The following is a 60,948-nucleotide window of genomic DNA, read 5'->3' on the forward strand; positions in this document are numbered from 1 at the left end:
TAACTTTTTTATATTTCTACTGAGGCCAGAATGGTCTTTAAAATCAAACTGTAATGTTGCTACTCCTGACATAAAATCCTTCAGGGAATTCTAAAATCATTCAACATGGGAACTCTTCAACATGCACTATAAAACTTTGATGATGCGACCCTTATCCAGGTCTGTAGCCTCATCTGCTTCCCTCATATATGCATTTACAAAGTCAGTATGTGGTTTCAGACCTCCCAATCTTTGCATATTCTGCTCTCTTTGCCTGGAACATCTTTCTCTGTCTTCTTTCCCTAACTAATTCCTACTAGTGCTTCAATTAGCTTTGCTATTATCCCTTGTTCCCAAAGATGCCCAATCCCTGTAATATGATGGGATGTCTACCCATCTAGCCTCATATAATATTCTACACATATTGATTTGTAGCACCCATTTCATGGAAACGTCATTAGCCTGATTTATTTTTTCAGTCTTCCACATTAGACCATAACTAAGGTAAGGCTTATTATCTACCTCTGTAACCCCAGTACTTTCCATAATGCCTAACACACAAAAAAAAAATCTTTGTAAATAAATGGACTGGAGGGAGAAGATGAATAGGCAGAGCACAGGGGATTTTTAGGGCAGTGACACTATTCTATATGATACTAGAATGTCGGAAACATGTCATTATGCATTTGTCAAAACCCATAGAATATACAACACCAAGAAAGAACACTAATGTAAACTATGAATTTTGGGTGACAATGATGTATCAGTGTAGGTTCATTGGTTTTGACAAGTTAACTACTCTGATGTGTGGGGCAGGAGTTTTATGGGAACTCTGCATTTTCTGGTCAAGTTTGCTGCTAATCTAAAAATGCTCTAAAAATTAAAGTCTATAAGGGACACATGGAGGTAAAGTGTGTGGAGTGATAGACAATGGAGACTTGGAAGGGTGGGAAGTGGGAGGGGGTGAATGATGAGAAACTACTAAAGGGGTACAATGTACATTATTCAGATGATGAATCCTCTAAAAGCCCTGACTTCACCACTATACAATATATCCATGTAACAAAATTACACTTGTATACCATAAATTTATACAAAATTTTAAAAAGTAAAGTTTGTTTAAGAAAAAATAAATAGAACATGAATGAGTGTAATTGAAAAAAAATATCATTGTGGTCCAAGACTAAAGGAAGGAGTTTCTGAATGCTTGCCTAGGAATGCAAAGTTAAAGAACACAGTACTTTCACAACACAAGAAGGAAGAAGCTGTTCAATCTCTTTGTTTTACAGAACAGGAGATCAGGGAACATAGAGTTATTTTCTCAAGATCACACAGATAAAATCTGAGCAGGAAACAAGTGTTTAATTCCTGCCTTCGTACTTGAATGACCCTGGACTATTGAAACGGTTCAGTGTCGCAAGGCCTTGGCTTGTCCAGAATCTAAAGAATTAAACTCTAAGGATCTGGCAATGACTCAGGAGTTTTGTTCTATTAAGAATGAACTTACGTACTTCAAGCAAACTATTCTTAGGGAACTCTCCAGAGCCCCTTCTCAAAATGACTTCAGATTTAACAACTAAACCTTTGTAGATTTTAAGCAGAAGAACAAAATAAAGTTGTTAAAGTATCTAATAAGATAATGCATGAGAAAGGAAATATAAGGTATTGTCATGATTAAATCTATTTCTTGGAATAACACAATATCTGCCCTAAGCTAGAAAGTGAATAAGTAATTTGTTTCAGAATAAGAAAAAACTCTCAAGCCTGGTAAAGGCTATCACTCAATATGCCTTTTCCTGAGAAATAATTTTATAAGCCTCCAAATGGAAAGACAAATAATTTTTAAATATTTTATATATATTGTACTTTAATTCTAGTAAAATGTCACACTTTAAATTGTGGTCTGAGAGAAATTTACTGTTTATTATACACAACATCTGTTCAACTCAGTATTTTGCTTTTTAATAAGAAACCCTGTAAAATGTCATCGATAAGTCTGAAAACTTCGATGAAATTTAGAATTTCTAGGACTCAGAGAAACATGTAAATAGACAGAGTCATTAAAGAAATTAAATCAATAAAATCTTCCCACAAAAGAGATAATAGGCCCAGAGGATTTTACAGACAGTCATAAACAGATCATTCTAATCTGATACAAACTCTTGATTTCTATCACACTGATACAAACTTTATGCCAAAAACAACAACAATAGAGGAAAGCAAATATCCTCAAATTCATGTATGTAGGTGTAAAAATCCTAAACAAAACATTAGAAAACAAAATCCAATCAATAGTCTATAGTAAAATATGATCAAGTCAGGATTACTCTAGGGTAATGGAAGCTTAACAATGGAAAATCTATTCACCACATTAGCAAATTAAGGAGATAAATCATATAATCATCTCTGAAAACACACAAAGAAGCATTCAACGAAATCCAACATTATCTTCCTGATAAAACTCTTAGCACCCAGAAAAGCCCCCAAAAAGAATTTCTTTAATTTAATAAGCAAATCTGACAAAAACTTATGACAAACCTCACACTTGGTGGCAAAAACATCAAAATTATTACCAAAAATTTGGGAACAAACCTAAGAAACACTCCATCAACTCTTCTATTTGATATTACTATCGAGATCCTAGGCAGTAAGATATAACAAGAAACAGAAACAAAATGTATTATAATTGGAAAAAAAGTAAACCATATTATTTGCAAAGCTATAATTGTCTACATAAAAATTCATGGTTGTTAATAGAGAATAATTGAAGAATGTAAAGAGGATTTGGAGATTTAAAAGTAGTAAATAAATAATAAAGCAACAGAGGACTGAAAGTGCCATAGATTGAGAGATGTGATTAATTCAACCACCTGAGACTTAAAAACATATAGACAAGTTATCAAAATAGGAAAAGAGCTTAGCAATGAGATCATATTCAAAAATCAAACGCATTTCTATACATTAACAGCAAAAGGTAGCTCGTGTAGCTCACAAATACCATTTAGAGTAGCAATAGAATAAATATATACAAAACATTTATGAAAAAATTATAAATCTTTACTAAAAAACATTAAAGCAGACTAAATAAATGGAAAATCATGTTCATTAACACAGACTCACTATTGCAAAAATGTGAATTCTCCCCAAATTTATATATAAATTAAATAAAATTTCAATCAAAATTGCACAAGGGTTTCTCCTGGAACATAATGAATTGATTACAAAATTTATACTGAGTTAGTATAAATGTATACTGTTTAAATTCATACTGAGCTAGTATAAAATGTCAGAACTAGATAAGACACTCCAAAAGAAGTCTAAGTTGGAGGTGGGGGGAAACTTTTCCTCCCAGATACCAAAACTTATTTTAAGTTATGGTAACTAAGACAATTTAGGTATGTGATGTGGATAAAACGACTAACTGACTAGAATTAAAAGTCCAGCACAGATTTACATATACATGGAAACTCAAGCTATGATAGAGTTGACATTGCAGATCATTGGAAAAGGATGGACAATTCGATAAAGAGTACTGGGATAATTGATTATCCATTTGGAAAATGATAAAATTGGATTCTATACATATAAAACACAACAATTATAGGTGGTATTGTTTATAAAAGCAAAACTTAAAGCTTTTAGAAAAAAAATTGGTGAATATTTTTCAACCTTAGTGGGAAATAACTTCTTAAACAAGACACAAAAATGCCTACCAAAAAGAAACATTACTACGTTAAATCAAGATCATTTGTATCAAAAGACAATATAAAAGGATGTTAAAAAACAAGCCACAGCAGACAATTTTGAAGCAAATATCTATAAAGGGGTATTATCAAAAAGCATAATAATACTGGATAAAATAAATAAGCATTTCACAGACAGGAAATACAAATGGCCCAGAAGCATATAAAAGCACACTCAACTTCATAAGTAATTAGGAAAGTGCAAATTACATTTACCAGAGGAGCAAAACTATCAAAGGTTAGGTACAGTGTAGAGCAACAGTAATTCTCTTATGCACATGATGAATGCAGCCATCTGGGAATAACCATTTGGAAAACAATATCGCATAATTGTGTAAAACTGTACATTTACTTAGCCTAATGACCCAAATGATCATTTTTATACTGTAAGGATAATGATACACACTTTACGGAAGCTCTTGTACATGTGCATACAGAAATATATACAAGATTGTCTGCAGCATCATTGTATATACTAACAAAAATTTGTCCATCAACAGAACTACATAATAGTATATCACACAATTGAATATTATATAGCAGTGAATGTGAAGAAACTAAACTTACAAGCATTAACATAGGTAAATCTTCAAAACATGTTGAGTAAAAAAGCAAGTAGAAATTATATGATTCTACTTTAACAGACTTTATTTTTAGAGCAGTTTTAGGTTCACAGAAAAATTAAGCAGAAATAGAGCTCCCACATAACCTCTAACTTCCCTTACTCCCCACCACCGCACACAGCCTTCCCTCATTAACACTCTGCACCAAAGTGGTATATTTGTTACAAATGATGAGCCTGCGTTGACACATCATTAACAACCCAAAACCCATAGTTTACAATTGAGGTTCACTCTTTGGGTCTGAATATTTTATAATTTTAACAAATGTACAGTGACATGTATCCACCATTGTAGTTTCACAGAGAATTTTCACTACCCTAAAATCCTCTGTGCTCCACCTATTCATTCCTTACTTCCCTCAACTCCTGGCAACCACTGATTTTTCGCTGTCTCCATAGTTTTGCTATTTCCAGAAAGTCATATAGGTAGAATTATACAGTATGTAGCCTTTTCAGATTGGCTGCTTTTACTTAGTAATATACATTTAAGATTATTTTATGTCTTCTCATGGCTTGATAGAGCTTTTCTTTTTCATGCTGAATAATATTCCATTGTCTCGATGTACTACCATTTATCCATTCACCTGCTGAAGGATACTTTGGTTGCTTCCAAGTTTTGGCAATTACGAATAAAGCTACGATAAACATTTGTGTGCAAGTTTTGTGTGAACATAAGTTTTTCAGTTCCTTTGGGTAAATACCAAGGAGTGTAATTGCCGAATTGTATGGTGTTATTAGTCTATTTTAACACTGTTAAAGAAATACCTGAAACTGAGTAATTTATAAAGAAAAGAGATTTAATTGGCTCATGGTTCTGCAGGCTGTACAGGAAGCATGGCTGGAGAGGCTTCAGGAAACTTACAATCATGGCAGAAGGGGAAGTAAGCACGTCTTACATGGCTGGAGCAGGAGGAAGAGAGTGAAGGGGATGGGGTTGCTACACACTTTTAAGCAACCAGATCTCATGACAGCTCACTCACTATCGTGAGAACAGCAAAGGAGCAATCAGCCCCCATGATCCAATCACCTCCCACCAGGCCCCTCCTCCAACACTGGGGATTGCAGTTTGACATGAGATCTGGGCAGGAACACAAATCCAAACTATACCATATGGTATATTTAGACTGCCAAGCTGTCTTCCAAAGTGGCTATACCATTTTGCATTCCCACCAGCAGTCAGTGAGAGTTCCTGTTACTCCACATTCTTGCCAGTACTTGATGTTGCCAGTATTCTGGATTTTGACCACTCCAATAGATGTGTAGTGGTATCTCATTGTTTTAATTTGCATTTTCCTGATGACATATGATGTAGAGCATTTCAAATGCTTAGATAGTTCTAGCCTTGTTATTTTACAATAATCTGCCTAATCTCCCAGGATTTAATTAGGACATAGTCATGTAACAGAAGGTAGAGGAAGATAAAGGAAAGCTAACATCTATTAAGTAACTTATGCACTAAGCACTGTGCCAGCCATTGTTTAGGTGAAATATGTGTGTATATACATGTGTTTGTACATATACATACTATATATATGTAAGCATGTAGAATATATACACAGAATAAAGAATAATAATGAAATAATAGCTATAAGCACACCACCTGAAATAAGAAAGGAAACATTACAAGCAACCCAGAGCCTCCTAAATGCCCCCCTGATCTTATCCCATGCCCTCTGGCCAGAAATAATAGTTATGTGTTAATCATATAATTGCTTTTCTGTATACTCTTCATGTGTATCTGTTAAACAAAATACTGTATAATTTTTTGCCTACTTCAATCAATATTATCTCTGAGATTTATCCATGTTGTTATATGTAGCTGTAGCTCATTCATTTTCACTACTTTACAGTATTCTATTGTGTGCTATACCATAATATATTCATTCTGTTGATGGGCATATGAGTTCTTTTCAGTTTTTAACTGTTATATACAATGCTACCATGGATACTATTGTGTATGTTTCCTGGCATGTATGCTCATATAGGGTACATACCTGGAAGTAAACAACTGAGTAGCTGAGCATGCATATATTTCACTTTATTAGGTAATGATAATTTTTTCTGAAATACTAGTACACTGTGCCACAGCAGAGTGTAAGCATTTCAGTTCCTTCTAGTCTTCAATCACACTTGGAATTGTTAGACTCTTTAATCAATTTCATAAACATGAAATGGTATGTGATAATTTTGTTATTTTGTATATTCTTGGTTATTAATGAAGCTAAATATCTTTTCACAAGTTCATTTTTCTTTTGTGTTTCCTTCTCGATGAAATGTCTATACATGTCTCTGGCATGTTTTTTTTTTTTAATTTGTGCTGTAGTTGAATATTTTTGATGGAAAGAAATTACTGTATTGTTCTTTAAAAGTAATCTTTAAAAAGATTACTTAAGCCAATATCCAACCTTGAAATTGTAAAATACTGAGTTTTCTTTTATTATTATTATTATTATACTTTAAGTTCTAGGGTACATGTGCACAAAGTGCAGGTTTGTTACATATGTATACATGTGCCATGTTGGTGTGCTGCACCCATTAACTCGTTATTTATATTAGGTATATCTCCTAATGCTATCCCTCCCCGCTCCCCTACCCCATGACAGGCCCTGGTGTGTGATGTTCCCCTTCCTGTGTCCATGTGTTCTCATTGTTCAATTCCCACCCATGAGTGAGAACATGCAGTGTTTGGCTTTCTCTCCTTGTGATAGTTTGCTGAGAATGATGGTTTCCAGCTTCATCCATGTCCCTACAAAGGACATGAAGTCATCCTTTTTTGTGGCTGCATAGTATTCCATGGTGTACATGTGCCACATTTTCTTATTCCAGTCTATCATTGTTGGACATTTGGGTTGGTTCCAAGTCTTTGCTATTGTGAATAGTGCCGCAATAAACATACGTGTGCATGTGCCTTTATAGCAGCATGATTTATAATCCTTTGGGTATATACCCAGTAATGGGATGGCTGGGTCAAATGGTATTTCTAGTTCTAGATCCTTGAGGAATCGTCACACTGTCTGAGTTTTCTTAACTACAAATATGGTATGTCTCTCTATTTATTTGAGTTCTTCTTGAGTCTTACCTCTAAAAAATGTTTAGAACTTTCTGGATAGAAGCCAAACACATTTTACATCAGATTTATTCCTATGTATTTCAGTTGCTATTGTAAATGACATATTACTTCCTTTGCATTTCTAACTGCTCTTTGCTAGTATCATGCTACACTTTGTATTTGTAATATCTGGTGTGTTTCAATTAGGCATCTCACCACAACACAAAGAAACACTTATTATTAATTGACATTATATGTATAAAAATTAGAATCAGAAAGGAAAGGGATTGTTGAATCATTATTCTGTTCTAGGTATTGAACTAAGAACTCCACTATCTCACTTTGTCTCACTTTAAATATATTAATCTCAGTGTGAAGAGAAGGCTATGTGTGTGAGAGAATAATTACCATGAGATCTACCCTCTTAACAAATGTTTAAATATACAACAGTATTGTTACCTATAGGCACTGTTTGTGTAGCATATCTCTAAGATCTTAATCATCTTGCATAACTAAAACTTTATACTGTTGAAAATAACTTTCCATTTGCCCCTCCCCTCCACTCTCTGCTTATGTGTGTTTGACTCTTTTGTATTCCTTATATAAGTGGTATTATGTATTTTTGCTTTCTGTAACTGGCTTATTTCACTCAGCATAAGGTCCTTAAAGTTCATTCTTGCTACTGTACATAGTGGAATTTCTTCCTTTTTTAAAGCTGAAAAATATTCCATTGTATGTATATAGCACATTTTTATCATTCATCCATCAATGCACATTTAGGTTGTTTTCACACTGTGTCCATTATGACCAATGGTGTAGTGAACATGAGAGTACAAATATTTCTTCAAGACCCTAATTCCAATTTTTTTGGATAAATACCCAGAAGTTGGATTGCTGCATGGTATGGTGGTTTTATTTTTAATTATTTAAGGAACCTCCACCCTGTTTATATAGTGGCTTCACTATTTTATATTTGCACCAAAGATTGCAGAAGGGGTCCAATTTCTCAACATACCAACACTTCTCAGCTCTTGAGTTTTTGATAAAGGCTATCCTAACAGGTGTGAGGTGATGTCTCATTGTGGTTTTGATTTTCATTTCCCTGAAAACTATTCATATTGAGCATCTTTTCATATACCTGATGGCCACTTGTATGTCTTCTTTGTAGGATTTTCTATTCAAGTCATTTGCCCATTTTAAAGTGAGTTATTTAAGTTTTTGCTACTGAGTTGTCTGAGTTTTATATATATTTTGAAAATTAACCCCCCCTTAGATATATGGTTTGCAAATATTTTCTCCCATTCTGTGAGTTGTCTTTCCACTCCGTTTATCATTTCCTTTGCTGTGTAGAATTTTAGTTTGATGTGGTCTCATTTGTCTATTTTTTGTTGTTGTTGCCTGTGCTTTTGATGTCATATCTAAGAAATCATCACCAAGATCAATGCCATGAAGCTTTTCCCCTATGTTTTCTTCTAAGGTTTTTATAGTTTCAGGTCTTATGTTTAAGTTTTTAATCCATTTTGAGTTGACTTTTGTTATGGTGTTAAGATAAGGGTCCAACTTCATTCTCTTGTATGTGGATATCCAGTTTTCTCAACACCTTTCCCCTTTGTATATTCTTTGTATCTTTGTGGAAGATCAGTTGACCATATATGCTCAACTGGTCTACAAGATGTAGACAATGTTCCACTGATCTACAAGTCTATCTTTGTTGTTGTTGTTGTTGTTGAGATGGAGTCTCATTCTTGTCACCCAGGCTGGAGTGCAATGGCACAATCTTGGCTTACTGCAACTTCTGCCTCCTGGGTTCAAGCAATTCTCCTGTCTCAGCCTCCAGAGTAGCTGAGATTACAGACACGTGCCACCATGCCTGGCTAATTTTTGTATTTTTAGTAGAGGCGGGGTTTCACCATGTTGGCCAGGCTGGTCTCCAACTCCTGACCTCAGGTGATCTGCCCACCTCGGCCTCCCAAAGTGCTGGGATTACAGGCATGAGCCACCATGCCCGGTCTACAAATCTATCTTTATGCCAGTTACCAAACTATTTTAATTACCGTAGCTTCATAATATATATTGAAATAAGGAAGTATGATGCCTCCAGGTTTGTTCTTTTTTCTCCAGATTGTTTTGGCCATCAGGACCTTTGTGATTCCACATGTATTATAAGATTTTTGTCTCTACTTCTGTAAAAAAAAATGCTGCCAGGATTTTGATAAGGATTGCATTAAAACCATGGATCATTTTGGGTGGTATAGACATTTTACAATATTAAATCTTCCAATCTGTGAGCATGAAATATCTTTCCATTTATTTGTGTCTTCTTTAATTTCTTTAGTCAGTGTTGTCTAGTTTTCAGTGTACAAGTCTTTCACCTCCTGTTAAGTTTATTCCTATTTCTTTTTTGATGCTATTATAAATAGGATTATTTTCCTAGTTTCCTTAATTTCCAACAGCTTGATGTTCATATATAAAAACAATTCTGATTTTTGTATGTTGATTTTGAATCTTGTCAGTTTACTGAATTTGTTTAGCAGTTCTATCAGTTTTTGTGGAGACTCTAGGATTTTCTACATATAAGATCACGTCATCTGCAAACAGAGATAATTTTACTTCTTTCTGATTTAAATGCCTCTTATTTCTTTTCTTGCCTAATTGCTCTGGCTAGGACTTCCACTACTGTAGGGAATAGAAGTAGCAAGAGTGGACATACTTGTCTTGTTCTTGGTCTTAAAGGAAAGGTTTTCAACCTTTCACCATTGAGTATGATGTAGGCTATGGGTTTGTCATATATGGGATTTTTTGTGTTGAGGTACATTCCTTCTATATTTAATTTGTTGCATTTTATCATGAAAAAATGTAGAACTTTGTCAAATGCTTTTTCCACGTATATTAACATGACGGTGGTTTTTAATCCTTCATTTTGCTCACGTGGTGTATCATGTTAATTGGTTTGCATATGTTGAAACATCCTTGCACGCAAGGGATAAATCCCACTTGGTTGTGGTGTATGATGCTTTGGCAGGAAGATTTTTATCCTCATTTAATAGTTTAGAAAACTGAGGCTCACATGGTTAAGCAAATTTTAACCAGAATCTGAACATAGAAGGGAGACAAAGGAAAAAAGAATATGAGGGAAGACAGAGAGGTGTGTGGAAAAGATGAGGGAAGGCAGGAAGGCAAGAGAGGGAGAGAAGGAGCACAGATTACAGGAAGAAGAGAGAAGTCCAGGGAAACAGAGAGAGAAGCATGATGGGAAGTAGATCACTCTCCATACCGCACCCCCTTCCACCACCTCCACAGTGCTAGAACCACATAAGCAACAGCAACTCATTTTTATGCTTCCACAACCTGCTACTCCCTAAGTCTTTCACTAATTTGCCAAAATATATTCTTTCTTCAAATAGTATCAATTTGTAAGTTTGACATTATTTCCAAATAAAAAGGTTAAAATAATAGTCAACTTTAGTAAAGAAGAGCTTTGTTTGTGAGCAATTGTCAGATCCCTGGAACTTGTCAGCCTCTCCACTTTTAAGCAGAGCTGGCCCTCCATCTCCTTTTGGCCACCTTTTGCCCGTGCCTCGTGTGGTCCCTTGGTTGCCCCAGAACTAATTATGGAATCCCACGTGGATATGGCTTTCCTGTGCACTACTCTGAGGTTCTTGAACTTTCCCTATTTTCATTCTCTTCTATTAAAACAACCCTCCTGTGTCTCATATCCAGAAGACCTTCCTCTCTGGCAGTGGAATAATCACGTAAATCAGTTCTTGAGAGCCTAAAATGTATGTCTCATTTAAAACAACATTAAGAGAAAAGATTAATGGAAAAATAACAGGTAGTATTGAAGCCAAGAAATATTGTAAGTAAACACGCCTTTTGCCATGTCCCAAATCACACCGCATCTGTACCTCTACTCTCTCTTTAACAAAACTTGTTTTGCTACAACAATGAACTGGTGTAAGACAAAAGAAAACAGTAGAGACTCTGTTTAGCATAGTATCTCAAAGGTTTAAAACTGACATTATTTTTAGTATAATAATGCACTATATGAAAAATTGAGCAAGCTTAGGGGACCTTTATAAATCAAAGATCAAGACTGTCAACATAATAAGACACTGGGATTAAACCCTAAGAGGTGCCCAGTCTTAGCAAGGGAGCAGCCTGCTGTTATTGAATGTTACCTAGAAGTTAGATCAGGAAGCTGTCTTTTTCATTACTCTCTCTTCCTACCTGCTACATCTGAACCACCCTCACCCGAGGTGCTTCCAGGGGGAAAAAAAAACAAATTTAACAACTGATGGCTCAAGCCAAAGCCTGAGAGAATAAAGAAGCAGGACTATGTGAGTGTGTGTCTGCAGGGGCAGGGGCAGAGGCAGGAGCAGGTGGATGAAAACACTCAGGGCCAGTGGTGGAGGCAGGGAAAAGAAGATATCTGCAGTTGATGTCGAGACGGCTGTGCAACTGTAGGAAAAAAAAAAAAACTGACTTCACCACTCCCTACTTTTCTCAGATGTGCCTCAATGTTTAATAGTGAGATTTTTTTTTTATAAGAGACAGTACCTTTTGCCCTTCTAAACATTAACAGCGTAGCTAAGAGGTTACATAAATAAACATTTCCTTTGTAGATTACATAAGCAAGTCATCATTGCTTTACGGCGGTACAAAGGGGAAAATTTTCATCCTACTTCTTTGTTTTTTATGAGATGAGGCTGAAAATGATTTTCTACTTATTTTCTCTACTTGATCTTTTTACCACCTTTCAAATCAATAAAATACAATGACAGTGACTCACAACTTTCCTACAAGAGTTTGTCAGAAGAACTCTTAGGAATGACTCCATTCTAAATAAGCAAACCTTCACCTTTGTGCCTACTCATTCGATTCATGGGTATTCATTCAACCATTAATTAAATAGATAATAACTGAGCATCCATTGAATGCATTGTGCCGAGGCTGTGTCCTAAGTCTCTGTTCCATCAATGCTCAGGAAACTGTCATAGACTGCTATTTATTAAAATGAACCTTAGAAAAAATAAGGCAAACTTAGTTCTGTATGCTATTATTGCTTCTCAATAGAGATACTCTTATGATCTAAAGTTGATAAATAATCTATAATTTTGTAATGTGTATTCCACCTTTCATCTTTTCCCTTTTGCAACTCTATTTTTTAATAAAGCCTGTGTTATTTTTAAAGACAAAAATCCTACACATATTTCTTATATTGCAAACAAACAAAAATGCATTTTACCAAGATCTTTCATTCCAGAAGCCCTTACATATCCTTATGTGAAAAGATTGCTCTAGGGCTTCTCACCTGCCTTATGAAAGCAACTCAGTGGCAACAGCTAAACCCTCATTTTGAATTTTGAAAGTTGAGCCAAGAGTAACATTAGACAGTAACTCACCCCAACAAGGAAATAAAGAACAATATTTCTATGTAACTATATAGAATAACCAGGGTATAAACAAACAAAAAAAGTCTGACTACATTAAGTAATAAGTGAATTTATTGTAAGGATATGGATATGCTCAGGATTAAGGCAAAAGTTAAAGAATCAGTCTCAGAAAAGAATAGAAAGTAGGCAGCTTCAACACAGTAGCAGGAAAGAACTGACAGCCTCTTCTGCTAGAAAGAATGAACTCCAGTGCCCTTACACCCTTTCCCCTGCTCACAAAATTCCTGTTTAACAGCAGGGATGGAAAGGGGGCATCCAACTACTCCATTGGGTACCTTGAGTGACATCCACCACACTGATTCCAATGGGGCAGAGGCAGAGTATTAGTTTCCTATGGCTGCTATAACGAATCACCGCAAATTGGGTGGCTTAAAGCAACAAAAATGTATTCTCTCACAGTTCTAGAGGCCGGAGTTCAACATCAGTTTCACTGGGCTAAAATCAAAGTATAGGCAGGGAGTAGGCCTCCCTCTTAAAAGGATAGATACGGTTTCACCTAGGATAATCCAGGATAATCTGCCATCTCAAGATCTTTAATTTAGTCCCATCTGCAAACTTCTTTTTTTGCTATACCAAGGAACAGTCACAGGTTCCAGGGATTAGGACCTTGATACTTTTGTGGGGACATTTTTCAGCCTACCACTGGCACAGGCAGAGTGTATGTACTGGCATCAAAAGAACAGGATAGCCAAAAATTGGAAGCAATCAAAATGCCCTTCAGTAGGTGAATGGATGAACATTCATTCAACAGAATGGTACATTCATACAACAGAATATTATGCAGTAGTAAAAAGAAATGAGCCATCAAACCATGAAAAAACATGGAGGACCCTTAAACACATGTTGTTAAGTGCCAGAGCCAGTCTGAAAAGGCTACATCCCATATGATTCCAATTACGTGACATTCTGGAAAAGGGAAAATTAGACACTAAAAAGATCCATGGTTGATAGAGGTTTGGGGGAGTGAGGGAGAATAGGGAAGGGATGAATAGATGAAGCACAGGGAATTTTGAGGGTGGTGAAACTATCCTGTAGGATGCTGTAATGGTGGATACATGACATTATACATTTGTCACAACCCAACTGTACAACATAAAGAGTAGATTCTGATATAAACTCTGGACTTTAGTTAATAATATTTCAATGTTGGTTCATCAATTATAATAAATGTGTCACACTAATGCAAAATGTTAATAATAGGGGAAACTGGGAGAAAAAACAAGGAAGTATTTGGGAACAATCTGTATTTTCTGTTCAATTTTTCTGTGACCCAAAGCTGCTCTAAGTTATAAAATCTATTAACTTTTTGAAAAAGAATAGACCATATGCTGAGGAGCCATAAGAATAATAATAAGAATCTCAGATAAACTGACTTTCAAAGTCAGATTCCGAGAGGGAGGAGCCAAGATGGCCGAATAGGAACAGCTCCGGTCTACAGCTCCCAGCGCGAGCGACGCAGAAGACAGGTGATTTCTGCATTTCCATCTGAGGTACCGTGTTCATCTCACTAGGGAGTGCCAGACAGTGGGCGCAGGTCAGTGGGTGAGCGCAGCGTGCGCCAGCCGAAGCATGGGCGAGGCATTGCCTCACTCGGGAAGCGCAAGGGGTCAGGGAGTTCCCTTTCCAGGGGTGACAGACGGCACCTGGAAAGTCAGGCCACTCCCACCCGAATACTGTGTGTTTCCGACGGGCTTAGGAAACGGTGCCCCAGGAGAGTATAGCCCGCACCTGGCTCAGAGGGCCCTACGCCCACGGAGTCTCGCTGATTGCTAGCACAGCAGTCTGAGATCAAACAGCAAGTCGGCAGCGAGGCTGGGGGAGGGGCGCCCGCCATTGCCCAGGCTCGCTTAGGTAAACAAAGCAGCCTGGAAGCTTGAACTGGGTGGAGCCCACCACACCTCAAGGAGGCCTGCCTGCTTCTGTAGGCTCCACCTCTGGGGGCAGGGCACAGACAAACAAAAAGACAGCAGTAACCTCTGCAGACTTAAATGTCCCTGTCTGACAGCTTTGAGGAGAACAGTGGTTCTCCCAGCACGCAGCTGGAGATCTGAGAACGGGCTGACTGCCTCCTCAAGTGGGTCCCTGACCCCTGACCCCCGAACAGCCTAACTGGGAGGCGCCCCCCAGCAGGGGCAGACTGACACCTCACACGGCCGGTCAGGTACTCCAACAGACCTGCAGCTGAGGGTCCTGTCTGTTAGAAGGAAAACTAACAGAAAGGACATCCACACCAAAAACCCATCTGTACATCACCATCATCAAAGATCAAAAGTAGATAAAACCACAAAGATGGGGAAAAAACAGAGCAGAAAAACTGGAAACTCTAAAAAGCAGAGCACCTCTCCTCCTCCAAAGGAACGCAGTTCCTCACCAGCAACGGAACAAAGCTGGACGGAGAATGACTTTGACGAGCTGAGAGAAGAAGGCTTCAGACGATCAAATTACTCCGAGCTACGGGAGGATATTCAAACCAAAGGCAAAGAAGTTGAAAACTTTGAAAAACATTTAGAAGAATGTATAACTAGAATAACCAATACAGAGAAGTGCTTAAAGGAGCTGATGGAGCTGAAAACCAAGGCTCGAGAACTACGTGAAGAATGCAGAAGCCTCAGGAGCCGATGCGATCAAATGGAAGAAAGGGTATCAGCCCTGGAAGATGAAATGAATGGAATGAAGCGAGAAGGGAAGTTGAGAGAAAAAAGAATAAAAAGAAACGAGCAAAGCCTCCAAGAAATGTGGGACTATGTGAAAAGACCAAATCTACGTCTGATTGGTGTACCTGAAAGTGACGGGGAGAATGGAAACAAGTTGGAAAACACTCTGCAGGATATTATCCAGGAGAACTTCCCCAATCTAGCAAGACAGGCCAACATTCAGATTCAGGAAATACAGAGAACGCCACAGAGATACTCCTCAAGAAGAGCAACTCCAAGACACATAATTGTCAGATTCACCAAAGTTGAAATGAAGGAAAAAATGTTAAGGGCAGCCAGAGAGAAAGGTCGGGTTACCATCAAAGGGAAGCCCATCAGACTAACAGCGGATCTCTCGGCAGAAACCCTACAAGCCAGAAGAGAGTGGGGGCCAATATTCAACATTCTTAAAGAAAAGAATTTTCAACCCAGAATTTCATATCCTGCCAAACTAAGCTTCATAAGTGAAGGAGAAATAAAATACTTTACAGACAAGCAAATGCTGAGAGATTTTGTCACCACCAGGCCTGCCCTAAAAGAGCTCCTGAAGGAAGCGCTAAACATGGAAAGGCACAACCGGTACCAGCCACTGCAAAATCATACCGAATTGTAAAGACCATCGAGACTAGGAAGAGACTGCATCAACTAACGAGCAAAATAACCAGCTAACATCATAATGACAGGATCAGATTCACACATAACAATATTAACTTTAAATGTAAATGGACTAAATGCTCCAATTAAAAGACACAGACTGGCAAATTGGATAAAGACTCAAGACCCATCAGTATGCTGTATTCAGGAAACCCATCTCACGTGCAGAGACACACATAGGCTCAAAATAAAAGGATGGAGGAAGATCTACCAAGCAAATGGAAAACAAAAAAAGGCAGGGGTTGCAATCCTAGTCTCTGATAAAACAGACTTTAAACCAACAAAGATCAAAAGAGACAAAGAAGGCCATTACATAATGGTAAAGGGATTAATTCAACAAGAAGAGCTAACTATCCTAAATATATATGCACCCAATGCAGGAGCACCCAGATTCATAAAGCAAGTCCTGAGTGACCTACAAAGAGACTTAGACTCCCAAACATTAATAATGGGAGACTTTAACACCCCACTGTCAACATTAGACAGATCAACGAAACAGAAAATCAACAAGGATACCCAGGAATTGAACTCAGCTCTGCACCAAGCAGACCTAATAGACATCTACAGAACTCTCCACCCCAAATCAACAGAATATACATTTTTTTCAGCACCACACCACACCTATTCCAAAATTGACCATATACTTGGAAGTAAAGCTCTCCTCAATAAATGTAAAAGAACAGAAATTATAACAAACTATCTCTCAGATCACAGTGCAATCAAGCTAGAACTCAGGATTAAGAATCTCACTCAAAACCGCTCAACTACGTGGAAACTGAACAACCTGCTCCTGAATGACTACTGGGTACATAACAAAATGAAGGCAGAAATAAAGATGTTCTTTGAAACCAACGAGAACCAAGACACAACATACCAGAATCTCTGGGATGCATTCAAAGCAGTGTGTAGAGGGAAATTTATAGCACTAAATGCCCACAAGAGAAAGCAGGAAAGATCCAAAATTGATACCCTAACATCACAATTAAAAGAACTAGAAAAGCAAGAGCAAACACATTCAAAAGCTAGCAGAAGGCAAGAAATAACTAAAATCAGAGCAGAACTGAAGGAAATAGAGACACAAAAAACCCTTCAAAAAATCAATGAATCCAGGAGCTGGTTTTTTGAAACGATCAACAAAATTGATAGACCGCTAGCAAGATTAATAAAGAAAAAAAGAGAGAAGAATCAAATAGATGCAATAAAAAATGATAAAGGGGATATCACCACCGATCCCACAGAAATGCAAACTACCATCAGAGAATATTACAAACACCTCTATGCAAATAAACTAGAAAATCCAGAAGAAATGGATAAATTCCTCAATACATACACCCTCCCAAGACTAAACCAGGAAGAAGTTGAATCTCTGAATAGACCAATAACAGGAGCTGAAATTGTGGCAATAATCAATAGCTTACCAACCAAAAAGAGTCCAGGACCAGATGGGTTCACAGCCGAATTCTACCAGAGGTACAAGGAGCTGGTACCATTCCTTCTGAAACTATTCCAATCAATAGAAAAAGAGGGAATCCTCCCTAACTCATTTTATGAGGCCAGCATCGTCCTGATACCAAAGCCTGGCAGAGACACAACCAAAAAACAGAATTTTAGACCAATATCCTTGATGAACATTGATGCAAAAATCCTCAATAAAATACTGGCAAACAGAATCCAGCAGCACATCAAAAAGCTTATCCACCATGATCAAGAGGGCTTCATCCCTGGGATGCAAGGCTGGTTCAATATACGCAAATCAATAAATGTCATCCAGCATATAAACAGAACCAAAGTCAAAAACCACATGATTATCTCAATAGATGCAGAAAAGGCCTTTGACAAAATTCAACAACCCTTCATGCTAAAAACTCTCAATAAATTAGGTATTGATGGGACGTATCTCAAAATGATAAGAGCTATTTATGACAAACCCACAGCCAATATCATACTGAATGGGCAAAAACTGGAAGCATTCCCTTTGAAAACTGGCACAAGACAGGGATGCCCTCTCTCACCACTTCTATTCAACATAGTGTTGGAAGCTCTGGCCAGGGCAATTAGGCAAGAGAAGGAAATCAAGGGTATTCAATTAGGAAAAGAGGAAGTCAAATTGTCTCTGTTTGCAGATGACATGATAGTATATCTAGAAAACCCCATTGTCTCAGCCCAAAATCTCCTTAAGCTGATAAGCAACTTCAGCAAAGTCTCAGGATACAAAATCAATGTACAAAAATCACAAGCATTCTTATACATCAATAACAGACAAACAGAGAGCCAAATCATGAGTGAACTCCCATTCACAATTGCTTCAAAGAGAATAAAATACCTAGGAATCCAGCTTACAAGGGATGTGAAGGACCTCTTCAAGGAGAACTACAAACCACTGCTCAAGGAAATAAAAGAGGATACAAACAAATGGAAGAACATTCCATGCTCATGGGTAGGAAGAATCAATATCATGAAAATGGCTATCCTTCCCAAGGTAATTTACAGATTCAATGCCATCCCCATCAAGTTACCAATGACTTTCTTCACAGAATTGGAAAAAACTACTTTAAAGTTCATATGGAACCAAAAAAGAGCCCGCATCACCAAGTCAATCCTAAGCCAAAAGAACAAAGCTGGAGGCATCACGCTACCTGACTTCAAACTATACTACAAGGCTACAGTAACCAAAACAGCATGGTACTGGTACCAAAACAGAGATATAGATCAATGGAACAGAACAGAGCCGTCAGAAATAATGCCACATATCTAAAACTATCTGATCTTTGACAAACCTGACAAAAACAAGAAATGGGGAAAGGATTCCCTATTTGATAAATGGTGCTGGGAAAACTGGCTAGCCATATGTAGAAAGCTGAAACTGGATCCCTTCCTTACACCTTATACAAAAATTAATTCAAGATGGATTAAAGACTTAAATGTTAGACCTAAAACCATAAAAACCCTAGAAGAAAACCTAGGCAATACCATTCAGGACATAGGCATGGGCAAGGACTTCATGTCTAAAACACCAAAAACAATGGCAACAAAAGCCAAAATTGACAAATGGGATCTAATTAAACTAAAGAGCTTCTGCACAGCAAAGGAAACTACCATCAGAGTGAACAGGCAACCTACAAAATGGGAGAAAATTTTCGCAACCTACTCATCTGACAAAGGGCTAATATCCAGAATCTACAATGAACTCCAACAAATTTACAAGAAAAAAACAAACAACCCCATCAAAAAGTGGGCAAAGGACATGAACAGACACTTCTCAAAAGAAGACATTTATGCAGCCAAAAAACACATGAAAAAATGCTCATCGTCACTGGCCATCAGAGAAATGCAAATCAAAACCACAATGAGATACCATCTCACACCAGTTAGAATGGCAATCATTAAAAAGTCAGGAAACAACAGGTGCTGGAGAGGATGTGGAGAAATAGGAACACTTTTACACTGTTGGTAGGACGGTAAACTAGTTCAACCCTTGTGGAAGTCAGTGTGGTGATTCCTCAGGGATCTAGAACTAGAAATTCCATTTGACCCAGCCATCCCATTACTGGGTATATACCCAAAGGACTATAAATCATGCTGCTATAAAGACACATGCACACGTATGTTTATTGCGGCACTATTCACAATAGCAAAGACTTGGAACCAACCCAAATGTCCAACGATGATAGACTGGATTAAGAAAATGTGGCACATATACACCATGGAATACTATGCAGCCATAAAAAATGATGAGTTCACGTCCTTTGTAGGGACATGGATGAAATTGGAAATCATCATTCTCAGTAAACTATAGCAAGAACAAAAAACCAAACACCGCATATTCTCACTCATGGGTGGGAATTGAACAGTGAGAACACATGGACACAGGAAGGGGAACATCACACTTCGGGGACTGTTGTGGGGTGGGGGGAGGGGGGAGGGATAGCATTGGGAGATATACCTAATGCTAGATGACGAGTTGGTGGGTGCAGCGCACCAGCATGGCACATGTATACATATGTAACTTACCTGCACGTTGCGTACATGTACCATAGAGCCTAAAGTATAATAATAATAATAATAATAATAATAATAATAAAAAGAAAAAAATAAAAATAAATAAATAAAAAAACTCATAGAAAACACAAGTATTGTTGAAACCACTCCAAAAAAAAAAAAAAAAACAAAAAAAAACAAAGTCAGATTCCATTACAGCTTTCAAGCCGGCTGGGTCTTGCCCCAGTTCTCATGGAACACTGGACAAATCAGTACATTTGTTATTATGTGATATCATAAGAACAAAGATAGTATGAATATCATAGCCTGTAAATAATCAAAATGTAGTATCATTTATAAAACATAAAATCATTTAAGTAGTAAATAAACAGCCTTCTTCCAACCCTAATCACATCCCTGAATACTTAACGTGTGTGAGTAATGAAATGATACAAATTTCACCTCCTTTTCCCTCCCCAGATTACCTCTGTAAGAAGTGTTAAATATGAGCAGAAAAGGCCAAAAGATAAATCACAAAATGGATGAAATAATGAAGTAATGGATGAAAAATATGGGCATGAGAAATCCACAAATTGTGTCTTCATTCTCCAAATTAATTGTTCTTTAAAAACCCACCTTAGCCAGGCTCATTGGTGCACACCTGTAGTTCCAGCTCAGGGGGCTGAAGTGGGAGGATTGCTTGAGCCCAGGAGTTTGAGACCAGCCAGGGCAACATACTAAGACTCCATATGTTAAAAATTAGTTAAATAATTAATTTTTTAAAAAAATACATTGCCCTAATTTAATGTCAGAGGGCTGAAGGAAAAAAAAAATAGCCTTCAGTTTGCAGATGAATCTCTAACCTGAAAATTCATAAATCGCAGTATGGCACTGAGTGGTGTAATTAGCTCACTCCCACTGCCAGGCCCCTCTGACAGCACCTCATCAGAAGTCAGAGAAGATGGGGGGTGGGAAAGAAGGGGCAGAGGGCAGTTCTTTGAAGGAAGCAGAAAATGGACTATTGAAATGAGAATAATTCTGTTCAGTAGAAGTTGACTGAATAAATCATTTCCAATAATTGATTTGTCCTGGCACATTTCTGCTGCTGGGATTTCAGCTGATACTTTTTAAGCCTCCAATTCCTCCCTTCCTTTAACATAAAGTTACAGTTTCATATACCTTGGAGCACTATTGGATCAATCATTTCTGTGGCCTCTAAATTATACCTTACCAATCATTGTGAAGTTTGTTTTGTTTGTTTGTTTGTTTGTTTTTGATACGGAGTCTTGCTCTGTCGCCCAGGCTGGAGTACAGTGGCGTGATCTCAGCTCACTGCAGCCCCCGCCTCCTGGGTTCAAGCAATTATCTGCCTTGGTCTCCCAAGTAGCTGGGATTACAGGTGCCCACCACCATACCCTGCTAATTTTTTTGTATTTTTAGTAGAGACAGGGTTTCACCATCTTGGCCAAGCTGGTCTTGAACTCCTAATCTCATGATCCACCAGCCTTGGCCTCCCAAAGTGCTGGGATTACAGGCATGAGCCACCACACCCAGCCTTCATTGTGGGGTATTTTCAAAGGGACAGTAATCCCTGAAAATTCAACCCCTAAGAAAACATTAATTCTCAACCTCTCCATACAAAGTGTTTCATGTGTATGTGAGCTCTAGCACACTGTCTACACAGTGCAGGCCAGATTCGAATCTGAAGAGTTACACTCTGCCATTTCATTAAAGTCCTGCCAATTCAAGTGAGGTAACACTTCTCAAGGGAAGAAAAACAAGTACCAGTTTCCTATTGCAGAATATTCTGACATTCTGTCTCCTGTGCCTGCAGTCTATTATGAGCAATATATTTGCAGAATCACTTACCAAAAAATACTATTTTCAGTTCCCTCCTCTAATTCTCTGGAGTTATGTGCATATCTTGAAGCCTGAATCTCCCACTTTCTGCCTCATTCATTGACATATTCAAGAACCACTGACCCTTAATTCCATCACCTGCCCCAAATATATAAAAACAAGCTTTCCCAACACACAACCACCCAACTTCTTAGTTATTTCACTCTTCATACTGTGCGAATTTATGGATACCTATTTCTTTAAAACTCTCCCAATTTCCTTTATTGTTTCGGATGAATACCTGAAATGCCATAAGAGCATCCCTTCTGCAAAGTTATATTGTAAGTTTTAATTATAAGAAAATGCCAAATTTGCATATAAAGGGCTATATCACTTGTTTATGAGCACAGAGATTTCCTGAGCTGCTACAGACTTTACAGGCCCTGTCACCTCAAACACAAGCCAAAATACGAAGACCGTACTGTTTTGTGATTCCAGACTCAGTTATGTTGCTAACAGATGTAATGGCACCAGTTCTATCCATCAGTGAACGGTAGTGAGCCAGAAAGGAGATCTGTGTGAAGGTCTGTTTCTCTTCACTCTAGACTGATAGGGATCCTTAATCAGCAAGATTAGGGGAATACTTACCTTCACTCTGTGGACCCTGAGGTCTGCACTAAGGTCAGCTATTTCTTGCTCCAGGGCCTCTATAATTATAGTTTTAGTCTTTGCTTATGCCCATATGCAAAGTATTCGGGTAGCCAGCATTTATTAGTTGATTTCTGCAGTGGCCTCTGCTTCTATTCAGTCCACATTCAGAGGTATTTAATATCTACCTATATGCCTGGCCCTCGTTTAGGCAATGGCAATAGACCAGTAAACAAAACAGACTCTCTTTCATCCACACATTCTGAAAAATAAACACTTTTTTTTTCTGTGCTCACTTAGTCCAATTCTTTTTTTTTTTATTATTATACTTTAAGTTTTAGGGTACATGTGCATAACGTGCAGGTTTGTTATATATGTATACATGTGCCATGTTGGTGTGCTGGATTAAGAAAATGTGGCACATATACACCATGGAATACTATGTAGCCATAAAAAATGATGAGTTCATGTCCTTTGTAGGGACATGGATGAAGCTGGAAACCATCATTCTCAGCAAACTATCGCAAGGACAAATAAACACTTCTTGCTTCCCACATTACTACTGCTTTCAGAATCTTCTCTAAACCTGTCCTGCATCTGCACTCTTTTTCCCAGCATGATCCTGGGAAATGCATAATTCTCCTGCATAATCCTTTTCACTAAGAAAAGGAGACTTGTTGGCCGGGCGCAGTGGCTCACACCTGTAATCCCAGCACTTTGGGAGGCTGAGGCGGGTGGATCACAAGGTCAGGAGATGGAGACCATCCTGGCTAACACGGTGAAACCCTGTCTCTACTAAAAAAATACAAAAAATTAGCCAGGAGTGGTGGCAGGTGCCTGTAGTCCCAGCTACTCAGGAGGCTGAGGCAGGAGAATGGCATGAACCTGGGAGGCAGAGCTTGCAGTGAGCAGAGATTGTGCCACTGCACTCCAGCCTGGGCAACAGAGAGAGACTCTATCTCAAAAAAAAAAAGAGACTTGTTTTAAACATTTCTTTTTTTTTTTTTTCTCATTAAACTTTTTTAATGGGTCTCAAAATTCTGTGACAAATTTTTGGTCAAGTTGTTTCCATTAAAAAGTACTGATTTTAAAAACTAATAACTTAAAACTGCCACACGCAAAAAAGAAAACCAAAGTGGTCCACAAAACATTCTCCTTTCCTTCTGAAGGTTTTACAATGCATTGTTATCATTAACCAGTCTTTTACTACTAAACTTAAATGGCCAATTGAAACAAACAGTTCTGAGACTGTTCTTCAACCACTGATTAAGAGTAGGGTGGCAGGTATTAGGGATAATATTCATTTAGCCTTCTGAGCTTTCTGGGCAGACTGGGTGACCTTGCCAGCTCCAGCAGCCTTCTTGTCCACTGCTTTGATGACACCCACTGCAACTGTCTGTCTCATATCACGAACAGCAAAGCAACCCAAAGGTGGATAGTCTGAGAAGCTCTCAACACACATGGGCTTGCCAGGAACCATATCAACAATGGCAGCATCACCAGACTTCAACATTTCTTAACAGTAGTGTGGAAGTTTTCAATCTATGCAGAAAATATATTCCCTCATTGAGCAAAATTATGTATGATGCCACCACACTCTCCCAGTACACATCCATCTCAAAAGGTGTTTCTCTTCAACCATTCTAAGCCAACTATCCTTAGGACCCTCTAAGGATGGTAGTTTACAAGGAGGTCTTAGTGGATATTCCTGGTGTAGATTATCAAATATCATCACATGGATAACACAGTCAGTCTTTTCCCTAATTTACAGAGTGGAAGTAACCCCCATGATTTGATCATTTCTCTCTTTATATATATTGGCTAAGGTTAGCAATGCTTAAATTAGGATACAAATTTGGGGTAGATGAAGGGAGATTTTTGCCACCTAGTACTGCCAAGTGCTACAAACTCACTGTTCCTCTCATTTGTTACTGTGACGTAGAACATTGCAATTAGTACTTTCACATGAAAGGCAACCAGACAGAAGCTGGAATACTGTTAAAATCAAACTACCAACCTGGATAATATAGTGAGACCTTGTCTCTATTAAAAAATTATTTTAAAAATTAAACTACCAGGCTGAGCACAGTGGCTCACACCTACAAGCCCAGCACTTTGGAAAGCTGAGGCAAGAGGATCGCTTGAGGCCAGTTTGAGACCAGACTGGGCAATATAGTGAGGCCCAATCACTACAAAAAAAATTTTTTAATCAATCTACTAATAGTTTGGTACCATTTTTAATTGACAAATAAATGAAAACAGCTGAACTATCTATTGTATAATGCATAAGTAAATTGTGGGTTTATCCAATGGAAAACTGCACAGCAATGAAAATGAACAAACTACAATTCCATGATATGGTCAGATGTCACAAACATAATGTTAAGCAAGAAAAGCCAGACCCAAAATAATTCCTACCATGATAATTCCATTTATAAAAGTTCAAATATGTACAGAGCTAAACTATAGCATCAGAAGTTAGACTAACAGTTATCCAAGGGGAGGCAGGGTATAATTGGAGCTTCATGGGTGCTGATTATGTTTTTTGACCTGAGGGTTGGTTACACAGATTTATTCTTTTTCTGAATATCATTTATTTGTAAACTTAAAACTTGTGGCCAAGATGGCCAAATAGGAACAGCTCCGGTCTGCAGCTCCCAGTGTGATTGACACAGAAGATGGGTGATTTCTGCATTTCCAACTGAGGAACCCGGTTCATCTCACTGGGACTGGTTGGACAGTGGGTGCAGCCCACAGAGGGCGAGCCGAAGCAAGGTAGGGCGTTGCCTCACCCAGGAAGTGCAAGGGGTCCGGGGAATTCGCTTTCCTAGACAAGGGAAGCCATGACAGACTGCACCTGTAAAAACGGGACACTCCTGTCCAAATACTGCAATTTTCCCAAGGTCTTAGCAACCAGCAGAAGAGAAGATTCTCTCCCATGCCTGGCTCGGCAGGTCCCACACCCACAGAGCCTTGCTCACTGCTAGCGCAGCAGTCTGAGATCAAACTGTGAGGTGGCAGCCTGGTTGGGGGAGGGGCATGCACCATTGCTGAGGCTTGAGTAGGTAAACAAAGTGGCCTGGAAGCTCGAACTGGGCGGACGCCACCGCAGCTCAGCAAGGACTACTGCCTCTATAGGCTCTACCTCTGTGGGCAGGACATAGCTGAAAAAAAGGCAGCAAACAACTTCTGCAGATTTAAACGTCCCTATCTGACAGCTCTTAAGAGAGCAGTGGTTCTCTGAGCACAGCATTTGATCTCTGAGAATGGACAGACTGCCTCCTCAAGTAGGTCCCTGAACCCCGTGTAGCCTAACTGGGAGACACCTCCCAGTAAGGGCTGATAGACACCTCATACAGGCAGGTGCCCTTCTGGGATGAAGCTTCCGGAGGAAGGATCAGGCAGCAATATCTGCTGTTCTGCAATATTTGCTGTTCTGCAGCCTCTGCTGGTGATACCCAGGCAAACAGGGTCTGGAGAGGACCTCCAGCAAACTCCAGCAGACCTGCAGCTGAGGGACCTGACAGTTAGAAGGAAAACTAACAAACAGAAAGGAATAGCATCAACATCAACAAAAAGGACATCTACACCAAAACCCCATCTGTAGGTCACCAACATCAAAGATCAAAGGTACATAAAACCACAAAGATGGGGAGAAACCAGAGCAGAAAAGCCGAAAATTCTGAAAACCAGAGCACCTCTTCTCCTCCAAAGGATCGCAGCTCCGCACCAGCAATGGAACACAGCTGGATGGAGAATGACTTTGACAAGTTGACAGAAGTAGGCTTCAGAAGGTCGGTAATAACAAACTTCTCCAAGCTAAAGGAGAATGTTCTAACCCATCACAAGGAAGCTAAAAACCTTGAAAAAAGGTTAGATGAATGGCTAACTAGAATAAACAGTGCAGAAAAGAACATAAATGACCTGATGAAGCTAAAAACCATGGCATGAGAACTTCGTTACATGTGCACAAGCTTCAATAGCCGATTCAATCAAGTGGAAAAAAAGGTATCAGTGATGGAAGATCAAATTAATGAAATAAAGCAAGAAGACAAGATTAGAGAAAAAAGAGTAAGAAGAAATGAACAAAGCCTCCAAGAAATATGGGACTATGTGAAAAGACCAAATCTACATTTGATTGGTGTACCTGATAGTGATGGGGAGAATGGAACGAAGTTGGAAAACACTCTTCAGGATATTATCCAGGAGAACTTCCCCAACCTAGCAAAGCAGGCCAACATTCAAACTCAGGAAATACAAAAACACGACAAAGATACTCCTCGAGAAGAGCAACCCCAAGATATATAATCGTCAGATTCACCAAGGTTGAAATGAAGGAAAAAATGTTAAGGGCAGCCAGAGAAAAAGGTCGGGTTACCTACAAAGGGAAGCCCATCAGACTAACAGTGGATCTCTCAGCAGAAATGCTATAAGCCAGAAGAGAGTGGGGGCCAACATTCAACATTCTTAAAGAAAAGACTTTTCAACCCAGAAATTCATATCCAGCCAAACTAAGCTTCGTAAGTGAAGCTTTATAGACAAGCAAATGCATAGAGATTTTGACACCACCAGGCCTGCCTTACAAGAGCTCCTGAAGAAAGCACTAAACATGGAAAGGAATAACTGGTACCAACCATTGCAAAAACATGCCAAATTGTAAAGACCATTGATGCTATGAAGAAACAGCATCAATTAATGGGCAAAATAACCAGCTAGCATCATAATGACAGGATCGAATTCAAACATAGCAACATTAGCCTTAAATGTAAATGGGCTAAATGCCCCAATTAAAAGATACAGACTGGCAAATTGGATAAAGAGTCAAGACCCATCTGGTGTGCTGTATTCAGGAGACCCATCTCATGTGAAGAGACACACATAGGCTCAAAATAAAGGGATGGAGAAAGATCTACCAAGCAAATGGAAACCAAAAAAAAAAAAAAAAAAGCAGGGGTTGCAATCCTAGTCTCTGATAAAATAGACTTTAAACCAACAAAGATCAAAAAAGACAAAGAAGGCCATTGCATAATGGTAAAGAGATCAATTCAACAAGAAGAGCTAACTATCCTAAATATATATATGCACCCAATACAGGAGTAACCAGATTCATAAATCAAGTCCTTAGAGACTTACAAAGAGACTTAGACTCCCACACAGTAATAATGGGAGATGTTAACACCCCACAGTCAATATTAAACAGATCAACGAGACAGAAGGTTAACAGGGATATCCAGGACTTGAACCCAGCTCTATGCCAAGCAGACCTAATAGACATCTACAGAACTCTCCACCCAAAATCAACAGAATATACATTCTTTTCAGCACCACATCACACTTATTCTCAAATTGACCACATAATTGCAACTAAAGCATTCCTCAGCAAATGTAAAAGGACGGAAATCACAACAAACTGTCTCTCAGACCACAGTGCAATCAAATTAGAACTCAGGATTAAGAAACTCACTAAAAACTGCACAACTGCATGGAAACTGAAGAACTTGCTCCTGAATGACTACTGGGTAAATAACAAAATGAAGGCAGAAATAAAGATGTTCTTTGAAACCAATGAGAACAAAGACACAATGTACCAGAATCTCTGGGACACAGCCAAAGCAGCGTGTGGAGGGAAATTTATAGCACTAAATGCCCACAAGAGAAAGCAGGAAAGATCTAAAATCGACACCCTAACATCACAATTAAAAGAACTAGAGAAGCAAGAGCAGTGAATTCAAAAGCTAGCAGAAGACAAGAAATAACCAAGATCAGAGCAGAACTTAAAGGGATAGAGACACAAAATCCCTTCAAAAAAATCAATGAATCCAGGAGGTGGTTTTTTGAAAAAATCAACAAAATTGATAGACCACTAGCAAGACTAATTAGGAAGAAAAGAGAGAAGAATCAAATAGATGCAATAAAAAATGATAAAGGGGATATCACCACCAATCCCACAGAAATACAAACTACCATCAGAGAATACTATAAACACCTCTATGCAAATAAACTAGAAAATCTAGAAGGAATGGATAAATTCCTCGACACATACATCCTCCCAAGACTAAACCAGGAAGAAGTTGAATCTCTGAATAGACCAATAACAGGCTCTGATATTGAGGCAATAATTAATAGCTTACCAACCAAAAAAAGTCCAGGACCAGATGGATTCACAGCCGAATTCTACCAGAGGTACAAAGAGGAGCTGGTACCATTCCTTCTGAAACTATTCCAATCAATAGAAAAAGAGGGAGTCCTCCCTAACTCATTTTATGAGGCCACCATCATCCTGATACCAAAGCCTGGCAGGGACACAACAGAAAAAGAGAATTTTAGATCGATATCCCTGATGAACATCGATGCAAAAATCCTCGATAAAATACTGGCAAACTGAATCTAGCAGCACATCAAAAAGCTTATCCACCACAATCAAGTCAGCTTCATCCCTGGAATGCAAGGCTGGTTCAACATACACAAATCAATAAATGTAATCCATCACATAAACAAAATCAACGATAAAAACCACATGATTATCTCAATAGATGCAGAAAAGGCCTTTGACAAAATTAAACAGTGCTTCATGCTAAAAACTCTCAATAAACTAGGTATTGATGGAATGTATGTCAAAATATTAAGAGCTATTTATGACAAACCCACAGCCAATATCATACTGAATGGGCAAAAACTGGAAGCATTCCTTTTGAAAACCAGCACAAGACAAGGATGCCCTCTCTCACCACTCCTATTCAACATAGTGTTGGAAGTTCTGGCCAGGGCAGTCAGGTAAGAGAAAGAAATGAAGGGCACTCAATCAGGAAAATAGGAAGTCAAATTGTCTCTGTTTGCAGATGACATGGTTGTATATTTAGAAAACCCCACTGTCTCAGCCCAAAATCTCCTTAAGCTGAGAAGCAACTTCAGCAAAGTCTCAGAATACAAAATCAATGTGCAAAAATCACAAGCATTCCTATACAACAATAACAAACAAACAGAGAGCCAAATCATGAGTGAACTCCCATTCACAATAGCTACAAAGAGAATAAAATACTTAGGAATACAACTTACAAGGGATGTGAAGGAGTTCTTCAAGGAGAACTACAAACCACTGCTCAATGAAATAAAAGAGGACACAAACAAATGGAAGAACATTCCATGTTCATGGATAGGAAGAATCAATATTGTGAAAATGGCCATACTGCCCAAAGTAATTTCAAGATTCAATGCCATCTCCATCAAGCTACCAATGACTTTCTTCACAGAATTGGAAAAAACTACTTTAAAGTTCATATGGACCAAAAAAGAGCCTGCATTGCCAAGACAATCCTAAGTCAAAAGAACAAAACTGGAGGCATCATGCTACCTGACTTCAAACTATACTACAAGACTACAGTAACCAAAACAGCATGGTACTGGTATCAAAACAGAGATATAGACCAGTGGAACAGAACAGAGGCCTCAGAAATAACACCACACATCTACAACCATCTGATCTTTGATGAACCTGACAAAAACAACACATGGGGAAAGGATTCCCTATTTAATAAATGGTGCTGCGAAAACTGGCTAGCCATATGTAGAAAGTTGAAACTGCATCCCTTCCTTATACTTTATACAAAAATTAATTCAAGATGGATTAAAGACTTAAATATTAGACCTAACACCATAAAAACCCTAGAAGAAAACCTAGGCAATACCATTCAGGACATAGGCATGGGCAAGGACTTCATGACTAAAACACCAAATCAATGGCAACAAAAGCCAAAATAGACAAATGGGATCTAATTAAACTAAAGAGCTTCTGCACAGCAAAAGAAACTACCAGCAGAGTGAACAGGCAACCTACACAATGGGAGAAAATTTTTGCAATCTACCCATCTGACAAAGGGCTAATATCCAGAATCTACAAAGAACTTAAATTTACAGTAAAAAAAAAAAACCATCAAAAAGTGGGCAAACGATATGAACAGACACTTCTCAAAAGAAGACATTTATGCAGCCAACAGACACATGAAAAAAAGCTCATCATCACTGGTCATCAGTGAAATGCAAGTCAAAACCACAATGAGATACCATCTCACACCAGTTAGAATGGCGATCATTAAAAAGTCAGGAAACAACAGATGCTGGAGAGGATGTGGAGAAATAGGAATGCTTTTACACTGTTGGTGGTAGTGTAAATTAGTTCAACCACGTGGAAGACAGTGTGGCGATTCCTCAAGGATCTAGAATTAGAAATACCATTTGACCCAGCCATCCCATTACTGGGTATATACCCAAAGGATTATAAATCATTCTACTATAAAGACACATGCACACATATGTTTATTGCCACACTATTCACAATAGCAAACACTTGGAACTAACCCAAATGTCCATGAATGATTGACTGGACTAAGAAAATGTGGCACATATATACCATGGAATACTATGCAGCCATAAAAAAGGATGAGTTCATGTCCTTTGCAGGGACATGGATGCAGCTGCAAACCATCATTCTGAGCAAACTATCACAAGGACAGAAAACCAAACACTGCATATTCTCACTCATAGGTGGGAATTGAGCAATGAGAACACTTGGACACAGGGCAGGGAGCATCACACCCCAGGGCCTGTTGTGGGGTGGGGGACTGGGGGGAGGGATAGGATTAGGAGAAATATCTAATGTAAATGACGGGTTGATGGGTGCAGCAAACCAACATGGCACAAGTATACCTATGTATCAAAACTGCACTTTGTGCACATGTACCCTAGAACTTAAATTATAATATATTTTTAAAAAGTAAAACTTGTGTAATTTTCTATATGCATTTTATACTTCAATAAAAAATTATCAAAAATAAAAATATAACTATCATTGAATAACCTAAGCAAATTTTAAAATCTAAGGTGATAGAATGATCACTCATCCATGACAAACAATAGATGATGTCTTAAAATATTTCCCATGACACCACCCAGATTATTTGGGACATCTGCAGCAGTGAATTTAAACTTTAGCTAGTGACTAAAAATCGGTGACTGTAAAATAATTCATCTACCAAAAGCCTTTATAATAACAGTCAAGAAAACAGAAAAGTTGGATGTCATAAAAATTAATGGAAAAGAAGAGGCAATTTTTGCTGCATATTTATATTTGACAACTAATTCAAAAACCCACAAATTAACAATTTAAGTAGCTATGTGTGTCATAATAACGTTGACAATCTGGCTTAGATTGTCTATTATGCATCACCTATTAACTCTAACACTAAAAATAAATTTAAAGAATTATATTTTTCTTATGCAATCAAGTTGTAATATCTTTGGAGTATATGCAATATTGTAAAAGAATTTAATCAACTTCTACAGCTAAGATCAGAACATTGTTAGGTACAAGGAGATGGGACTAAAAGACAGAATGAGAAAGAGATGATACTGGAACAGGTATCAGGACCTATTAGACTAACACTAGCAACATGAGAGCCCACAGTTCCCAGCCTCATCTCTTGCCATGTCTTGTACCACAATGTGCATTTTACATTTCATATCTACCCAAGTACTTTCATCTCCCCTAACACATTGTTTAAATGGTCCCTCTACACTGCATGCATCTCCCTCCCTTAGCTACCTGACAAACACCCTGATTTTTTTTCTTCAACTTTTAAGTTCTGGGGTACATGTGCAGGATGTGCAGGTTTGTTACACAGGTAAATGTGTGCCATGGTGGTTTGCTGCACAGATCAATCCATCACCCAAGTATCAAGCCCAGCATCCATTAGCTATTCTTCCTGATGCTCTTCCTCCCCCCGCCCCCAACGACAGGCCCCAGTGTGTGTTGTTCCCCTAAATATGTCCATGTGTTCTCATCATTCAGCTCCCACAAACAATTGATTTAATTTTAAGATCCCACATACATATAATCAGCTTTCTGAAGCTTTTTTAACCCCCATGTTTTCCCTCTTACTCTATTAAGAATCACTTACTCTTTCTTTTATGCCCACTCTCTATGCACATTATTGCCCCAACCCCTTTAATTCATATCACATGACTTCTTTTATATTTGCCTGTCCCGAAGACAATAGATGGTGGGCCTTCTCTGATTCGTCTTCATGTCAATATTACTTAGCACAGTATCCATGTCACCTAGAACTTCTCAGATAGGTACAGTTCTCAGTAAATATTTTTTGAATCAGTGAGTATTGGTAAATATTTCTTGAATCATTGAGCTGATTATCTGAATGCTATTCAACTGAAAATCTAACCTTCTGCTCAAATGAAACCTACTATACCTAACCACATAAATTTAATAGGATTTAGAGCAAAGTTTCAAAAGTAAAAGACTGAATTTTGAATATCTCACTCTAGAGTTAAGCATGTTAATGAGTCCTTTCTATTTTATTATTATTATCATTATTATTATTGTTGTTGTTGTTACCCAGGCTGGAGTGCAATGGCGCGATCTCGGCTCACTCCAACCTCCACCTCCCGGGTTCAAGCGATTCTCCTGCCTCAGCCTCCCGAGTAGCTGGGATTACAGGCATGCACCACCACGCCTGGCTAATTTTGTATTTTTAGTAGAGATGGGATTTCTCCATGTTGATCAGGTTGGTCTCGAACTCCTGACCTCAGGTGATCTGCCCGCCTCAGCCTCCCAAAATGCTGAGATTACAGGCATGAGCCACTGTGCCCAGCCGATGAGTTCTTTCTGACCCACACCAATCAGTTAAAGATGTTGAGTAGGGAAAGGGGCTACTCCTCACAAGCAAACAATTTTGTGACTCCTCACAAGCAAACAATTCTATAAGTGACTTCCACATTGTAGCTCAAGATATTTGAAGCGCATAGAACACAAAACAGCACTGAATCCCCCAAACAGTCCTGGGATGTAGACAACAACAAAAACCATCTAATTTTTCTTTCTCTTTTAAGCTCATTTCCCAATCCAAATTCTTCACCCCCAACCCACAGACAAACATTCTTCTAAGTTTAAGGTATAACTGTGTGATCTTGCCAGGTGTATAAGGTTGTCTTGTATGCATGTGTTTTTATTTTATGTAAATCATAATTTCAGATGCATACATCTATACACATATATATTTACACACAAGCCTATAGACAATCTCTCTCTCACACACACGCACACACACATACACACATTTCTATTTTCACTCAACATGATGCTTTAAGCTCCCTCCAGGTTGCTACATCTAACTGCCGTAAAGCACTCTGTAGATGTGTCTCTCACATTTTACCTACCCACTTTCCCAGCCATTATTACCCAGTTTCCACTTATTCCCCAATGTCACAAATAGTGCCACAAAAAACATCCTCATATGTGTCCCCTACGAAATATGCTTAGATGTTTCTTTGACGTTTATACCCAGGAGCAAAATTGCTGGGTTACAGGGTTTGTTTATATTTAATATGACCAACTATGGCCATATCGCTTTCCAGAACACCTGTACTATGCAGCCACCATCAATCCATGAAGATTCTATATTCCCACATCACCAGCAATGCTCGGCCACCTACCAGCAGAGCTGATATACAATAAACTGTGTGTATTTGAAATGCACAAGTTAATAAGTTTTAAAATTTGTATAAACATGAAACTATTATGACAATCAAGATAACAAGAATATTCATCACTTTCAAAAGTATCCTCATAACCTATTCTTGTCTTTCTGTTTTCTATTTCATTGATTTCTGCATTGATCTTTGTTTTCCTTTCTTATTACTTTGAGTTTCATTCACTCTTCTTATGGTTTCTTAAATTGGAAGCTGAGACCAATTTAAGAAACATTTTTCTCTAATATAGGCATTTACAACATTAAATTTCCCCTAAGTACTGCTTCAGATATAGTCCACAAAATTTTATACATTGTGCTTTTATTATTAAAATGTGTGAGTTCCCCTTTGGGAGGCCCAAGCCAGCGAATCACCTGAGGTCAGGAGTTCAAGACCAGCCTGGCTAATATGGTGAAACCCCGTTTCTACTAAAAACACAAAAAAATAGCTGGGTGTGGTGGTGTGCACCTGTAATCTTGCTACTCGGGAGGCTGGGGCAGGAGAATTACTTGAACCTGGGAGGCGGAGGTTTCAGTGAGCTGAGATTGCACCATTGCACTCCAGCTTGGGCAACAAGAGCATAACTCCATCTCAAAAAAAAAAAAAGTATTAGTTTCCAAATACTTGGGGATTTTCCAGATATCTTCTTGTGATTAATTATTAGTTTAATTCCATTATGATTAAAGAACATACTTTGTATAACAAATTTTTTAAGTTTATTGAGACTTTTATTATGGTCCAATGTATGAGCTATATTGATAAATGTTTCGTGTACACTTGAATACATTTTCTACTTTTGTTAGTTTGAGTGTTGTACAAATGTTAATTAGGTCAAGTTAGTTAACAGTGTAGTTTAAGTCTTCTGTTTACTTACTGCTTTTCTATTTGTTCTATCAATTATTGAGAAAACATTGAAACATGCAACAATAATTTTTTTATTTTTTCTTGCATTTCTTAAAGAAAATACATAAAGTTTTTCACTTTATCTTTTTGAAATTCTGTTATTAGATACCTAAACATTTAGGATTGTTATGTTCTATTGATTAACTGACACTTTTAAGAAAAGGCCCTGTTTGTCTGTGGTAATAGCTTTGCTCTGAAATATACTTTAGTACTACATAGCAAGATTAAATTTTCTTTTATCAGCCTCTCACAACGTTAACATCTCACAAGTATAGTACAATATTAAGAAATTGACATTGATACAGTCCATATGACTTATGCATATTTTGCCAGTTATACATGTACTCACGTTGGAGAGGCGGCAGGAAGGAATACCTCTGTTGAATTTTATCACATGTAGCTTTTTTTTTTTTTTTGACACACATTGGAAATGCTTTGTAATTAGTATATTAAGGAGACAATGCATTTCAAGAATTGCTTAAATTCTAATACCCAGATTTAAGCATATGAACATATGAGACTTTTAAACATACAATTAAAGCTATTCATCATAATTTGCTATACTACCAACATTACTTTGGAGCGTAAGTCAAATGGTTTAAAGTAATCCTGTAACATACCTAAAGAACACCTTCCTATATTACACATGCAAATTACTTCTCCACGTAAAGGTCTTTTCACTTTAATTTCTACGTTACCCAGCTCTGAAGTCACTACTCGGGCTTATCGTGGTCCACAGACCAGGAGGAATGCAAATGACCAGGACTGGTCGAGATATATATGGATATATATATATGAATGGCACAGCAGAAGGAAACACAATTCTGGAAGTGCAAGCCTTCAAGCAGCAGCATATTATGATAAACCCCTCCTACAGAAAGGTATCATTTTTATCACTGATACCACAGGATAAATTATGTATTATGCCATCTTCAAGTAACAGTTGAGGCAATAGAATAAATGCACAGGCATTACAATGAATCCCACTTAATACAAAGAACTATACAGACCAACCCTTCTCTACAAAATTTTTTTTCCTCATTGCCAGTAAAATACAGAGTTTTGCTTTCATAGCTTAACAATGAAGGGTCATACACTGAAGCCAATACATATACCTAGCATTTCAAAGCTTGTCCACGTACATAGCTGAAGTCAATTACGAGGTTTGGCCTAGAAATGCCAGGGGAACTTCTTTGTAGTTTTTACAGGTATTAAACTTCATCTTGCACTCTAAAGTCATCACACATACAGGGCAAAGTCAGAGCTTTTATATTTGCATTTATTCTTCATTTAACTTTTTAAAACACTACTATAGTTGAATATTAAAACAAAAACAAGAGCAAGTAGTGAGCATATTATGATTGAGTCCTTCACTCATTCACTACTGCACATTAAATGCCAGCAGTGAGTGTTATTCACTGGCCCATTAAGAGGTCTGACACTGAACACCACTTCTGGGATGATGTTCATCATCCTCATATGCTTCTCCATTGTAACGGCGCCGTCTTTCCTGATTTGGATCAAAGTCCACTAGTTCTATTTGATCCATCTCATCAGTGTCTTCCACTTCCTTCCTCTTGGGTAGGAGTTTTTCCAGCAAAGACATTTTATCAGAAGAGAGAAAGCCATTCTCAGGAAAGTTTACCTTAAATTCGATGGTTAGGCAACCCTTTTCATATGGTCTACGATAAATTGGCATGCCTTCATTTAGTACACACTTGATATCTCCATGCTTGACAATCTGACCTGGATGAGAGGTGATGACTATGGTTCGGTTGTCAAGAGTAGATATTGGCTTCTGGAGGCCACACAATGCTTCAAGCAGCTGTATGTCCATGCACATGAAAAGGTCTTCTCCTCGTCGAGTAAAAACAGCATGGTCCTTCTGATCTAACACAACGATAATATCCCCTGGCTCCAGTCCTGGTTCTTGGTCTCCTTCACCATGGAATGTTACCTTCTGGCCATCTTTCATGCCTTTGTCAATATGAATTTCTAGAATCTTCTCTCGAACTATCTTCCTTCCATTGCAGCTTTTACATCTATCTTTAGGACTGATCCACTCCCCATGGCCCTGGCACTGCATGCACACAGACTGAATTTGCTGAACCATTCCAGATCCTATCTGATGAATTCTTATTTGTATTCCAGTACCTTGGCAATTGGGACAGCACTCTACTGCTTCTTTCTTACCTCCTCTACCTTCACATTTGTCACAAATCACATTCTTTTGCAGATCCAGTTTTCTTTTTGCACCATTATATAAGTCTTCTAGTGTTACTGAGAGCTGATGTACAACATTTTTACCTCTTCTTTCTCTCTGCATCCTTCCTCCTCCTCCAAAAAACATATCAAAGATGTCCATGGGAGAGCCAAAACCACCACCTGCTCCACCCTCTTTAATTGCCTGTTCTCCTCCTTTGTCATATAATTCCCTTTTCTTTGCATCAGAGAGAAATTCCTTGAGAAATTTGTTTAAACTTCTCTCCTTCATTTGGATTCTTATCAGGATGGTACTTCAAGGCCAGTTTCCCATAAGCCTTTTTCAATTCTTCCTGAGTAGCATTGGGTTTGACCCCCAAAACATCGTAGTAAGTTGTTTCTTTCACCATCTTCTACTGCCGGTGCGGGCTGAGGCCAGTGTGTGAGGGAGCAGGAAGGAGCGCGGAGCTGTGCGCAGCTCAGGCAGTTACCACTCCTCCGCCTCTCACTGAGCGTTCTAGAAAGTTCTGCTATCACATGTAGCTTTACACAAACTACCACAATCAAAACACTCAACTGATAAAATTCAGTAGAGTTACACCTTACTGCCTTCTCCCCAAACTGCAAAATATGTATAAGCCTATGGATTGTATCAATGTCAATTTCTTAATAGTATACTATAGTTTTGTAAGATGTTAATGTTGAGAGAGGCTGAGGAAAGACTGCATGAGACTGGCTGCAATCTCCTGTCAATCTAAAATTATTTCAAAATAAAAAGTGACATATACTATAGTACATACATGACATTTTGAAATTATTTTTTCACTCAGCATCTTGCCCTCTAGGCCATCCAAGTTGTTCCATGTATTAATAGTTCATTCCTTTACATTAATCTGTAATATGGTATGGATGTACTACTGTTTTATCACTATTCACACTTTGAAGGACATTTGGGTAGTTTCCATTTATTGACTCTTATGAATAAAACTGCTGTGAATGTGTACAAGTTCCTGCATGAAAATATGAAAATAAGTTTCCTTTCTTTTTTTTTTTTTTTGACAGAGTTTTGTTCTTTTATCCCAGGCTGGAGTGCAATGGCACGATCTTGGCTCACTGCAACCTCCGTCTCCCAAGTTCAAGCAATTCTCCTGCCTCAGCCTCCTGAGTAGTTGGGATTACAGGCACCTGCCACCATGCCCGGCTAATTTTTGTATTTTTAGTAGAGATGGGGTTTCACCACGTTGGCCAGGCTGGTCTTGAGCTCCCTGAAATAAATTTCCAGGGGAGCAATTGCTGGGTTTTATGTTAAGTCCGTTTTTAGTTTTGAAAACAATTGCTGAACTATTTTCCAGAATGACTGTACCATTTTATATTCCCATCAGTGGTGTGTAAGTATTGTTTTCTCCACATCTTTGCCAGTATTTGGTGCTATAACTATTTTTTTAGCTGTTCTGATAGATATGTAGTGATATCTTATTATAGTTTTCATTTTCATTTCTCTAATGGCTAAGAATTATGAACATATTTTTGTTTTTTGCCATCTGTATATCCTCTTTGATGAACTGACTGTTTATATCTTTTGTACATTCTCTAATTCAATTGTTTGTATTCTTCTAATTGGTTTTGAGAATTTAACACATTGTAGATAAAAGGCCTTTGCCAGTTATGTGACTTGGAAATATTTTATCCCAGTTCATAATTTATCTTTTAATTCTTATAACAGGGTTATTCACAGAGGAAAAGCTTTTAATGTAAGTAAAATTTATCAGTTTTTCCTCTTATTAATCATAGTTTTGGTGTCAAGTCTAAAAACTCTTTGCCTAGTTCTAAGTCCTGACGTTTTTCACCTATATTGTTTTCTAGAAATTTTATAGTTTAATTTTATATTTTAAATCTATGATCCATTTTTAGTTAGTTGTTGTTTAAAGTGTAAAGTTTAGGTTGAGGTTCATTTTTTTGCCAATGAATGTGCAATTATCTATTGGCTTTTTAAGTTGATCTTAATTCTGGCAAACATTGAATTCTGTTATTAATTACAAGTTGCTGTTGATCCTGATGTCTTTGCTATATAACATTATTATCTCCAAATAAGGTGTTTTATCTCTGCCAATATTTACATATCTTAGTTGCTTTTTTTCCTTGTAGAGTTAGCCAAAACCTGTCACTGTATATTAAACCGTAACAATGAGAACAGGCAACTTTTTCTTATCCCTGATCCTAAAGGGACTGCGTCTGAGTTTCTTCATTAACCATAATATTTGCTACAGGACTTTGATATGTACCTTCACCACAGTAAGGAAATTCTCTTCTATTTTCACTTACTAAAAAAAAATTATTTTAAATAAGTGTGGTATCAAGTAACTTTCTGTATCATCTGAGATAATTATTTTTCTCCATTAATATTTTAATGTGGGAATTACATTGATAGATTTTTCTAATGTAAAATCATCCTTGTATTACTAATATAAAGCCTATTTTATCATAATATACTCTGGTTCATACAGTTGGATTTGGTTACTGATATTTTATTTAAGATTTTTACGTCTATTGCCATAAGGAAAACTAGGCCATGATTTCCTTGCATTACTCTTACCTGGTTTTAGAGTCATAATTTAACTAGCCTCATAAAATAAGGTGATCAGATTACTCCTATTTATTTTTTCAGAATAATTCAAATAAGAAAAGAATTTTTCTTCCTTGAAAAATGAGAACTCGTCTGTAGAAATATCTTGGCTTGAAGTACTTTGATTATAATTTCAATTTACTTAACACATTGTTTAACTCAAGCTCTTTTTTGTCTTTTTTCTTGTCAATTTTGATGACACTATTTTCTGTAAGAACTTTCCTTGGATTCAGTCTGGTATTCAATATTGTGGACACATAGTTAAGGTCTCCATGGGGATTACAAAGAGCATAAGAAAAACATGCCCCCATTTACCCTAGCATGACACCAGAATCATCATCTGAAGCCTATTCAGGGACATCCCAGAGTTTCTGATGGGATCTGGCATGTCCAAAGACCTGCAGGGTCCTGATGGTCCACACTGCTGAAGCATATAGTTAATTGGCTACAAGCATGACATTTGCTTTTAGACCATAATTCTCCATGTTCCCATAATATAGCATATTCAATATTTTATTTTCCCTCTTAGAGTTGGTTTCCAGCTCTCTTTCCTGTATTCCACAGCTTTCTTGTCCTGACTGGCTTAATATTTACCTTTTCTTGTTATCAATAACTTTCCTCTAGACTATAAAATAGTTTCTGCCTCTAATTATATCTGGGCTGTGGATGTGTATCAAGCTATGAGAGAGGTTCTCAATTGAACAAGATATAAAATTTAGCTGTGACTACTTCAGATTCTTGGCTGTGTGTCTGATGGTTGTCTATCCCCCAACTTCACTCACTTAACTACAAAAAAATAATTAGAAGAAATGGCTTCATTCAACACAAATTATTCTCTTCAAGTTCTCATGTTTCTGGTAGGATAATTGAACACCATAGCAATGTGTCTGCCCTCACAGTGGCTTGTCTTTACTTTATTATTTGTAATCTGAAATCAAGTTAATAGCCCCATGTTTCTCCCTAGGGTCCTCATTGATAAAAAGCCATGTGCAGTTAAAAAAATAGTTTGGGGGTATATTCAATTAATTGGTTTGGTTTATAGTGAAGGATGCACAATTTAAATAGTACTGTTAAATTGTACCTTATAGTAAATTTCACTGCATTAAGTATTATCAAATTTCAGTTGGACTTTCCGCACGTGGTGAGATTCCCTTGACTGTCATTCAATTGATTAGATTATTCATAAAATAAAGACATTAAATAACATAGAAACCACATACATAGTGCTCAGTAGAGAAGGATATAAATTAGAGTCCTTGGGACTTTTTGTTTTCTGCTATTTGAATAGAGTTTCACTGAATACTGTAGATTTATAGAAATCATAAATTTAAGATAATCAGAACTAAAGAACTAAGTGTCTTAACAAATTGGCAAAAAAAAAATGCAGAAAATTTGTCTCTTATCCTTGAACATAAAATACAAGAGCATGGTTCCTCAGCTATTCATCATTGTCTATCCATTCTTTGGAGCCTTGCTTCCTGGGGTTAAGAACTATGGAATGCTATGGACTGAATGTTGTGACCCCCTAAAATGTATATGTTGAAATCTTAACCTCCAATGTGATGATAACAGGAGATGGGGCCTTTAGGGGGTGTGTAGGTCATGAAGGTGTGCCCTTGTAAGAAGAGACAGGAGAGAGTTTGCTTCCTTTCTCTCTGCTTTCTGCCATGTAAGGATACAATGAGAAGACTGCTATCTGCAAACCAGGATGCAAGCAGACCCTTGTGACAATAGAAGTGCCAGCACCTTGATCTTGGACTTCCCAGACTGCAGAACTATGAAAAATAAATTTATGTGTTTAAGCTACCTAGTCTGTGGTATTTTTGTTATAGCATCCAGATTGGACTAAGACATTAGGCATGAAAGCACTAAAACTACAAGAAAACATCCTTCTGAAAGCCTCTGAAAATACAGAATCAAAACCACATATGGTCATTCAGGTAAATTATTATTCTGATGGTGCTTGTAAGGAATGATAGCATTTCCTGAACACAGTGCTAAGGAAATCCAAATTAGAATTCAAAGATAGAAAGAGAAGACTATGCAGTCAATTTCAAGAAGAATCCAGACTTCAACTAGAAAGAGAAGACTATGTAGTCAAGTTCTAGAAGAATCCGGTCTTCAACTGAGGGCTGAGCCACCATGCCCAGCCCACATTTTTAATGATTAAGTTCATAAATACTACAATATATGTGACACTTTACCTTAAAAAATACCCGAAGTTTGTAGAAGCAGATGTCAGAAATGATGCAGCTGTGAGTTATTGCGATGTGGTTGCAGAAGGGTCACCTGCAATCCAATGGAAAGTTGTAATGCCTGCTATGTGGGGTGTGGCTCGTAACACAGTTAACTGAGGTCGCTGGTGGATGTTTGAGGTGCCTGTGTGCATTCTGTGTGTCCCTGCGCTGAGCCACTCATCAGGTGCAGTTTCTGCATTTACTCAGAATTTTTCACACATACGCGAACATGAAATTTTCATCATGCTCAAATTTTTCCTTAACAATCGCTTTTCAAAAGCAAGCATTATAGCAGAACTGACTGTATTTTATTCTAATTATAGAAGGTACTATCTGAAAGTTTTAAATAACAAAGTAGCATGATATAATTTTTGCTTTAAAAGACCATTTGGATAGTTAACAATAATAATATGTACTTGAAAATTGCTAACAGAATAGATCTTAAATGTTCTCACCACAAAGTAAGTGTATGAGGTGAAAGACGCTAAGTGACTTGATTTAATCATTTCACAATGTATACATATATCAAAACATTGAGCTGTGCACCATAACTATATACAATCTTTGTTTGTCAATTCTACCTTAATAAAGCTGAGGGGCAGGGGAAAGACTCCAAACCAATACAAGAAAACACTCAGAGAAAGAATGTGATACACAGTAAGAAGAGAAAGAGAACCCCCATTTTCCTGTAAATGTGCAGAGAAAAGGGAGCGAGAACAAAGAAATGGCCCAGTTGGAGAGTCACTGGCATATAAAGCACATCCATAAAGAATAAACCTGACACTTCACTTACAGAATCTACATACAAAAGACACTAAAGGAAAATTTGTTGCATGAGTAAATGATCAGATTAATAAAGAAGGACCATTCCTAAGTTCTAAGGGGAAATGATCACTTTGGTGTGTGCAGAATGAGTACAGATGGATATGAATGCCATTTAACTGAGCTGGAAAACAATGAGAAAGTTCAGGTTTAGAGGGAAGCAGCCTAGTGGAAATGGCAAGTTGGCAGTTGGATCTGTGCTTTCAACCTCAGTGGAGAGGTAGAGCTAGAGGCATAACCAGCATCTGGATGGTGTTTAATGCAAAACTGGCTGCATGAGACAACCTAGGAGAGGCAGAGGCCCAGGACCTTTCTCTTCACAAGTATGCATTTGAAATTCTATGCGGTTCTTTTCTTGTTCTGATTTGGTGTCTGAGGTTTGTATAGATGGTCACCATGACAAAGAAACAAAGGAGAGCAGAAGGAAAAATGGAAGGAAGGAACTATAAAATTCCAGGTCTCTCGTCTGAAATATACTTAGGAAACAAAGCTACTACCAAGTCATCACTAAATTACTAGGTAAAGGTTAATGAATTCACTAACCCTTCCCTTCTATACACAGTTTTTTAACCCATTATTCAATCTGGGATATTCTGTGGCTTTTTGGTAGAAAGAGAAGTAGATACTGTTGAAGACTAAACAGATACTTAGCTTTTAGTGAATACACTTGAATCATCTTGAGTCTCGAAAACTTTTCTTGGCCATTTATCTGCTTTTAAAGTAATAGCTTTATGTACCAAAAGTTTCTAGCCACTCTTTCCCGAAAATGAGCACTTAACAAAATATAAAATATCAGTCTTATAAATGGTTTCAGAACTATTTTGCACATTATCACTAATGCTGTTATATTCAAACAGCCACTGTTTTTGACAACCATTGCTATCACCAGCCAAATAAGCTTCTTAACCAATTCACACACTTGAGCAAATCTTCCCTAACTATGGTACTTTTTAATTTTTTTACTCTATATATTTGTAATAACTGTTTCAAATTTTATAATAGTTCTAGAGTTACAGAACAATTGCAAAGACAGTAAAAGAAGTTCCATATATCCTGCACCCAGATGTCTTTTTACTAACATTTTACATTAGTTTGGTACATAGGATACAATTAATGAACCGATATTGAAACATTGTTACTAACTAGTGCCAATTGTTTATTCAAATTTCCTTATTATTTTTTATTTAATTAAACTAAGGAATGCAGGATGCAACATTATGTTAGTTGTCGCATCTCCCTAGGCCCCTCTTGGCTATAACAGTTTCTGAGATCTTCCTTGTCTTTGACGACCTTGACAAATATGAACAATACTAGTCAGACATTTTGTAGGATGCCCCTTCAATGGAATCTAGCTGATGTTTTTCTCATGACAGGAATTATAGGTTTGGGGAAGGAAGACCACAGAGGTAAAGTGCCATTTTCTTTTTCTTTTTTTTTTTTTTTTTGAGACAGAGTCTCGCTCTGTCACCCAGGCTGGAGTGTAGTGGTGTGATCTCGGCTCATTGCAATCTCAGCCTCCCGGGTTCAAGTGATTCTCCTGCCTCAGCTTCCCAAGGAGCTGGGACTACAGGCGCCCGCCACCACACCCAGCTACTAATTTTTTTTTTTTTTCTAGTAGAGGCGGGATTTCACCGTGTTGGCCAGGCTGGTCTCAAATTCCTGACCTGAAATGATCCACCCACCTCGGCCTCCCAAAGTGCTGGGATTACAGGCTTGAGCCACTGTGCCCAGCCCATTTCTTCACAGCCTATCAAGGGTACATTCTATCAACATGACTTATCACTATTGCTGTTGACCTTGATCACCTGGCTGAGGTAGTGTTTGTCAGGTTTCTTCAATGTAAAGTTGCTTCTTTCCTCCTTTCCATACATACTGTATTCTTTGAAAGGAAGTAACTACATGCAGATCATAGCTAAAGAGAGGGGAATTATACTCTGTCTCTTCAAGGAGAGGGCGGTATGGTACTTTCTGAGCATGCCCACCACCCTCTTCTCATTCTCTTCCCCTGCTATGCCAGGGAAGAAAAGTGAAATTATGTCTTTCCCTGACAGTCAGTGAGAAGCACTGGATGGAAAAGGAGCCACGTGCTGCTAAGATGGTAGGGCAGGCATCCAATGCCAGATGACAAGACCAAGGGCACATATGCTGTCACAGGTACCATCACTAAGGGCAGGTGCATCACGTTTTCAGACTGGACTCCCTGCCTCTAATCTGAAGACTTCCTTTCCCCCTCTCTGGAACCACTTGGCTCCTACTTGCAGGCTCTGCCCTTTCCATCCATAGGTGCAACCCAGACCTTGGCATTCTAGGGCAAGCTGGACTCGCATTCAGTACCAAGCCAGCCTTACCATGTAGCCTAGTACCTTCTAGCACCAGTTTCAATCACTGATTGCTCTCTCTTGTTTGTCATTTTTAGGAAGCCCCGTAGTAACTTAATATCTCTAAGACAGATGGTTCATCTTGCTACTTTCAATGGGTTCTCCTTTCCAGGTGCCAGGGTTCTCCCCTCAATTCAAGATTATGAACAGAAGGCTCTACACTCACCTTACTTGACTTCTAATAACTACTTGTTTCTAGATTCCTTATCCATGTCTTGCACACACCTACTGGAATACACCGTCTTCTCTTTATGTGACACTACCTGTTTACTATGTCTCTTACCCAACCCTGTGTAGACACACTTGTCCTTCTAGGGTGAACTTAGTCCTGTCACCTGTGTCGTGGATCATACACTGCAAAGCTTCACACTGTGCCCCACCTCAAGCATCAGAGGTCCAGATCCAGCTTCTGCTTCCTTGAGTCTGCTAATTTCTACCTGAGTTTCTGGATCTTGTCTGGTAAAGTGCTAAGATCTGACAATGTTTGCTACTGCTTCTGTACTTTTCATTTACTGCCTCATAAACATAATGCTCTATCAAACTAATCAGATATTTATTCCCAAGTTGGGCTGTTTATTCTCCTCTTGAACAAAGTGTATATCATGCGTGTATTTCAGTCAGAACTGCACTCTACTAAATTTCTGAGCTCCTTTTTCTTTCCCTCTTATGCCAAAATCTGGAAGCTGGCCTAAATACTGCAAACCCTAAATAACATTTGGCCAATCCAACTGTGATAACCAAAGAGTAATTAGATTCAAGCTAAAGGTCAGATATTCAGTTGACTAATGTTCTATAAGGACTCATTGAATGATTGTCTGGGAAAAGTCTTCCCACATTGTCTCACATGCCAAGTTATGTATCTTGGCCTTGTGTACAGATGATGATTCTGTCACCTTTTCTTACAACACTTGATAAATAGCTTCTAATTTTCAAAACATGGTGGATGATAACACTTTCACATATAACCATCGAAGAAGCAGATCCTTCCTGGGTCCAACAAGAATATCCCATCACTTTAAAAGCCTATTGGATTATAAAGGAAATAAAGATGAGAGGCAAATGTAGAGAATATTCTTTTCAGCATTCTTAACTAGATATTGCAAACTATTTAAACATCCCACATAATAAAATAATGATATAGCCAGATGATGAAATAACATACAGTTGTTGAAAGTGATGTATAGTTGAAATATATTTATTGACATGGAAGGAAATAAAATAGTGAAAAAGAAAAGTGATAAAATATTTTGTAAAATAGGACTCCATTTTGAAAAAAATCGCATGTGCATATGGACAAAAAAATTCAAAAAGGTCATACTCATTCAATATAATACCAAATGTTAATAGCTGTTATCTGTGGGATCACTGATTACTTTTTTCTCTTCTTTCATATCGTATTTTCTACTTTTTCTACTATGAACATATATTAATTATGTAATAATTGTATTTATTCATTTTAAAGACAGGGTCTCACTCTGCTGCCCAGGTTGGAGTGCGGTGGCAAGGTCATAGTTCACTGCAGCCTCGAGTTCCTAGGCTCAAGCAATCCTCTTGCCCTCAGTCTTTTAAATATGTTGCACTACAGGCATGTGCCCCCACGCCCAGTGAAATTTCTTTTTCTTTTCTTTTCTTTTTTTTTTTTTTTTTTTGGTCAGTGGGGACCAGGGTCTTACTTTGTTGCCTAGGCTGGTCTCAAACTTCTAGCCTCAAGCAAAAAGCGCTGGTATTACAGGCATTAGCCCACCGCAGCCAACGTTGTAATAATATTTTTAACTATTCCCTGAATTTGTGAACCGTAAAATGATTGCGTGTACCTGTGCTCTATGGATAGTAATAGTTGATGTCCTTAATTTTGGTCTCATCCTTAGTTATAATTGCATTGACTTCAGAATTAAGGGCTCATATGTTTAGAAAAACAAGAGGCAGATTGAATCTGCAACATTTTATGAAAACCGTTTACACTGAAAAATATTGTAAATGGCTTTTTCAAAAACGTCATACAGTAAATTTTTAATAGTGGTTAGTTCTGATCAATATGCTGAGTGAGTTTTATTTTTTTATTTTGCTTTGCTTTCCTTTTTTTTCTTACTTTTCAAAACATGCCACCCTGAAAATGTGGTTTTAAAGGCGAAGACGATGAAAAGCTGTTGATATAATCATCTGTCATTATTCCATCAGAGTTTGGGAATGCTGGAACAGAGTAACCCAGTACAACAAGCTCTGCAGACTGCCCTGTTAGTGCAGGGGTACTCAATCACATACCACTAATGGCTCAGAGTATAAGACTTTACTAAAAACGCAGCTACATTGTTAACCACTTGATTGCAGGGACCATGTCTTAAACAATTTGTGCTTGCCGAGTGCATTGCATAAAGTAGGGGCACAGTACCTTTGTCAAAAGAAATAATGATCATGGGTGGGAGGGAAGATGATGAAGAGAAGTGAGTTAAAGGGTACAAACAAACAGAAAAATATAAGGAATAAATTCAATATTTGATAGCAGAGTAGGATGACTATACTTAAAAAATGTATTGTGCTAGGGCAATGGAACCTTTAAATACCCTGACTTGAACATTATGAATTATATTCATATGAAAAATTTCTCATGTACCCCATAATTTGCACAAATTAAAAAAAAGGACCATGGTAGAAAAAAAGAAATAATAAAGATCGTAAGACACTTAGAAGTTATAGGGGATTGACAGTCATCTGGATCCAACTTTAACAAAAATCACGACATTCACAGTGTTTGACCTCGCAGCCTTCAATCATCCTTATTTAAATAGAGAGACATCCAGCCTCCTGCTGCTTGCCCAGTTGCTAGTTCTACATCAATCTGTCTTTGTCTCAAACATATGCAGAGTTTCCCCACCCCCGCCAGTTTTCCCCCACCCCACCAATTTTCTGGCTATCAGAGAGGGCTCAGCTCTCTGTTCCTCATATATGACTGTGGTCTACCCTACTCAGGGACACCACATAAGCTTTTCCAAAAGATAGACCTCTTCCCAAGTTCTGGAACTTGACCTCAACAATGTATAGATAGAAATGATTACATAAACACCACAGATGCCCTGTTCTTCCTTCCTACCATAAATATTTTTAGAATCAGGTTATAATTAAATGTATATGTCATCCAAACAGACTAATAATATGGTGCCCCCACAAAACAACATTTTGCAAATATTTATCCAACATATTTTAGTGCTAGCAGGATTAGCGCCATCAAGAAATAAGTTTTATAGCACTGCCATTTGTTTCCTTAATTTCTCCTTGAGGGAACTTCCTATGTTAGCAGGAATAAGACTGAGAAGTCTTCTCAAAATAGTAACCGTATAAGAAAAAGAAACGTGATGAATCTTCTTGGCATCCTTTCTAAGAGGTCAGACTTCATGTACTCCATGAAAGAGGTACAATGGGTTTAAGGAAATAACATCCTGAAATAAAATGTCAAGAAAGGAAAGAAGCAAAATAAGAGTATTACAGAAAAAGCAAATACTCAATAACACTTGTAATTCATGTTGAACAAAGAAAAGATCTGAATTAACATTAGAAAACCCTGAGAACATGAGGGGGAGGACAAAACTGAGACATATTTTAAAGCACAGAGAATAATGATAAAGAAATAAAAACCAATAAGGACAAAGAAGACAGAATCAAACTAAGAATTCTATTTTTCTCTCAGGAAGAGACCAAAACAACTGACAAAATTCAAACTTATAGATAAAGAAGTATCTAAATTTTGAAGATTCTTTGGGGTCACAGATTAAACAGTTCACTTCATTCCTGGGAAAATAAATCCATAATTAGACACACCTGGGTAAATTTTTAACATTAAAATAATAAAGAAAACAATCATAAACTTTCAGGCTAATGGGGTAGAGGAAGAAGGGAAAATTACAGATTAGCCTCACTTTTTTCTCTTATAATGTTAAATTAAAAAACAAATCTACAGCTTTTGAACAAAAACAAATTTTATAACCAACCAAGTTGTTTTCCATGAAGAAAAACACTAAAAAGACACAAATATGCATGAACTCGGAAAACATTTCACAAATATCTGTGCTAAAAATACTCATTGAATATACACTGGCCAAAAATGAGATAAATCAAAGTAATAAACATTAATATTAGAAAATTATGTATTAAAAGACTGGCGAGTCATTGCTGAAATTAAGCTCCAAATTCAGGAATTTAATCGGATAATACATGCCGAAACAGATTCTGCCTTCTGTGGATAAATTATGATCCTGCTTTCCCTGAGTTTCTCTTTTATTCATTCATTAAACAATTATGAAGCACCTCCTTTGTGCCAGGCACTGTTGGCCCCTAGAGATACAGTGATAATACAGTAAATAAGATAGTTGTAACCTCTTCTTTAAGTCATTCTGCAGTCTAATTTTTTCAGTTCTGTCCCTTTGCTAGCAGAAATAATTATTGAGTCACATTCTTCACCCCCAATTTAGCAAGAATTTCTTCTCAAATATAAGGTCTGCTTAGAATAATAACAAGTGTTATTATAGTCCAGCATTTTAAGAACAACAATTGAATTATTTTATAGTTGGGACACTGTGCCAGAAGAATTATTATACAAAAGGTCTTTTGTTTCCCCTCCACAAAAGCAGAATTGCGCAGAGCAAAATAATAGCCATTTTTATTGCCAAGAAATTTAAATAATGATTTTTTCCCACTTTAAAGATCACATTTAATGGCCAGGTGCTGTGGCTCATGCCGGTAATCCCAGCACTTTGAGAGGCCGAGGTGGCCAGATCACCTGAGGTCAGGAGTTTGAGACCAGCCTGGCCAACATGGTGAAACCATCTGTACTAAAAATACAAAAATTAGCCAGGTGTAGTGGTGAATACCAATAATCCCAGCTACTTGGGAGGCTGAGGCAGGAGAATTGCTTGAACCCGGGAGGTAGAGGTTGCAGTGAGCTGAGATCACACCATTGCACTCTAGCCTGGACAACAAGAGTGAAACTCTGTCTCAAAAAAAAAAAAAAAAAAAAAAATCACATTTAATGAACAGAATCCCTTGGGCTCTGTGAGTGGAAAAAATGCAGATATTATTTGTCACCACGCCCATTTTCACGTTGCCTCACATTTAGGACTTGGGTTGTTTCTGTGTTGACTATACTTTAAAATAAGCCCTTATAGCAAGTAAACACATGAAAATGGTAATGGATGTTATTAAAGGACTTAACTGAACTTGGCTTCATTGCCCCTTCATTTTAGGGTCCTTTCTCCTTTCAAACAAATGTTGGTTCTAAGGCCTGGGATATTTTAACTCAATATTCTTTCTCTCTCCCAAGCTTGCTTTGCTAGTACTTCAGACCTAAGTAAGTGAAATTGAAATACCAGAATAGTACATAACAGAGTGTTCCAATACTTTTTTTTTTTTTTTTTTTTGAGACGGAGTCTCACTCTGTCACCCAGGCTGGAGTGCAGTGGGACCATGTTGGCTCACTGCAGCCTCTATCTCCTGGGTTTCAAGCAATTGCCTCAGCTTCCTGAGTAGCTGGGATTACAGGCACCCACTAACACACCCAGCTAATTTTTTTATGTTTTTAGTAGAGACGGGGTTTCACCATGTTGGCCAGGCTGGTCTTGAACTCTTGACCTCAGGTGATCCACCCGCCTCGGCCTCCTAAAATGCTGGAATTACAGGCGTGAGCCACTGTGCCCGGCCTCCTCCAATACTTAACATAAAATCAGTACTGCATAAAGGGAGGATTATTTTCAAAGTTTAATTCTATTTCACAAATCTCTTTTCCTCTTGGATTAATTAGACTGAACAAATATTTTTGTGTCAAAAGTTTAAGTAAATAAAGTATGTCTAATCTACTCAATATGAAATATTCTTCTGCCATTAAAGATGATGTTTATACAGAACTTGCAACAATATGGAATCTCAGAAGACGGATTAGGTTGGTTGTGAGGGGAACTGTAATAGTCACGGTTTGATCAGAGAAGCAAATCCACTAGGAAATATACATAAAATGCATTTACTATGGGAATTTTTCCCTACCCAGTTGTAGGATCTAGTTAAACAATCTATGTGACTCCTTTGTCTCTGTATCTAGTGCCTTAAGTCCACAGGGTGGCCAGTTGGGAAAGAAAGATGGACACGAAGAGGAAAGAGCAAGGACAAACAGGAACCTGCTGTCAGGCTAGGATATTCCCCTACTTGCAAGCTGATAGATTCACCTTCTACTGTTTTATGAATGTTGGCAGAAGACATAAGACACCTGGATCACAGATAAAGTACTTTGTTGCTCACAATACGGCAAATGGCATGAACATCATGCTTGTCATAGTCCCTCTTGCTCCCCAAGTCCCACAGGGGCTTTACAGAAAATCTCAGATGGATACTGCACATGCAGCGTATCTGTATTACAGCTGAGAAACACTGAGTTTGGAGAATCCATTACTTCTGTAATAAGCAGTAAGTAGCTTGTTCTTTGTCACAGTGGGAGATAGGTCGTCTTCAGCATTCTTGCTATAAACACAACCTTGAGAAATGACTAAATAAAAGGAGCCTTAAATTCTTGGCCCATTCAACAAGAACACAAAGGCGTGCTCACAGCCCATGGTGGGTTGCCTCTTCCAATACCTCTGAGGCTGAGCTGAAACCCATGAAAGATGGATTGGAACCTTCCCTTATTTCTCACCACTTCCAAGTCTCCAACTTTGATGATGGGTGTGTCCTGCAGGGAAGACCAGTGTTTTTTCATCATGAAGTGAAATACACATCTGGTGCAGGAGTTGGGGAGGCTGAAGGAGAATAAGGCAGGAGCTGCAGTTGATGCAGGTCCAACTATGGTACAATACTGACCAGGTGAGCCTGGTCTGTTTACAGTTCCACTTAGGTTATAATTCACAATGTACAGAGAAACCTTTAGGCCGAACTTAATATATGTAAGGAGGCAGCTTTAGGCTAAACTTGATTTAACACTGGGAACTGAAGGAACAATACAAACCACTCTATCCATGTTGTTTTGGAGGGCTCCAAGAACACCTCCCAGTTCAGTGATACTCTAGGAAGCCTCAAAGGTCCTGGTATAAAGTCACAGCAAAGAGCTATTACAGCAAAAGTGTCCAAAGCAAAATCAGCAGAGGAAAAGTCCTATGGGACAAAGTCCAGAGGAGGCACACACAAGCTTCCAAGAGCCCTCTTCCAGTGGATTCCTATGGGACACACTTATTATCCCAGCAATAAGTTAAAGGAAGATTGTTAGAGATTTACTTCTCAAGATTTTTATTGGGGGCTGGTTGCGTAGGCACTCTCTGCTTAACATATATACAAAATTCCAAACCCCCAGAAGGAAAGCAGGAGTTCCACATAATTCATATTGTTCGAACAATTTACGTATAGTGAGCTTTTCTTATCAGTTCTGGTCATGAAGAAAACCCTCTCAAAACCCAAGTTTTCAGATGCCATCTGAAGGCCGATCTTTCAAGCAGGCATTTCTAAGACTAGCAGTCCCAAACCTACTGTGTAAACTCTTTTTTTACACACATGTCTTCATATGACAACAATTGTGACTCCATTGAAACTCTTGCTTTGTTCTCTTTATATGAGTGTAGAAACATGTTTTTCAGTTTGTTTTTAAAAAACTCATAAAAATAAAACACCTTTTCCCATTTCCATTTTCTATGGAAAGGATTTTCTTCTAAGCTCTCCTCTTAACCTCCCCTCTTCCCTTTATTCACACTGGCCCTAGAAAGGTGGAGTCAGTTGGGTTAACTGATTGCTAAATTTGGAAAGAATAACTGAGGGTGTTTGACTCAATTCACCCTTAGGATTGTCCTGGCTTCAGGGAACTCATGTTCCTCTGATATTCCAGGAGTCTGACCCTTCAAAGAGAGGCCTACTGCACTAGTATTGCTGGCACATTCAATGTTAGCAATATTCAATGTTCAATCAATATTCAATATTAGCAACCCATATGGCAGACCAAGAGCCCTTATCCCAACAGTAAAGATAATTTTTGGACCTCCTCTGCCTTATTTTCTGTTTTAGTTTATTAACTTGATCAGAACCAAGTGGGGAGGGGTGTTTCTGTACATGGAGTCCCTTCAGAGGCTCCAACAAAGAACAGGAAGAACTATTTTGAAAATGGTAAAACGTTACTTATTAGAGTGGTATTTTTTTCTTTCTCTATATCCTCAATTTTCTAAAATATTATCCTATTACTTTCACAATTTTTAAAAATTATTTTTATAACTAACTGAAAATTATATGCTCAAAAGTTCTTGCTGTCTTTAAAGTCAGAAAGGAGCTATAGCTGATTCTTACATAATGAAGTCATGGGGAGAACTACCTTTATACATACACATGGTAAGTTGCAATTTATGTGAGGGATTTGCAGAATCAACAACTGGAAGAGTCACAAGAATCACAGTGAAAATCTCTTAAATCATGATTGCATAAGATAAAGGATATATTTGCTCTAGATGGGTAACTCTGAATTATACAATGTTATGGATAAATGTATAATCTATACAGCAATGTCAAGCATATTTTAAAGAATAAACATGCAAAATATAAACTTGTAGCTTCTCCAGCAGTTTGCACACTTGAAGTTGAAGCAGATTTTTCAATGTTTATGCCCACCTTAGTTGGCTTTCAATTCCTTTGTACCTCTCTTCAGCAGAAAATCTGAAAGCAAAAACTTTTGTAATTGAGTCACCTTTTTGGTTCAATTTTACAACCAGAAGCCTTTCTAAGCCTCTTACCTAATGCTTTTTCATTCAGCTTAGTATTTATTAGAGTTCTCTATGTCAAGATTTGATAAAGTTCTCTCTTTCAAGATGCCAATTTTTCTGAGCTTTGCAACAAATTGCTATTTATTCACATGACACCATGTTTCATGAAAAGTGTATTATCATTAAACATTAGAATCTGACACTTTGTGGTGGGGTGCTCAGGCTATGAGAAGCAAGATGGAATGGATGTCTCCACCCTCTCTTACTACAGGTAAAGAAATCTTAAGTGCAATGTTATACTAACTACCCAAATTTTCTCTCTCCAATATTTCTCTCTCTTTCTCTCTATCTCTTTCTCTTCCTCTCTTTTCTATTCTCTCCCCCCGCCCCAATTAAATTTGCATTGGCTAAAGTGTATGGTGCTATTTCCTTAATAGAGTTAGCAGTGGAAGGATAAAACTGCTTTCTTAGGCGGGGCGCAGTGGCTCATGCCTGTAATCCCAGCACTTCGGGAGTCCGAAGCCAGCAGATTGCTTAAGGCCAGGAGTTTGAGACCAGCCTGGGCAACATGGTGAAACCCCGTATCTACTAAAAATACCAAAATTATCCAGGTATGGTGGTGCTTCTTACTAGGACTTTCATCCATATGGTTGGTATCACAACTATTTCATACTTTATTTTCTTATTCATTGACAGGATGAAACACAGATGTGTATTGGTCAGAACTCATGGTTACTATTAGTTTCTTTTAAGATAGTTAAACTAGTTTACCTACCTTAAACAAGTTTCTTTCTTTGTGTCAAGGACACTTTCTTTGTGTCAAATACAGTGTCAAAGATGAAATTACCAGAATATGGGGATAATGAAGAGTCTAACCAAAAATAAGATGATTATTAAAACATGAAATGGATACACTTCTCACCTTCCTCTTCACCAGATAATCAGGAATGTGAATATAGTAAACACCTCTTGGATGGCAACCTATGGAGGTGGGTATCCAACAGCCATGACTGTTCTTAGTAACTTTACCGCACAGCTATAGCTTATTGATGCAGGAATGGTCAGCTAACACAAGCTGGACCACTCAAATACTGTCATTTCCAATATTTGAAATTTTGAACTGAAAGACAAAGAGACAGGGAATTGTTGGAATGGAGTCATAGTAATGGCAACACATAAGGGATGAAAAATTCATGTATTCCTGCTGCTAAGTTCCCAAAATATACTCTGCTGTTTTCCATCATACTCAAGATTTAGTTGTTATTTCCCCTAATTCTTTGAGATGAATCAGTGTTGGTTGTTCATCCAACAGTCATTTTCTTCCCTACCTCTTCCTTGATAACAGAAGCCCTAATTGGTTATTTGTCAGGAGTCACTGGGCCCCTTCCCAGACCCAAGGCAGTGAAGTCAAAGCCAGGTATGGAGAGTCTCATTCTCCTTACCACTGATTGATTTATGCACAGGCACGCTACAGAGCTTGGGATAAAGTCAACTTTTTATCACCCAAGCTTTTTATCATCCCCTTCCCCCCTTATCTGGATATCGTCATATCTGCACATGATTCCTGGAACACCTAGAGGCATCTTAAAGCCACAAGGAGAGACTCACCAACAGGCTGTGGTTAGAGAGAACAGCTAGACAAAAGGTACCTGAGTCTCTGATTGAGCTACTGAATTAGCCAACTCTGAGACCTCTGGACTTCTTGTTACTTGAGATAATGAAGGTCCATATTATTTAAGCCAGATGTAATTGTGTTTTTGTTTACTTTGAGGTTAAATAAAACCAAGTGATATATCCAATATACTGACAACCAATTTCTTTTTTATACAAAGTACCTGAGTTTATTTCTGCTACTTGCTACCAAAGACTATAAACCAGTAGATTGTGGAACTGTGTGTTCCAAGTTTTACCAGGCTGCATGAACAAATGAGGTCACGTTTACATTAATACTCCAAACACTGATGCTCTGACCCCACACCTGCTTCACTAGCAGAAAATTCCATGTTTTATTTATATGTTTCTCCTTAAAGGTTTTCAAAAATCTCATGGAAATTCTTAGACTTGCTAAAGATTTACTAGTTACTTGTTTGTTTTTCATTATAATTTTATCAAATAAGCATGTGTCACTAAAAATACTATTTTAATTTTGTCTGTTCTTTAAAGTTTATATGAATCAAATCATAATATATGCATTTTATATCTTGATTCTTTTTTCACTCAACAATATGTATGCAAGATTTATTCACATTATTTGGTGGAGCTGGAGTTTATTTCATTGCTGAATATTCCGTTAAATGATATGTAATAATTTAATTTATCCATTCTACTCTAGATATAGACATGGGTTATATCCAATATTTTTCTTGAATATTTTCTGTCCATGGTAGAATTATACTGTCTTTAAAACTGTATATTCCATTTTCATCACTTAACATTTTAGCATAAGCGTTTTTGTGTTGTTAAATTCTATTCCTAAAGATTATATCTAACAGCTGTATAACATTTCATTATGTGTACATACTATAATTTATTTAACCGTTTCCCTAGGGTTTTCATTTAGATCGTTTTCAATTATTTGTTACTATGAATAATGTTATAGTGAACATTTTTTACATAGATTTGTATCTGTATTTCAAAGCATTTCCTTAGGTCATTTCCAAAAACTAGAATTACCACGTCAAGCAGTATAAATATTTTAAATCAAATTTCCCTGCAGAAGGGTTGGACTCATTTATTCTTTCATGAGGAAGAAATGAGAGTGCCTATTTCACCTCATCCTTACGAGCACTAAATATGCTTGCACGTTGTTCCCTCTCTCTCCTCCCCACCCTGTCCCTCTCTCTCATCTCCTTCAAGGGTTTTGATACAAACCTTGATCACTACTTGGTCAGGTACCAAAAAAGGACTTTTCATGTATAAGAAATTCTACATGAATTAGACCTTCAAAAAGAAAAAGCATTCAACAATAATAAATAAAAATATCCCTGGATTTTTAAAGAGAAAAATAGAAGAGGAAGGAGAATAAAACTGTGGCCGAAACTAACTAGACACTCACCAAACACACGTTCTCTTCTAAGCACACAACGAAATTACATTAACTACTCTCCCTTACATTTGTGTCTATAACAAAGTCCTAGCTAATGGAATATGGGGAGAAGTGGTGCATGCCAACAAAACTTCCCATACATCACCCTACTTTCTCCATCTATAGGCTAAATGGAGAAAATTCTAAGGACATAGAGGACAGAGCCATAAAAAGAAAGGAGCCTTAGTCCCTAAATGATTACATGAAATTCCCTAAATGATCACATAAAATTCCTCCCATCCAGAAATACTCACACTGAAATGAGTGAGGAATACATTTTATAAGGTTAAGTGTCTGAGAATTCTGGATTTATATATTAACAGCAGCTGGAATTGTTTATCTTAACTATTACAAAATATTTATTGAATGATTACTATATTCTAGATGCTTTGTTAGATGTGTTACTTATGTTTCCCTGTTTAATCATTATAGCAATTTTATGCAGAAGTTCTTATTAGTACCATCTTGAAAATAAGTGATTTGCCCAATTAAAGACAAGTGATTTGCCCCAAGAGGGAAGAGTCAGAATTTAAATCTGAGTTCCTCTGATGGCAAAGGACATGCTCATCACACTATCTCATGCTTGCTGTAAGTGTTTTATATACAGAGGCTGTATAAAACACATAGGGACTATGGTGCATTCATTCAACAACCAATCATTGAATGCACACAGGATCTTTTTTTTTTTACATATATAATGGGGCCTACATCTTCTCATCTCTAAATTATATCTCTTATAAATATAGAAATTGAAACGTAGTCATTTATATTTAGCTAATGTCGTAATAAATTGTTTCATATTTTAAATATGAAGGCCATGTATTTACATGTTTTGAGTAGAGGAAAGTGAGGTGGGGCCATAGAAGGGCAGTAGAGAGATTCCTTCTCGATGATTTTGGGCCTGCATCCCATTTCCAAGTCCCATGAGGTGCCCTGGAATGTGGCAAGGCCTTCGACACAGTGGCTGATGGAAGGCAATAGGGGATGGGGAATGTTGTAGAGCTGCCTCTTAAGTGAACCACACAGCAAGTCACTACAGCAGACTGTTCAAATCACTATGGCATGTTTTAGGCTGCCTGTGCCTCAATAATAACCGACACAAATTTAGCAATCCAGTTCCTAAAGAGAAAATAATCTGTGAATATACACCTTGAAGCTCCAAATTTACAGAGCAATGTCTATCATCAAAAATTAATTTTAGATATCTTCCTTTTATGTCCAGCTTCAGCTAATTATCTGCTAAACTGTATACTACAGATGCTTCAAATTTGCCCCACAACACTAAGATGAAGACATTTCATGCTATTATCTCTTTTTAAAAATCACTTCATGTCAGAATCTAAATTCCTCATCTTTCATATTAATAAAAGATTTCCCCAAACTTTATCATGCTTTGTGAGTCACTCCCCTTTCCTCGATATCACAAAAGAAATTGGTGGAGCTTACACAATCTCATTATATATATATATGAAGGGCTTCTAAGGTAATCAGTTCATCTTTGCTCTCTGAAAAGATACAAGTTTAGATGATTCACTTGAAGGGGCAGCTCCAGAACACTCCCATTCCTCAGTCCCTACTGCCCAACATCAGCAACCGCATCAACGACCTTGCCATCTTCCAGGGTACTTCATGGGAACTGGGACTGGAATACAAACCAGTCCCACAGAACAGGACCCTCTGTACTCTCCCTGTCATCACAATCTTAGGGCTCTACCTCACCTTCTCTACTCAAAGCCTGCCTTCCTGCTCAGGGGTAATACTACATAATCCCCTGATCCTACTTCCAATCCTACCACCCAAAACTCATGAACTAGAGACGCTTCTCACAGCTCAAACCTAAGGGAACACAACACCAACTTTTTCTTCCTGGGTTTCAGTGAGGAAATGAGATCTTAATTCCTTCCTGGTGAGGATTCAGCAGCAGCAACAACAAAAGAAAAAAACAAGAAAGTAATAATAATGATGCTTTCACATATATAAAAACAGAACCTAGCAATAGACATTGATAACATTAAACTAGTCATTTTACTTAAGATTATATTTTAATAAAGAGCCACTGGAATCAGGATCTTCTCAGCATCATTCATTAATACTCAGGAATGGTCTGCTTCATTCATCTCACAGAGAGTCCCACATTTATTATTCGGCAAATGTTTGTCACATGCTTTCTACGTGCCAGCCATGGCACTGGAGGCTGGGGATATAAAAATGTCCATGCTTGAGCATTGCCTCTGTCCAGGTGTGCCTTCACAATTATTAACTCATGTTAGTTCTCAATGAAGTGCACCAATATTATCTTCATTTTATACATGAGGAAAATGTCAGAGAAATCAAGTAACCTGCTCAGTCACAGAGCTGGTAATTGGTGGAGAAGGGATTTTAACTCAGTTGGTCTGGATTGAGAGCCATACTCTTTATCAGTACCCTAGTGAGATATATTAGGTATTTCTGTATAGCACCCATATTAGCGTAATGATTGCCAGAACACCCCATCCACATCCCCCTACTGAACCCTGGGGTTTCCCATTCCAGCATCCCTTTCCCTAAGACCCACCTAACTCAGATGCATCCCACCGTCCAGGATCCTCCAACCAAAACCCTGATCTGCACTTCCCCAGGGTAGATATAGACCTTTAACACCCTAAACACTAAAAAGATTTTGGTGGGCATTCCCATCCAATATGTACTGAAAAACACAATTTAATATTTTGAAATGATACAAGCTTAACTACACTATAAGAAAAACCATTTCATTCAGGCCAGCCATGGTGGCTCATGCCTGTGATCTTAGCACTTTGGGAGGTCATGACTGGGGGATCACTTGAGCCCAGGAATTCGAGGCCAGCCTGGGCAACCTCATCTCTACAAAAAATACAAAAATTAGCTGAGCGCGATGGTACACACCTGTAGTCCAATCTACTCGGGAGGCTGAGGAAAGAGGATCACTTGAGCCTGGGAGGTCAAGGCTGTGGTGAGCCACGATTGGGCCCCTGCACTCCAGCCTGGGTGACAGAGCAAGACCCTGTCTCAAAAAAAAAAAAGGAAATCATTTTGTTCTAAATTTTTAGATATCAATTCATATGAAAGTTTATTGAAGTTGAATCAACATCTCTTCATTTTCTCCCCCTTTTTTCCCCTCTGTCTTCCTGACATAAGCTTACACTTACTGTAGGTAATCCAGTCCAGCCCAGTCCGGCAAGGTATTTAGGAGGCCCACAGGGGCGGCTGCTCTACTACGTTGAAATTACTTTAAGCTCTTAAGCAGAGATTACTCTTCTCCACAAAAAGAGATGATCCTCAGTAGCAGTGATTATCTGTAATTTCTTGAAGTTCTTATGAACTCTAAAATTCTACGTCGCTCTAGCTGTTATAACCATTGTTTGCTTAGGTTTTTTCTTTTAAAGAAGGAGAAATGAAAATACCATGGCCTTCTGTGGAGTTTTTGGTTTATGTCTGCAAAACATTGTGCTCTGCTTGATGATAAATGTACCCATTATCTTAGTTAGAAAGATAAAGAAATATATTTTTTTAAAGTTACATGAATCTATTTCTTTACCTCATCAACAAAATTCCTCCTATTACATCTCTCTCCAATACATATGCTTGAACTTTATGTTAATTAAAATTATAAATAATTAAATAAATTACCAAAAAGTATGAGTGTCAACTGCACAAAGGATGCTTTAGGCAGAGAGGTGCATAAGGCTCAGAAATGCTCTTCAAGGACTTATATTCTCTTGGAGGAAAGAGCTGAATAGGATAGTTAAAAGCACATAGTAATAAATTTCCGTCAA

The 60,948-nt window shown here is 37.8% G+C and overlaps 1 protein-coding gene across 1 annotated transcript; it reads right to left on the reverse strand.

The window, feature by feature from the left end:
• Positions 1 to 36,357: 36,357 nt before the first annotated feature.
• On the reverse strand, positions 36,358 to 37,787 carry LOC100937229 (dnaJ homolog subfamily A member 1-like). Its single transcript, XM_054554422.2, is given in 2 exon segments — positions 36,358 to 37,561; positions 37,563 to 37,787. Coding segments are annotated over 2 exon segments (1,185 nt in total). The 5' UTR covers positions 37,712 to 37,787; the 3' UTR covers positions 36,358 to 36,525.
• Between the last annotated feature and the right edge of the window lie 23,161 nt (positions 37,788 to 60,948).

Source organism: Pongo abelii, chromosome 3, assembly GCF_028885655.2.
Source record: "Pongo abelii isolate AG06213 chromosome 3, NHGRI_mPonAbe1-v2.0_pri, whole genome shotgun sequence".
Taxonomy (NCBI): Eukaryota; Metazoa; Chordata; class Mammalia; order Primates; family Hominidae; genus Pongo; species Pongo abelii.